The sequence below is a fragment of the Gorilla gorilla genome, chromosome 7, assembly GCF_029281585.2.
Source record: "Gorilla gorilla gorilla isolate KB3781 chromosome 7, NHGRI_mGorGor1-v2.1_pri, whole genome shotgun sequence".
Classification (NCBI taxonomy): Eukaryota; Metazoa; Chordata; class Mammalia; order Primates; family Hominidae; genus Gorilla; species Gorilla gorilla.
The window spans coordinates 24,978,005-25,050,093 of record NC_073231.2 but is presented as its reverse complement, the minus strand read 5'-3'; positions in this window follow the sequence as shown (position 1 = coordinate 25,050,093).

The window sequence follows — 72,089 nt, the reverse complement described above, 5'->3', positions numbered from 1 at the left end:
CACTCTGAAATACATTTTTATAGGCCAAGGATCAGCAAACTTCAACCAGCAATCCAAATCTACCTCCATGCCTGTCTTTATAAATAAAGTTTTATTAGAACACAGCTATACCCAGTTGTTTACATATTATCTATGGCTGCTTTCCACACTGTGTCAGAGTCGAGTGGCTACAATAGAGACTGTATGACCCACAAAACCTAAATTATTTGCTCTCTGGACCTTTACATAAAATATTTTGTGACCTCTAATCCAGACCACCAATAGTTTTGTTTCTTCCTGCCCTTCTTAAAATTCTGATCACAGGCCGGGCGCGGTGGCTCAAGCCTGTAATCCCAGCACTTTGGGAGGACGAGGCGGGCGGATCACAAGGTCAGGAGATCGAGACCATCCTGGCTAACATGGTGAAACCCCGTCTCTACTAAAAATACAAAAAATTAGCCGGGCTTGGTGGCGGGCGCCTGTAGTCCTAGCTACTCGGGAGGCTGAGGCAGGAGAATGGCGTGAACCCTGGAGACGAAGTTTGCAGTGAGCCGAGATTGCGCCACTGCACTCTAGCCTGGGCGACAAAGCGAGACTCTGTCTCAAAAAAAAAAAAAAAAAAAAAATCTGATCACAAAATATCAAATAGTAACTTTCCCTTTCTTCCTTCTTCCCCTTAGACTCTGTAGAGATAGATTGCACACTGTGAAACTTGACTGAACAACTAAGAAACAGCAGGACGGAAAAGGACAGGATCTATGTCCACCTAGTTCAAAAGGAAATGATTTTACTTTCTCTAAGTTTTGTTGGTCACAAGAATCCCTTCACGCTCTAAAACTATGAATGCGAAGAGTCTAAATTATAAGTTTTGTAAATAACTACTGTTGTGTGTTGAGAAAAAAATGACTTCTTTAAAAAAATTACTGAAGCAATGGAGTAATTGTCTCAAAACTGCCCTTTCAGATGAATCTTCCTACTCATACCAATATCACACCCAAGGCATTAAAAATTTCTCCTGTCTAGTGATCTAGAGCTAGAGATATCACATGGATAAGAAAAAAGCTATGAAAAAATAGTAATAGAAATAACTGTATTATAATAAAATGTACGTAAAATTTGAAATATGAACTACACATGTGTAGACATGCATAGAAAACTGCGTGAGAAAGATAAGCATGGAATTTCAGAAAGAGGAATGTCTGATTGGGGAAGGAAGGGGAATATGATCTGGAATGGGTACGTGGGAAACTTCAACTATAACTTATAACTTTTTAATGGGTAATAGAGAAAAGATGTTTATTTTTTTCACTCATTCATTCATTTTTTCATTTAAACTTATTGTGTCTATGAGTTTTTTTAAGTACAAAATGTAAACTCCTTAGTCATTGCTGGCCATCTATAAACTCTTCCAGTCTTATTTGCCGGCACACTCTCCCTCAGCCATGCTAACCTATAAGCTTAAACTATTCCTTATTTCCACTTTGAGTACTTCTTCTCTGGCAATTTTCCTAACACTGCTATCCAATCTGCAAACTTTTTCCCTTATCCTCTTCCTATCCCTAATGTTTTACATATTTCATGGCATTCCCAGCACACAAAAATTGTTCTTTTTTTTTTTGAGCAACTATGATGCCTGTTCTCTAAGGCAACATTAGGCTCCTAGCAAAGAAGCTATAGATGATAAACTGTTCAAAAGAATGGGCTCTATGTTGCACATGTCTGTAACTCCCATAATGACTCTTAGATTTTGGATCCTCAGCAGAGAACGATAGCTTAATAGATATTCTAAAAGTATTTAAAATCCCATTAGATTATGGCTTTGGTCCTTTCCCTTTGGTTCGATGGGTTTGGTAGAGCCAAGGCTCCGGGGGCTGCAGATGTCCACAGAACCCCAGTTGTTGCATACCATCCTCAGGAGATGATCTCTTGAGGGAATAGTCCCTGTGCAAAAGAAGCTTGGCCAGGCGCAGTGGCTCACACTTGTAATCCCAGCACTTGGGAGGTCAAGGCAGGTGGATCATGAGGTCAAAATTTTGAGACCAGCCTGGCCAACACAATGAAACCCTGTCTCTAATAAAAATACAAAAATTAGCTGGGCATGGTGGCAGGCACCTGTAATCCGAGCTACTTGGGAGGCTAAGGCAGGAGAATCACTTGAACCCAGGAGGCGGAGGTTGCAGTCAGTGGAGATGGTGCCACTCACTCCAGCCTGGGCAACAAAGCTAGACTCTGTCTCAAAAAAAAAAAAAAAAAAAAAAAATAGGAAGCTTCCTAGGGTTGCTTGGCTCCATTTTGTGTCCTTCTTCTGTGTTTTGTCCTTCTGAAAATATCTCTCTAGAGAATAATGATGTCAGAGAAGATGGCATAATAAGAAGCACCGAGAATCCATCATTCCAATAAACAAAAATTGTACTGACAAAAACTGTTTGAACTATTTTGCAAAGATGGAGTCTATTTGAATGCTTACAGCATCTGGGCGAAAGCTTTGCTGGTAAACTGCAATTAACAGAGAATCTTAAAGGAAGCAAGAGGAAAGCTACTCATTACATCTAAGTAATTTTTAATAAAATTATTCATTTATCATCCAAGAAACCTTGGAAGCCAGAAGATCGTGGGTTGATACACTCAAAGTTTTAAAAGGAAAAAAAAAAAACTATCAACCAAGAATGTTATATATGACAAAACTGTCATTCAAAAATAAAGAAGAAATCAAGACATTCTCAGATTTTAATAAAAAGGCTGAGAGAGTACATTACTACTAGGCCTGCCCTTCAAAAAATTATAAAAGGAGTCCATCAAGTTGAAATGAAGGGAAGCTAGACAGCAACTAGAAACTGTGTGATGAAATAAAGATCTCTGGTAAAAAAAAATAAGTACAAGCAATTACAAAAGCCAGTATTATTGTATTTTTGGTTTACAAATCCACTTTTTATATTCTACATTATTTAAAAGATAAATTCATAAAAACAATTGTTAATCTGTTACTGAGCACATAATATGTAAAGACACAATCTGTAACACCAATAACAGGAAGAGGTGAAGAGTAAAACTGTGTAGGAGCAGAGTTTTTGTATACTATTAAAGTTGTACAAACAAACCAGTGTTATAACTTTAGGATGGTAAGGGGAATCTCTATGGTAATTGCAAAGAAAATGTCTATATACACAAAAAAGAAATAAGACAAAAATGTTGCAACATTAAAAAATTAACTAAACACAAAATAAGGCAGTATAGAGGAAATAAGGGACAAAAATGCTTTAAGACATGAAAAAAAAAAACAAAATGGCAGAAGTCTCTCTTCATTAATAACGACTTTAAGTGTAATTGGATTAAACTGTCCAATCAAAAGCCAGAGATTTTCAGAATAGAGTAAAAAAGAAGAACTTGATCTCACTCTATGCTATCCATAAGAGGCTCACTTTACATCTGTAGACACAAATAGGTTGAAACTGATAAGATGCAAAAATCTAGTCTATGCAAATTATGACCAAAAGAGAATTGGGATAGTAATACTAATATTAAATAAAATATTGGCAGACTGAGGCAGGCAGATCATGAGGTCAAGAGATCAAGACCATCCTAGCCAACATGGTGAAACCCTGTCTCTACTAAAAATACAAAAATTAGCTGGGTGTGATGGTGCACGCCTATAGTTCCAGCTACTCAGGAGGCTGGGGCAGGAGAATTGCTTGAAACTGGGAGGTGGTTGCAGTGAGCTGAGATCGCGCCACTGCACTCCAGCCTCGCAACAGAGTGAGACTCTGTCTCAAAATAAATAAATAAATAAATAAATAAGATAGACTTTAAATCAAATGAGGTAACAACAGACACGAAAAATGATATATTAACAAAAGATTCAATATAGCAAGAAGATACCACAATTATAAACATTTATGCACTAATAACAAGATGTGAAGAAATTGGAACCTTCTTGCACTGCTGGTGGGAATGTAAAATGGTACAGCCACTGTGAAAAACAGTTTGGCAGTTTTACAAATGATTAAACACAGAACTACTATATGACTTAATGAGGCAGGAGAATAGGGTCTGAAGGCAGAGAACCTAAAGCCGATTTGCACTGACTTCCTAGAACTGAATGGAAAGGAAAACCCCATCCCTCCCCACCTAAGTAAGGAAAGAATAGGAGGCTGCTTCCTTTGCAACGCCCACCTTTCCGCTGCGTCACACATGAAAAATTGAAAGTAACTCTGATCGCTCCCCTTCCACAACCAATCAGACTTGGTCATGGGCCAAGTCTTTACTTACAAAGGGTATAACAAAGCAACCAATGGGAAACCTCTAGAGGATATTTAAACCCAAGAAAATTCGGTAACCAGCCCTCTTGACCCACTTGCTCATGCCTATTCTCACTCTGTGGAGTGTATTTTCGTTTCAGTAAATCTGTGCTTTCTTTGCTTCATTCTTTTGTTGCTTTGTTGTTTTGTTGTTTTGTTGTTTGTGCATTTTGTCCAATTCTTTGTTCAAAATGCCAAGAACCTGGACAATTCATAGTCAAGAACCTCCACCAGTAATACCAGCAATTCTACTCCTAGGTGTGTGTGTGTACATATATTTCTCCAATATATACCTCCAAGATATATATAACTCTATATAGATACATAGATATATCTCCAAAATAATTGAAAGTAGGGACTTAAACAGATATTTATATACTAATATTCATAACAGCATTATTCGTAATAGTTAATAGGTAGAAATGACCCAAATGTCCATTAATAAATGAATAAACAAAATGTGTTTATATATATATATATATATATATATATATATATATATATATACACGCACACACACACACACTGGAATATTATTCAGCTTTTAAAAAGGCATGAAATTCTGATATATGCTACAACATGAATATACCTTGAAAGCACTGTGCTTAGCAAAATAAGCCAGCACAAGACAAATATTGTACAATCCCACCTACATGAGGTACATAGACTAGGAAAAGGTAGAATAGTGGTTATCAGGGACTGGGGGGAGAGAGAAAGGGGAGTTTGAAAAAAATAAACAGTTTTTGTTGAGGATGATGAAAAATTTCTGAATATAAATAGTGGGGATGATTACACAACATTATGAATATACTTAAAGCTACCAAATTTTATGCTTATGAATGGTTACAATTATAAATAGTGTGTTATGTTATGTCATATAAAATAATAAATAGTATGTGGTATATATTTTACCACCATTTTTTTTTTAAAAAAAGGTGTCTCTGGAGACAACTCAGGAGCAGAAGAGACAGCTTCACAGCATAAGCAGATCACCCCGATATGGGGAATGAAAGGTCTGAGGCAGGTGGAGTTTGAGAAAATGCTGTAATTGCTTAGAAAACAAAAGTCCTCCTTACCATCCCTGTCCAGATCCTGGCAGAATGTGTACAAAAACACATCTTAATCTGAATCCATCCACAACATAGAATAATGATGATACTATGCTTCGAAGAGCTAACAGCAAATCTATACACAAGTTAACGGTAGATAACATGCTATAATAAATTGATTTTTGATACAAAAGTCAATTTTATTGTGGAATGGAAAGTCTTGTCCCCATTCCTGGACAAGTCACCAAAAGATAGACGAATGATGGCAGATCAACTGGAAAAGAGTGTGTTATCAAGCTGTTACAATTGGTTTTTGAATCCAGTAAACCTTCCCACCTTAGCCTATTTACAGCCATATCTCCAGCATCTGGCAGAATGTTGGCACCACTTAGAGACTCAAAAAATATCTCTTGAATGAAGAAATGGCTTCCACTTTAAACTCCTAAAATAGATAATAGTATATTTATGCCCATATAGATAGTATTTGATGAAGTCACTTATGTATAGCTGTGCTCTTGGTATATATGTCTTGAAAAATTTCCTAATGTAGGAAATGGGTGACACCAGTTGGAATCCTTCCCTGATAGAATATTAGGGGGCGAACCCCTCTAGATGCTGTTAAAATTAATTGGTTAGGTTCAGTAGTAACTGGACTTTGGTCTTTATCTCTGTGTAACATCAGTATCCACTTGTCAATTACAGCTTGCATTGATTCCATCATGAGATTCTTTTGTGTATTTAAAATTCAATAATTTTGTTTTCATTTTTATTAAAAACAATCTTTAAACAGTACTGAAGCAAAAGAATTAATTTGTGCTCATGCCTGTATATAGTAACAATGCAAGGATAACAATGATTAAAGATCCTGAAAGGAAGGAGAGAGGAATAGAAAAAGGCTTCTGTAATGAATAATCGTAATTCTCATTTACTCTTAGAATTGAAGTCCATTTCAACCATGAGAAGAAAATGCACGTTTTATCTATATAACATTCCATTATTGCTATCTCACCTGCAATCTATGTCATAAAACTTTAAGAGTGAAAAGTTTTAAGCTATATTCAGAAATCAGGAAGATCCTGCATAAACAGAAGGAACAGGTAGGTTCACACAAACAGGAACATATATCGGCAAGCTGACATGTACAAATATAGACACCATCCAAAGAGGGCTGTAAGGAGAAAACCATGTCAAAGCTGCTAAATTATTCATCACCTGTTCTGCAGAGTGAACACTATCAGGTAATGATCTGTAATTATTAATAAATAATTTAAACTTTAATAGCTCTGAAATGAAATGCTTAATTGCATCACAACATAATTAATGGAATTAGATGCAATGTTTAAAATGAGAAATTCTTTTGTCAGTCTTTCTTTTTCACATTTTCCTTCTTCCAGATTCTGGTAACCCAGAGGATAAACAGAATGATTAAACTTTAAGTGTGTGTTTGGTGATGTGTGTGTGTGTTTGTGTGTGTGTGTTTCAGCATGGGGATGAGTGTGTGGTTTTGTTCTGCAGTTCTGGATATTGAAGGCATTCTAGGAAGCAGAGAAGTGGACTTGGCTAACTCATCTCTGTCAGTAACCCTAGCAGTGATTTCCCTGAAGGTTGGTGCAGTATTTTATTCAGTAAACAGAGAGCACATACTATGCCCCAACCTTTGTGGTAGACATGGAGGAGGGAATGGTTTGAAAGGAAAGGAAAGAAAAGGGTGGTGGCTACAAACATATATAAGATGAACTCCTGGCCCTTTGGGGTTTATGATCTCCTGAAGAAACAGTAGTTATTAGAGGCAAAATACTGACTCTAGTTTACAATTTTTTGGTAAAACTGTAAAGGACTGAGACTAGGATCATGAAGACAAAGATCACTACATACAAGATTGAAGTTTGTAGGCCCCAATAGCTCATGGGGCTCCAGGTGCCACCCAGCCCCTGGCTCCATTAACTTTGTCACTGTTGGGCCCATAGTGGGTCATAGAACTCTGAATATACCCACTTTAGCACTGGACTTCCAGACTTCCTCTACGTTCCCTTCTTTCTGGGAGTCCAGGCTCTCTCCTCATCTTTACTATATCCTCCCAAATCATATAGGCCCTTATATCTTGGCAAGCCTTGAAGGAGACCCCAAGTCGAGAAACGATGAGGAAAGTCAGATTTGAGAAGGATAGAGCTCACTGGGAATGTGTTCCCCTGAAAGGGGAGAGTCAGGCAGGAATGAGTAAGCAGAGACAAAACAGCAAGGATTCTACTGGGTGGGGCAGAAGGAAAGGCAAGAGCAAAGGATAAGAGGGATAGCAAATGTGTTCCACGGGAAGGTCCAGAGGGTGGCTGAGAGTTTCGGATGCAACATCCATGTCTAGCAGATTCTGTGCCAGGTGATTTTCTAGGTACTTTACAGACATTTACTCCCTTAATGTCTCAATAATCCTATGAAAAAATCATTACCACTATCATGATGCCTATTTTACCAACGAGGAAACTGAAGCACAAAACAATTAAGTGATTTGCACAGGGACACACAGCTAGTTGGCAGTGGGACTAAGAATGGAACCCAGTAAGAATGCCTCCTGTGTCCACTTGGTTGCATTCTGTGCTTCTCTGAGTTTTAGCAGTCTAAATTTACAAAGGAGAAAATGGAAGTTTACATGAGAAACTTTAAGACTTATCCAAGGCCAAGTACTATGCAACTCTACCCAAGGGTGACTTGGTCTCAACTCTTCACCGCCAGTGGTTGTATTCTGTCCACAGCCTTCTTCCCATGTCATCAGAGTGGAAGTTTAACAGTGAAAAGGAGACCTAGCCTGACTAACTTCATTTTGCTTCTCACCATCACCCATTATATCGCTTAGGTGAACTGCTTCTGCTTATCTCCGCACGTAGGCCAAGCTAACTATAGGAGGCATTTAGTTTGTAGTTTAACTTTAAAGCAAGGATAATAGTAGTCCTTTCCCAAAACTAACTCCTGGAGAAATCAGGGTGTACACACACATCACAATTTTATGTTAAAATTTCACAGGAGCATTGTGATCAGACCAAGGATAAAGAAGTTTACCCTCATTGCTGCTCAGGTGTGTGTGGTCATCAGTCACCTTTTGACATTTATCCCCTCCCTCTTCCCCTTTCCCCTAACATAAAAGGAGCCCCAAATTAGCTATGGTTCTTTAGGATGCTAGTCCACCATCTTCTCAGTCTGCTGGCTCTCTGAAATAGTCACTTTCCTTGCCCCAGTACCCAGTCTCTCGATTTATTGGCTGTCATGCAGCACATAGTATGAGCTTTGCACTGGGCCACAGAAGGCATGTGCATGCTTCCCTATCATGCAGCTTTGGGCTTGGCCCTGGGGCTTGTGTTGGCCGAGGGGATGTTAGTGGACATGACTTGAGCAAAGGGCTAAATGTGTTTGTGTGTTTCGGCACACTCACTTGTGCTGCCTTTCTCCGTGAGTGGAATATAATCTAGGTAGCCACTTGTTCTAAGAAGTTATAAGACAAGTAGAGCAAACCTGGACCCAGTTCTCTACTTGAAATCAGAGTTGACCAAGCACAACACAGATGAGTTGACCCACGGTGACCTGCAGTGTCTCCAGGGACCCACAGATCCTTAACCTGAATGAGAGATACCCCAGCTGACCTGCGTACTGGTGTGCACGGAGATAAAAGCTTATGGTTATATGCCATTGGCATTTTGTGGTTGTTTGTTATGTAGCATTATTGTGACAACAGCTGACTAACACTGCTCTACCACTCCACCCTCAGTCATTCTCAGATATAGACACTTAATTCTTTTCCATATTAGTTACAGTGGCCGCTTCAAGACAAGTTCCCAAGCTCTTATTCCAACCAGATGGCTTCCCTCAAGCACTCTGTTGTAAAAATTCTGGAATAACCACAGCATAGCTAACAGTAAAGCTGCGATCCAAATCCATCTTTTTGACTCAGAACGCTGTATCTCAGCCACTGAATTAGAGACCCCATCAAATATGAATGAACCTCTGCCCAAGTCCCCAGCTGCAAGTGCCTGCCAAGGGCTTCAGGCTATAGCCCTCAGCCTCGCGATTTATCTATACTACCTCTAAGTTACTCACAGTTCCTTATTTCACCTCTTATTTATCTGAAAGCCTGTTTAGTTCTATGCCTGGACTCCTACTCTTTATCTAGCCCTGAAATACAGATAGCTCATTTTGAGATAACTTTCCATATTCAGTTTCAGCATCATCTCTGAGATGCAACTTCTAGTATTCCCTCTTTAGTCCAAACACACTTTGGTCTTAGGTGAGAAGGTTTCTTGCCTATAAAATTGCTCCCGGCCTGGCTCCTCTCTCATTCGTCTAGTTCAGGAGATGAGAGATCTTAAGCAGAGATAAAAGCTCAACTCAAACTCAGATTCTATGCAGAGTATTTAGCACATTGACAGCTAAATCAACAACCTTTATATATGGTCAAAAGGGTTTTGGGTCATGCAACAATGGGGTAGGCCTGTTTGGGAGAAGCCAGGATAGAGAATACAATTCAGCAGATACCACAAGAGCAGTATGATCTGTCATACTTATGTGCAGGCAAGAAGCAAAAGTCAGGAGGCTGGATCCAGATTCTGGAAGACTAGAAGGAGACTAGGCATGGCACCTATGAAACAGGACTGGGAGTTCCACCATATTACCCAGTGGGTTCGGCTGTTATGGCTACAGGGGAACTGGTTAGGCCAAGGCAGGGGCAAGGGTAAAGATTATGAGACACCACATTGTGGCAGGGACCTTGCCGTCCTGCCTTACTTTCCCACACTGGCCATTTCACCCTGGCAGATGACAGAGGTCAATGTGAGTGAGCCAGACCGTCTCTAGAGGCGCCTGCCTGTCCTATCTGATCACAACCAGTCCCCACACCCCATTGCTTTCAGCATGGCTGGGATTATTTTCTCACATTTCCATATGCTTTTATATTTATATTTATAGTACCACACTCAATCATTTTAATTCAAGCTTTTAGTGCCAAAAGGTAAAAGAGGTTATTGGATTTCTCTTTCGCTGTACCCATCAGAATCATATTTCCCTTTACCTTCTTCTCAGCCATCAATAAATTATTATTATTATTATTGTTATTACTATTATTATGAAAAGAAAACTGTATGTAGGTCCAAGATTATATCTAATTTAAGGTATGCTTCAAATATGCTGCACATATTATCCCACAAGATCTATTTTCTATCTGTTTGTATAAAATAAGCTACTGGAAGGTAGATGAGATTTTTACTAGGGTTATCCTAAGAATAGATAGTGTTTAGAATTCAGTCCTCAGCCACTCTCGAGCAGTATTAGTTCAATCAATTCAGTTACAGCTACCCTGTCCCTATTAGACTGCAATTATTCACTTAAACCAACATAACCCCTTTACTGGCATATCAGAATTGGTGAGAGGTTCTAGTCCAAACTCTTTAGTGGTATGGAAACTGAGGTTCAGAAAAAGAAAGTTGCTTGGTGGTCTGGAGGTTCCACAGGGCCTCTTTTGTTGTTGGGCAGTTGGGGGGCTGGTGGGAGAGGGTAGTGTAGTTTTTAGGAGCTTGGGCTTTGCAGGTAGAAAGCTTAAGTTTGAATTCTACCTCTGACACTCACTAGCCTTGGGCAACTTAACCTCTCTCAACTGCAGATTTCCCATTTGTAAAATGGGGCTAAAATGATATCTCTCTTACAGGACTACTGTGATCTTTAAATAAGATAACTCATTTGACATCTTTACCATAATACCTGGCCAACTATAAGATTTTAATAAATATTAGTTGCTTATGCAAAGCATGTAATGTGTACAGGGGAGGGTGACCAGGATGCTAAGTAGGTTGAAACCAAGCCTTAAAGACAACAGGGTTTTTGTTTGTTCGTTTTAAGAATGGAGATGCTTAGCTTCAAGATAAAAGGGGAAGAGATCACCTTTGTTTCTTTTTTTTTTTCTTTTTTTTTCTTTTTTTTTTTTCTGAGACATAGTCTCGCTCCGTAGCTCAGGCTGGAGTACAGCAGCGCAATCTCAGCTCACTGCAACCTCTGCCTCCCGGGTCAAGCAATTCTCTTGCTTCAGCCTCCTGAGTAGCTGGGATTACTGGCGTGCACCACCACACCCGACTAATTTTTGTATTTTTAGTAGAGGCAGGGTTTCACCATATTGGTCAAGCTGGTCTCAAACTTCTGACCTCGTACCTACCTCAGCCTCCCAAAGTGCTGGGATGACAGGCGTAAGCCACAGTGCCCAGCCTGAGACCACCTTAATTAAACATTTTAGGGACTATTCTGTTCAAAGGGCTTAAAGTTATTCTCTTGGCTCCAGAGGACAGAGTCTATGCCCACAGCTTTGATCAGGTTACTCAATGATTAAAACCTTCAAGAATTCTTGATTATCTGTGGGAATAAATCCAGTAAATCATCCATGGTCCTTGGTGATTTGGCCCTTGCAACAGTTTCCAACCTCTGTTCTTATTACTTCCCTTCATGGAGTTTGTGCCTCTGTCAAATGGAACTATTTACTCATCCAACCTATGGTTTCTCCTCTTCACATGTTTAACCATTTTGTTGTTGCTTTGCTCTGATTATTTCCACTTATCAAGTCTCATTTCCTCTCCAAACCTCTTCACCCATATCCAGAAATAACTTTGCACCCCTGTGGTCTCCCGTAGCATTCATTCATGCTTCTGTGGTGCCTGGGCCTTTATATGTTAGCTTATTTTGGTTAATGCATCCCTCACCAGTCTGTGAGCAATGTGAGGACAGGCTCCGGCCCTAATCTCTTCCTCTCTGGTTCCCCAGCAGTGTCTGACACAGTCTCTGGAAACCACAGAAGTTCTTGGAGTTGGTTACAGCTGCATTTCCCACTGGCTCTTCCAGTTACAAATTTTGACTTGAAGACATTTCCTAAACCTCTGTACCCCTAGCCCTCCTCTATGAACTGGGAGTCATAGAACCTACTTTTGGACTGGGCATGGCTTCTAGAAACTGAATTCCTGCCTTGGCCCCCAAAGCCACCCTGTTTAGTTCTTGAGTTCACTCTTTACTCCCAGCTGAGGCCTCTATCCAAATATTTCTCGACTCTGCCTTGGTAAACTGGGCAGAGGTATGCATAAATCTCATGTGTACCTGCACACCCATTCTTCACTCTGAAAGTCTATGTCAGAGTTAGATGTGAGCAGATTACTCAGGCCCTCTGTCTCTAGGTCCACCTTTAACACCCAGCCCCTCACAAACCACACAAAAGGTGAATGAAGCAGAAGGAAGAAGAAAATACTGAAGTGAATAATTTGTTCTTCTTTGGTAAAGAGCTACTCCCCTATGGCAAGGCCTAATTTTATGTTCTTTATCAGCTTCCTCTGTGTGTGTGTGTGTGTGTGTGTACTCTGCATCGTTAATATGGACAGTTTGATTTGGGTCAATATAATAAGATTACTATGATTATTAAATGAGATAATTAATGTAAAGTAGCCTTTACAACACAGTGGTAGCAAGCAGAAATTTAAGTCATGTTACTTTTCTTCCTTACTTTGTCTTCATAGGCACTTAAGATATGTCTCTTGCTTAGATGAACTGGTGACTACTGAGTGAAAATGAACTAGAGCCAGTGGTTAGGAGTCACGTGAAAGCAGATTCAGCTCAATACTGGGAGATCTTCCAAAACCAAAAATTGCCCCCAGAGGAAGGGGCTCTTCTGAACTAATGAATTCACCCATTGGAGGTCCTCAGGAAGAGGTCAACCAAGCACTTGTCAGCAATACTGTAGCAGACAACCATTTTTTAAAAAGGGGCATTGGTCTGGTGTTCTGCTTCCAGGATTCTTGGATTTGGACAGGAAAATAAGCCTGGATCATCCAGGGACCAAGGCTCATCTAACAAGAATCCCTGGAGCAATGTTTGGTTTGGTTACCTTTTTGCATGTACCTATCTCAAGTAAGTGCTCTTCCATAACCTTTAACTTCAACCAAATAAATCTGCCTAGTGTCTTCTAAAAGCTGATTGTCCTTTTTTTTTTTTTTTTTTTTTTTTTTGAGACAGTGAGACAGTCTCGCTCTGTCATCCAGGCTGGAGTGCAGTGGCACAATCTTGGCTCACTGCAGCCTCTGCCTCTCGGGTTTCAAGCGATTCTCCTGCCTCTGCCTCCCAAGTAGCTGGGACTACATGTGCACACCACCATGCCTGGCTAATTTTTGTATTTTTGGTAGAGACTGGGTTTCATCATGTTGGCCAGGCTGGTCTCAAACTCCTGGCCTCAAGTGATCCACCCACCTCAGCTTCCCAAAGTGCTAGGATTCCAGGTGTGGGCCACCATACCCAGCCACTGATTGCACTTTCACATGCTGTGCCTTTTCCACTATGTGACATGCCTTCTCTGTTTCTTTTCATCAATCTTCATTGTACTCTATTGAAGACCCACCTAAAAGTTCAGTCTCTTTGATGATGTCTTCTGAAATTACACACCCATTGCACTTTGAAGTCTGAATGTTGACATCCCCCCAAAATTTATGTGGTGGAACCTAATACCCATTGTGATAGTATTAAGAGGTGGAGCCTTTGGGGAGTGATTGAGTCATGAGAGTTTCACCCTCATTAATGGGATTAATGTCTTCATAAAAGAGGCTTGAGGCTGGGCGTGGTGGTTTACGCCTGTAATCTCAGCACTTTGGGAGGCTGAGGTGGGAGGATCATGAAGTCAAGAGTACGAGAGCAGCCTGGCCAATATGGTGAAACCTTGTCTCTACTGAAAATACAAAAAAAAAAAAAAAAAGCCATGCATGGTGGCACATGCCTGTAGTCCTAGCTGCTTGAGAGGCTGAGGCAAGAGAATCGCTTGAACCCAGGAGGCAGAGGTTGCAATGAGCTGAGATCACACCACTGCACTCCAACCTGGGTGACAGAGTGAAATGCCATCTCAAAAAAAAAAAAAAAAAAAAAAGAGGCTTGAGTGAGCTCCCTTCCCCTTTCCACCATATGAGGTACCAGCAAGAAAACACTATCTTTGAAGCAGACAGTGGGCCCTCACTAGACATCAAATCAACTGGTGCCTTGATATTGGACTTTCCAGCCTCCAGAGCTGTGAGCGATAAATTCCTGTTGCTTATAAATTACTTAGTCTAAGGCATTTTGTTATAGAAGCCTGAATGGATTCAGAAAAAATTCTATGACTTTCTGTCTTCAAAATAAACCCATCATCTGTCCTCTGCTCTTCTCCCCCATGGCTACATCGGGTCCCAACCACCATCATTATCTCTTTCCTAGATTACTGCAATGCTTCCTAACAAGTGCCTTGTTTTGCTTCTATCTCCTGGGGCCAGGCATTACAACCAGAATAATCCTTTTAGAACTCAGAAGGTCATGCCACTTTTTTTTTTCTCAAAATCCTGCAACTGTTTCACATTTTCCTGGGAGTCAAAGCCAAAATCGTTCTGGTTCCCTGCAGAACCCTACAGGACCTGGCCTCCAGTTACCATTTGGGCCTTTTCTCCTACTTGCTCACCTTCTGCTCTGTTTCAACATCCCCCTTGCAAAGCTTTCCTTAAAACCTCTGGTTGGACGCCCCTTCTAACTGAGATGCTCCCTCTAGATCAGTGCAGTCATCATCCCCACTTCTTTCAAGGCTTCACTCACCTACTTCCTTCTAATTGAGGCCTACGCTGATGGCCCCTGCTATGGGTTGAATGTTGTGTCTTCCCTAATACTTTAATACTTTGAATCCTAATCCTCAATGATGGTATGTGGAGGTGGGGCCCTTAGGAGGTGATTTGGTCATGAGGGTGCAATTCTCATGAATGGAATTAGTGTTCTTATAAGAAAAGAAAGAGACTAGAGCCCTCTCTGGGCCACATGAGTATACAATGCAAAGGTGACTGTCTGCAAACACCCAATCTGCTGGCACCCTGATCTTTGACCTCCGAGACTCCTAAACTATAAAACTAAATATTCGTCATTTAAGCCATCCAGTTAATGGTATTCTTGTTATAACAACCCAAGCTGATTAAGACATCTCCCCATGTTTAAAAGTTCAGTCCATCCCCTTACCATCTTATATTACATTATTAACACATTTATTATGTTTACTTTCATTATTTAATGGTTCCTATTTTTAAATGCTGTTTTTCTAAGTAATTGGTAAGCTTCTAAAAGATAGGAACTCTCTCCTATTAATCTTTTAGCATGTGTCGTATATTCTCAAACTTAAAAGCTCAATTAGATTTATTGCTAAGATGATCTCATGAAAATGAAGCTGCTGTTTTGGGGTGACTGGTTTAAGCAAGAAAACCTCATTCTTTGAGCCTTTGGTAGGAAAGCAGGGCCATCCTAGTGAGTCAGCATTTATTGAGCACCTAGCATTAGCCGACTTCTGCCCCAGGCTCTAAGAGAGAACTTGCTAAACCACCCTATCTTCCTGTGAAAAAAAGGTTGAACCAATGATAGGGATCATCCAGGGCTTTGTATTTTCCTGTGCCCAAATTTCCCAAACTAGTATGGTTGCATTACCTGGACAATTTAGAAACATATGTCTGTAGGAGATGACAAAGACTCTTTGCTTGGCAAGACATTGGTGAGACTTCTAGCCCTTCTCCTAGCTCAAGGCTACACTTCCTTCTAAAGATTGATTCCGTTTAACGAAATAACTCTCCCAAGTCAGTTTAGCCAGAACTGCCCATCTTGAATATTGAATCACCCTCAATATCTGATCAGGCTCCTCCTCCTTTACCATCTTCTAGGTGGCCTGTTGATATGGTTTGGATGTGCGTCCCCTCCAAATCTCATGTTGAAGCATGATTCCTAGTGTTGGAGGTGGGGCCTAGTGGGAGGTGTTAGGGTGGTTTGGGGCCCTCTCTGCAGTAATCGGTGAGTTCTTGTTTTCTTAGTTCACTGGAGAGCTGGTTGTTAAAAAGAGCCTGGTACCTCGTCCACTCTCAATTGCTCCCTCTCTGGACATGCGACACATCAGCTTGCCCTTTGCCTCTCGCCCTGAGTGAAAGCTTCCTGAGGCCTTACCAGGACCTAAGCAGATGCTGGGGTCATCCTTGTACAGCCTGCAGAACCATGAGCCAAATAAACCTCTTTGCTTTATAAATTATCCAGCCTCAGATATTCATTTATAGCCACACAAAATAGACTAATAAACCTGCCTTCAGCAAGAATTTTGTCAAACTTAACCAGAATCTTCCTCACTCTTGGTATTTCCTCCTAATTTTTCACCCACTGACCCCCACACTGCTTCTTGGCTATAAATTCCCACTTGCCTAATGCTATGTCTGGAGTTAAGCTCAATCTCTTTCCCCCACTACAAGACTCCATTACAGTGGTCATAACTATCACAATGGCTCTGAATAAAGTTTTCTTTAACATGCCTTAAGTATCACTGAATATTTTTTTCTATAGCAGAGGAGGATTATATATTTTCTGAATTGTTAACTCTGGATAATTGTTTGAAATGTCATTGCTATTGAAACCCTAAGTCAAATTCAGTTGCCTGGGGAATATGATCAGAGCCTCATTTAATGAGTGTTGGTTAAACAGAGGCTATCAGAAAGATGAAAGTAGGAAATTATTCTGCCTGTGGAAACATGCTTTCATTTCCTGGGAAGAATACACAGTTGTCCCACCCAACTGAGCCAATTCTAAAACTGAGAGAAAAAGAAGCAAAGGATCTCAGTGGACCATGTTCTATATGAACTTTGTCTGCCTTGCCAGAATGCTCTGACACTGCTTCTCATCCTGGCCTATTTTCTGCCTCCAGAGGGTCCTCTATATACCAGGATATAGGATTTCTTCCCCACAAAGCTCTGCATTCCAACTGACTTCTTGGTTGCCACAGAATAGATTGAAGTTTAGGTAAGACACAAAAGATTACTAATGGAGCAGCTACTTGTATGTGCAGGAATAAACATGGTATTATTAATTATTAGAGGAAACATTTATTAAGCACAAGGAAAATATTTGACACAGACCAGGTGCAATAGCTCATGCCAGTTATCTCAGCATTTTGGAAGGCCAAGGCAGATCACTTGAGCCCAGGAGTTCCAGACCAGCCTGAGCAACATGGTGAAAACCTCACCTCTACAAAAAATTCAAAAATTAGTGGGGTGTGGTGGCATGAACCTGTAGTCCCAGCTACTCAGAAGACTGACATGAGAGGATCACCTCAGCCCGGGAGGTTGAGGCTGCAGTGACCCGTAATCTTGTCACTGCATTTGAACAATTGTCTCAAAAAATTTTTTTTTGACACAGACACATCACAAACATAAGGGCAGTTTCAACCCCATACCCAGTGAATTTAAAACTTACGTTCTGCTTCTGCACAGCTGCCACTGCAGAACTGCCTGACCCCCAAGATACAGTTCCAAGACCTCTGACAGTTGTCATTTTGGTTCAGGCAATCTCTTGTTGAATGGCTCTAAGTTGCTTGACCTCTCTGGAGTTAGTGATTTGGTATTTATTTATTTATTTATTTATTTTATTTATTGAGACAGAGTCTCACTCTGTTGCCCGGGTTGAAGTACAGTGGCATCTTGGCTCACTGCAGCCTCCGTCTCCCGGGTTCAGGCAATTCTCCTGCCTCAGCCTCCTGAGTAGCTGGGACTACAGGCCTGCACCACCACACCCAGCTAATTTTTGTGTTTTTAGTAGAGATAGGGTTGCGTCATGTTGGCCAGGCTGGTCCCAAACTCCTGACCTCAAACGATCCACCCGCCTCGGCCTCCCAAAGTGCTGGGATTACAGGCATGAGCCAATGTGCCAGGCCGGTTTGTGATTTTTAAACACTTTGTTTAAATAGCTATCACGCATGTATATGAAAACAAAATGAACCACCCCACCAATATATGCAAAAACCTAGTACTTTGCTCAATGATCTGTGAATGTCCACCCTCAACCTCCACTGCCTGCATTCCCCAACCCTCTTGGTCAGACTCAAGGTCTGCCTCCAGCTTTCACACTGCTGTCTAGACCTGGCTTCTCAGCTGCCAAGGACCAGACAGGAGAGTCTTACATTCCTACACACCTTGTCTGGCAGTTATGATGTCTCCCAGGGCACATTCCATACCACTCTATTTCAAAGTGTATCACTTTATGTTATTCTTATTTCCTGATTTGTTTGCGTTACTCAGTAGACTGTGAGATTCTCAAGGACAGAGAACATGTTTTATTCGTCTTTGTTTTTCTTACAGTGCTTATTATGATGCCTGGCCAGAATAGGTCTCGATAAATGCAGGTTGAATGAATGTCCCTCTGAAAATTGCCAGCATGTACGCAGTCAGTCTTCCAGCGGACTCCTGATGGCTTCCTGGGTTTGTTTGTTTGTTTGTTTGTTTGTTTGTTTGTTTCCCTAAGCCCCTATGCTTTAGTTCTGGGTTGAAACAGAAGGGATAAGTTTGCACAAAAGCAGTAAAGTGCTTAAATCAATGATTCATATAGTGGCCACGGAGTAAATGCACGTTGACGAATGAATGCCTGACAAATGGAATTGCTGATGAATGAAGGAGATTTTATGGCCCCTTCTGTCTAGAGCAGCCACTTCTAACTTCCTTCCTAAGCTTAATGCTGCCTCCTGCCACTGCCCACTTAGTAATCCATGGGTAGACACCCGCAGGCTGATGTGCCTAGCTTTAAAAATACCTTTTCTGTGCCAAGGCCACCTGATTCATAAGGGTGAACAAGTGGCTTCTCTGTGTCCTAGGCCATCGGGCACCTTCAGCTATCCTAGTAATCCATGGGACATCTTATTAGTAGGACCAGAATGAAGTCCAGATTCAGAGAGTGGACACACAGGTATACACAAAAAATTAAAGGGCCGCAAGCCTCCCCCAGGTTGTGTGACTTCTCTAAGAAGTGCTTCCTATGCTTTTGTGTCTCTTAACCCTTGAATATCAGCCAGTCACTAACTCTCAAAGGCTTTCATCACAACCTCTTTCACCTACCTCCTCCCTCATCTTCTCCCAAGGAAAAAGAGTGAGTTCTAATACGGAGATAGCAACAGAGAAACCTGCAGGAAAAGTAATAGAAGACCTCGCGTATTCCATCAATTCCACAGTGTGACCTTGAAATAAGAAAAACAAAACCACAAAGTGCTCTTAATAATTATTAGGTTCTTATCATGAGCAAGGCACAGAGTTTTAAATGTAGCAACCCATTTCATACTTTTAATAATCACTTGGAGTAGTTGCCATTCTCCCCATTTTGCAGTTGAGAAAAGTAATTTTTAAAGACGAGATTTTTGCAGATGAGAACACTCACTATTTTGCTAACAGTTAAGCAGGTGATGAAAAGCAAAGATAAGCCTTGCTTAATAGACTCATAGTGGCCTCCTGTGCATAGCAATTGCCCTCGGCAAACATTGCCCTCAACTCTATCCTGAGTCACCATACTTGATCATTTCCTAGTTCCAGATATGAGTACTCGTCTTGGTTGAGTTAGTTTTCCGCTAAGTTGAGAAATGGAAAGCTATTGCTTTTGAAACCACACAGCTCTTCTGTCACTGCTCATGTTAGCCTTCATGCTCAGCATTCCTCAGAATTCTTGAAGTCTTCTCCCCAAAATTCTCTGCTCTGGAGTACAGCTCTCCAACTCCCAGCCCACTCTTTTCCTTGGGGCCCCATGCCCAAAGGCTGTTTCCTCCAAGGAAGTCTTGAGTGACCTGGGCCCTCAATTCTAACCCATTAGAAGACTGGCCAACGTACTGCAAAAATTTCCAGTAAGTAGCTGAAAATTTTCTAATACGTAGCTGAAGGCACTCCCTTCTGGCTTGTGATACCATATCTAAACCCATAAAATAAATTCTTTACTACTGGGCCTTTTATGCACTATTAACAATTCTTTCAATATTGACACACCTTTCCTTCAAGTTTAAAACTGTGATTTTCATACCATATGTACTCAAAAACGGCAAAGGAAAGAGAGAAGCAGGAAGATGGGAGGGAAGGAGAGAGGAGAAGGATGGGAAGGGAAATTCATGCAGGTAAGTTTTCCTTCTCTTCCTTGTAGGAAAACAGTAATTTGGATTTCTCATTATATGAGCCTTTTATTTTCTTGCACAAAGTAGTTCTATCCTATTCGTTCTGGGGTAGAAAAAAGATGCTGCACAGCCACACACCCTGCCAGTTTGGGATGCAGAAATGATAGGGGACTATCTCAGCAACACAGCAGGAGGAGTGCATGTCGGCGGAATGCAATCAGCCAATGTCAAGTCCAGCGAGGAAAACTCGAGTTAACAATGCCCCTCTGCTTGCGAAAATTGTAGTGGCTGGAAAGGAAAAATGCATTTGAGAATATAGTCAGTAATAAAGTGGCTTCACTGGGAGGCAAGTTATGAGAAGACAGACATTGTGAGTTAGATAATAGGGTTTAAGGTCCAAGGGTCTTCCTGACAGCGACAAGGAAATTCAAGGTGGGAGCTGTCACTGAGGGACAGTGTGGTGCAATGGAAAGAGCCCAGGCCTTGGATAGACCCTGGATAGAAGTCAACCCCATCGCATTTGGTGGACTAAGCAAATTCCTTAACTTGCATCAGACTCAAATTCTGGGTCTCTAAAATAATGACAATAATATTTACCTTGGAGGGTGGCTTGATGATTAAATGAGTTAATATCTGAACAGTTTCTGCTAAATATTAGTTGTTTAGTAGATGTGCCCTTATTTTCCCCTTGAAACCAGCCATAAATGTTGTTTTCCCACCTTAGCACCACGTGAGACAGAATTGCAAAGTAGAGAGATGAACAGTTGGAGCTAAAGAAAAACTGAAGGGCATCTAATTCAATCCTCTCATCGTATAAAGGCAAAAAGAAAAGTCCAGTTTAATAACATGGTAGAAAACTTCCCAAAACCCAAAGTGATGGTGTTTATGTGTAACAGTTCAGATAGTAGGAGACCCAAGGGGCTATTCTGGGGCAAGAGGTCCCTTCCTGTTTCTCAGGCTCCTTTAGGATCCCACACCCAGCACACAAATCCTATTGCTTCTCTAGACGCATTTGATGTGGCTACAACACACACCACTTTAAGTTTGGATGGTGATAGCCATCCTTAGGACGAAGGTGGTCTCAAGATATGGTGGGTTATTTCCACTTCATGGTGCTGAGACACCACATTAAGAGATCTGAAGCCACTGTTTGGGAACCAGCTTTGAAACTTACAAGCTATGAGACCTCAGATAATTTAACTGACTGCTCTAAATCTCATCTTCAAATTTGTAAATAATTATATTACCAACCTCACAAGGTTTATTTTAGAATCAAACGAGATCATACACGTATCACAGGTGACAGGTGATTTTTTTCAAATTGCAGAAGTCGTGTAAATGATAAAGTACTAGGCAAATGCCATCAGGATAAACATTTTAGCATGAAGCTTGATTCAGAGTGTCTAACTGCAAATCAAATGGCCCAGAATTTCAAACTTTAGATGGTCTTGGTGACTCTTGTTTTAAACAATAAATGAAATACTTGTCAAAGAAGAAGAGATAGAAAGAAGCAAAACAATTCAATGATTTCTTTCATGCCCACTAAGAAGCTTATTTTGTATCCTGAGGTGTATTTCAACACCATCAGGTTTCGTTCTCTGTGTTTGTAACACACCTGGCACATCCCCAGTCCTCAAGGCACTTTTGAGACAGATTGAACCTCCTGTTTTATTGCTGTGGCTGGCTCACCAGCCACTGCCCTTGTCTCTTTATTGCCCAAGGAAGCACAGGTGTTGCTGGGTCTCACATGGACTGGATCCTCCCGTGAGACCCACTGACCAAATAGTTGGCCCATACTGAATTCCCCAGGCCATGGCCCATTTGGGGTGGAAGGTCACCCTTCCCAGTAAGGAGATTGCAGTGGTAACAGGTGTTAATAAATGCAGCTCCATGGCCAGCGGCTGGCTTGGAGCATTTCATTAGGCAATCACATATTTTCATTAGTGATGGTGATGAAGCACTTAGGTTTTTATGGGGTGTTTTAATGTTTCATTTTGCCACCATACTTTATTATCACACCAGGCTATTGCCTGCTGGGGCAGGTCTTGCCCGGTCTTTTCTTCTGTGCAGAACACCTTCCAGACATTTCCTTTCCCCATGCTTCAGCCATAAGATTACCTCCCATCTGCTTAAGGAGACAGCAGGGCCATTAAAGGCCATGAAGTCAATGACAAACCTAGCTCATAATTTTTATGTTCTTGTTATAACCTGACACCCCCCAGAATGTTATCACGAAGTTAATGGTTTAAGTGAAGCAGGAAAAATCAAGACAGTCTCACAGTGGATGCCTGGCTCTTGGTTTGTGACACTGACTAGGCTGAAACTGCTTGGGGAATAGGAGGTGGCAACTTCTCTCTGCTACCTGTAGAAATGAACTGAGAAATGTAGTGTTAGAAAGGTCATTGGAGGTTATCTAATCACCACACCTCCTCTCATTTGACACAGGAGGGACCTGGAACCTAGGGTGGAAGGTGATCTGCCCAAGGTCACACAGGATGGAAATTCAGACTTCCAAGTCCCAGATCAAGGTTTGTCTCCTGGGCTATGCTGTCTTCACAGTCAGGCAAGGTTCAAGCTCTGAGCTTCAGGAGGCTCAAAAGAAACAGTCTCCATCAGAGGCTATCAGAGGAGACTTAAAGGATTCACCAGCTTATCCACCGCTGGATTTAGCAGATGAGGAAATGGAGTCTCTGCTGCCAGTCAAACCAGTTCCCAAGCCAGACAAAAAAACACTGTCTATTCATAGGGGAGCAAGGAGCCTGGCATGACTGGGGCCCCCATAAGGAATGTGATCTCTTTATGAAGTACTTGCAGTTCCTAGTACAACGTTATCTCAAAACATTTGCAAAATTCTATTTCTGTGCCATTGTGGGTTACATATAAGATCATAGATGAATTATTGCAATAACAACTCTGCATTTTCTGGACGGTGCCAAATCAAGAGAGCCAATGCTTTACAGTCAAAAAAGCAAGGGTTCAATTCCTGAATCTACCCTGTACCAATAGGATGATCTTGATTCTCAGTTTCCTGATCTGTAAAATGGAGATAAAATCCTCCACCTTAACGTATTGAGAGAATTCGGCCAGGAAATGTGTGTGAAAAGCTTTGCCGCCAGCACAAAACCACAAAATATATGGTAGTTACTGTAATTATTATAATCACAAATAGAAAGAAAAGAGTTAGGATTGTGGTATATGTGACTTTCAGATCCCCTTCATAATCAATGGTCTCTTTCATTCTTACATGCTTAAATGGAAATATAATGGACATGAAGAAGTTATAAGAGCCCCTTGACTTTGCAATCTGTGTAGCTATGGATACACAAATTCTCACAACACATAATGGTTAAAATAAGTTGGTGATGGTGACATTAGAGAAGGAAGCAGGGCAAACTGGAAGTTGATTTTCAGAAAGGGATCCAAGGCGAATGCATAAAAGAGGAAATCAAGGCAGCCATAAAAGGAACTCATTTGTTCTCCTAAGCACTTAGCAGTGTTCAGTATATGGTCAGTGGCCAATAAATGTTTGTGAAACACTGAATGAAGCAGGCTGGAAGACCAGGAAAGATGTCCCTGTCCTCTTTCCAGGAGGGGACTGCAGAGAAGAGGGTTTGGAGGATGCCAGGAAAGGGTCCTTGTATTCTTGTAGAGCAAGAGTCCCAGTTGCTAACAGGATTCAGAAGGAATGAGAGCTGCTATCATTGTTGTACCTATATCAGGGTAACTTTCTCAGAACACCCCAAGACAGTTCCATAAAATATTTCCTGGAATCTTTTCATGGCAACTTCTGAGATATAAGGACAACAAATCCTGAAACTCTCCAGACATGGCCGTATGTGCCTGCAGCCCCAACTAGTTGGGAGGCTGAGCTGGGAGCAATGCTTGAGCCCAGGAATTTGAGTTCAGCCTGGGCAACATAGTGAGATTCCATCTCCAAAAAATTTTTTCTTTAATTTTAAAAAGTAGATATATTGAAGCAAACTTACAAAGATTGGTTAACAGATGGCACTATTTTACACTTAAACCCAATTACATATAAAGAGAAGACCACCTAAAGACAGAGAGATATCGGAGGCTTAGTCTGTAGATCCTATCACCTTACTTATAACCCATGAACCCACGATACTCTAAGCTTTTCCCTAAGTGAACACAAAATACCTTAGAGAGCACATCTTTTGCACAGGAATCTATTCATTTTCAACCACGGAAATTTCTACCCTGTGTGCTCCTAATCGTTCTGCCTGAGTTACCCTCATTTCCTCCAAGGAAGCACCAGCTTCTGTAGCTGTGGTCCCACCTACCGGCAATTGAGTAATCATGCAAGAGACTGGCAGGTGTCCACTCCCACATTGCTGAAGGGAGAAACAACCAATCATCTGCTGATATACCCATTGCTTTTCTACTCAAGACCAGAGTTGCTGGTATTCTCTATTCAGCACTCAGGAACTCTTTGCTTTTAAGTTTTCCAACACTTCATCATTTGATCACATACGTGTTGGTACCTTTCCTGTTGTACCTCCTCAAGGATGCAGGATGTCCCCTGAAGCTCCATAGAGAAAATTTAAAGTTGCAAAGCAAAAAAAAAAAAGGGTCAGGTTCTAGGGAGCTTTACGCACCTATTCTGATTTTACCTGCCATCATTTTGCTGTTCCCAAAGGAATGCTTTCCATACTGAAGTCCACAAAGGAGCTCATCAGATGGGTCAGCCATGCTGGTGCCAATTTCAATCTGCTCATCTACTCTCTTCCTGCCTGTTCCAGGGAAGTGGTTGTCAAATGGAAGGACAGACATCTGGGTGGAGTATATTTTGCAACATGTCCTTCAGTTTTGGACTTAAGCAAAGGCTTCTCTCCTTAGAAAAGATGCCTACCCTTAAGCAAAGGGCTACTGGGGATTCTTATACACTCTTTTTTTTTTGAGACAGAATCCCACTCTGTTGCCCAGGCTGGAGTACAGTGGGAAAATCTTGGCTCACTGCAACCTCCACCTCCTGGGTTCAAGCAATTATCATGCCTCAGCCTCCCAAGTAGTTAGGACCACAGGCGCCTGCCACTGCCTGGCTAATTTTTATATTTTTAGTAGAGGATAGGTTTCACCATGTTGGCCAGGCTGGTCTTGAAGTCCTGGCCTCAAGTGATTCAACTGCCTCAACCTCCCAAAGTGCTGAGATTACAGGTATGAGAGACAATGCCTGGCCTCTTATTCACTCTTGATTAGGATGGATTATATCCTCATATAACCACCAAGGCATTCATATTTTAACATAGCAGTCTACAAGAAACAAAACCAGTAAATGTCATTTGTGCAAAAATAAATAAGCTATGTATTCTTGAGAGCTTCGTACTGGTGATAAAGGTGGGTCTGTGAACAGTCATTACCAAGTTCTCATTGGCACAGAGACTAACATCAGAGCCACTAGTGAAGCTGAGGGCTTGCAAGATCTCAGAAAAGGGAATCCTGAATGGAATAACCTGTTCTGATTTTTATTTTCCTCAACTGCACCACTAACTGATGTCTAAAAATCACCCAAACTATTAATAGCTAGTCTGGATTATATAAATGACATTTATTTATGTGTTCTGGCCCTTTTCACTTTAGATACCTTTTTCTGGTGAAGAAAGCTTCCTCTGCCCTAACTGGACCTGCAGCCTAAACTTCAGATTGTCTTTCACTCTCTTGACCTGCACACACAAGAGCTTTTCCTTCACCAACTGGTAACTTATGCTTGATTTGATATATGCTTTTCTTCCTGATAATTGTTTCTCAATGTTTGATTAGTCCTGCCTTGCATTCCTTTCTTCTCTCTTTATCTAGGGTTAAAGCTACTTCCTCTCAATCCCCAGACTAAACTTATTACCTTTTTCTCTAAAATGAAGATGCAAGTATTTGTTTTGCTCAATAGCTATTTTTTAGTTTACCATTAAAATCACAAATCCAAAGCCTGCAAGGGCTATGCAAATAACGTAAATGAATGAGGAAAGTCACATATAAGACAATACAGAATGGAAATCTGCAGAGCATATGTCCCTGGAAAATGCATGCCCCATCCAAAGACATTGGAAATAATTTTTTCATATCATGCACCCCAAACAAAACACACATGCTGTCTGCAGGCTCTAAGTCTGCAACACCTGGTATAAAGTATCTGATGCAACCTTTGCCAAGGGGCACAATAAATAGCATTCTCATTTATTATCAAGATCTGTGTCCCTTACGTGGCCAAACTGTTAAAATGACTATGTATCATAGGGCCAGGCATGGTGGCTCACGCCTGTAATCCCAGCGCTTTGGGAGGTCAAGGCAGGTGGATCACAAAGTCAGGAGTTCAAGACCAATCAGGCCAAGATGGTGAAACCCCATCTCTACTAAAAATATGAAAAAATTAACTGGGTGCTGTGGCAGGCACCTGTAATCCCAGCTACTCAGGAGGCTGAGGCAGGAGAATCGCTTGAACCCAGGTGGCAGAGGTTGCAGTGAGCCAAGATCACACCACTGCACTCCAGCCTGGGCAAGAGAGTGAGACTCTGTCTCAAAAAAAAAAAAAAAAAAAAAAAAAGACTATGTATCACAAAAGTTAAGATGGAAGTTGTACAAATATTCCTGAATGTATGTAAGCATAGAATAAGACACATGTTTGAGGAACTCAGAGAAAGGAAGGATTCATTTTGATTAAGAGATGAGAGAGTTCCCACACAAATATAACTCAAAGAAACAAAGATCTACAAGCTCTATCAACTTCTGAAGATACTTGGTGGTCCAAACATATCATTGTTATATGTTCATTTTCTCTCCATCTGATATAGTTTGGATGCTTGTCTCCTCCAAATCTCATGTTGAAATATGATCCCCAAGTTGGAGGTGTTTGGGTCACATATGCGGATCCCTCATGAATGGCTTGGTGCCTTTAAAAATGAGTGAGTTATTGCTCTATTAGTTCATGAGAGAGTTGGTTGTTTATAAAAGCCTGGCCTCTCTCTTGCTCACTCTCACCACGTTACACACCTGTTCCTCCTTCACTTTCTGCCATGACTAAAAGCTTCCTGAGGCCTCACCAGAAGCCAAGCAGATATGGGTGCCATGCTTGTATAGCCTGCAGAAGCTTGAGCCACATAAACCTCTTTTCTTTATAAATTACCCAACCTCTGGTATTCTTTTATAGCAACACAAAACAGACTAATACAACATCCATCTTCTAGGTAAATGTGAATCTAGATGGCATTTACTTCAGTCTTCTCTCATAACTTAGAGATAATATATATGCCGTTAGTTCGATTTTGCGTTTCTGTCTCTGATGCTCTGTCTCTCATACTCTTGAATTTCAGTAACTGTGTCCCAGTAACGTGTTGAATTTCATACACATTGCTTAAGTCTCAGCCATTAATATTTACTAATGTTAACATTTCTTTATCCACATGGCAGTTAGCATGGTCACAAAACCTATCACTGAGGCAACTAGTGACCCCATCACCTAAGTGTATAAAGATCAACACGTTCTTATTTACTTCTGCAACTGTCTGATAAACCTTCAAGGTGTGACTACTTTTTAATGGAAAATTTTGTAACAGAGTCCAAATTTCCAAATACTTCCACAGCAAGTTTCTCAGCATTTTATTAAAATGAGACTCTCTCTTCAAGTGCCCCTGTTCCTGGCCCAAATTCCTAGTTTATCCTACTGAAAAGGCAAGTAAACAGACAAATGAAGTCCAGTCACCAGGAATCTGAGGAATGCTTTCTAATCTGAGGCTACAACTGCCTGTGTATCTCAGAATTGTAAATAATCCAGTGACCCACATTATGGCATACATTCACTCCAGAATTTGTTTCTTTAAGTAACTCAATTTGTTCACATGGAGCGTTTCTCTCCCAGCTCCCCTTCCTGGAATATCTTACAGCTATTTACAGGGGTTTACCTACTTTTGGTTTGGCTCAAAGTGCCCTTGATTTACATCTGTGGTTTAAGCCAGATAACAAAGATAGGTCTTAGAGTGAGAGGATATGAAACCTTCACATGCCTTCATGTGTGTGTGCAAATATTACTGACTGTACGTAAGCATAAATGTCAGTGCATTCCTGAGAGCTTATTCTGCAAAATCAACCATTTGGAATAATAATAGCTATTATTTTTGCAATGCTTAATACTTGGTATGCTTTGTCCTGAGTACTTCAGATGCAAGATCTTACTTAATGCTCATAATAATCCTATAAAATAACAATCATTATTTCAATTTCAAAGATTGAAATTGAGGCTTAACAGAGTTAAGTAACTTGCCCAAGGTTACGGAGCTAGGAAGTGGAGAGGCTAAGATTAAATCAAAGTCGTTCCGGCCACAAAATCTGAGTCTTAAGTACTGTATTTTCCATTTCTTGGTTCCTAATCCTAGGAAAACTGACTATAAGTTCACTTAGCCTCGAGGGATCTAGACCCCAGGGCTGACCCTGAGACCCTGCAGGTTCTAGAAGGTATCTACACACTGTGGGGTCTTTAACTAATGGGTTCAGAGAGACAATCCATAAGATTTCCAAAGTCTGTGGAGGGACATGATTATTGTGATAAGTTTGTTTAAAATACCAATTTACTCACTGTGATATAAAAAATTAAGAAATTATTCTCAAGTGACATTAATCAAAGGCTTATGATACATCTCTTAGATATAGGACATCATGATACAGATATATATGTGTGATCATATTTTCCAAATAAAAATTGAGAATGTATGGCTGGAATGACAATATCTTTATGGGAACAAGAAGTGTCCAAAGAAATTCAAAACTGCTCCATGAGGTAAGATGCAAAGATGTACTAAGACATGGTCTTCACCCTCAATGAGCTGAATCAAGATGAGAAAGTAAAGTGCAAACCCATAATAATCATGGACAATCTTCATTAGAAGATTAGAATCCACAAGCTGAATATATATATATTGGGAAATAGTGTGTCTGTGGTAAAGATCAGTTAAACAAGATCATTAAGACCTTTTAAAATATTGTTTTGTAATAATCCACTTTAGTGAATTATAGATGTACAGTAAAATAAACCATAAGTATAGATTGAGAAATTTTGACAGAAAAATAAGGCCCATAAAACTACCAGTCTTATCAAGAAATAGACTATTTCCAGCAGCCCAGAAGCCCCTTCAGATCCCTTCCCTGTCACTAATACCTTTCTCCAAAAGCAATCACTGTCCTGATGTTTACCACAATAGAGATTATGGTTTTTTAAACTATATATGCATAAAAATCTAGAATATGTATAATTTTGTCTCTGGCTTGAGGCTCAACATTATGTTTGTAAATTCATCCACATTGCTGACTATAGCAATACCTTGTTCATTTTCATTCTCATATTGTGTTCCATTGTATGACTGTTACTAAAATTAATCCATCTGACTATCAATATTTGGGTTATTTACAGTACTAGGTTGTCATGTATATTGATAGTTCATTCTTTTTTATTACAGAGTACTATTCTATTTTATGGATATACCACAATTTGTTTATCCATTTACCTGTTGATGGACATTTGGGTTGCTCCCAGTTTTTGGCTATTACAAGGAAAGCTGCTATAAATATTCATGTGCAAATGTTTATATGGACATATGTTTTCATTTCTCTTGGCTAAATACCTAGGAGTGGAATAAGTAGGATGCATGATAGGTGTTTAATGTCTTAAGAATCTGCCAAATCATTCTCCACCCAGACTGTTTGTATCATATTATATTCCTACTAGGAGCAGAGGACTGTTGCTTCACATTCTCACATGTGCTTCGATTTTAATTTTAAAGTTCAGCCATTTTAGTATGTGCATTATTATCTTATAATTTTAATTTTCACATCCATGATGATAAAGATTTTGAGTAACTTTTTACCTGCTTGTCATTCTTATATCTTCTTTAGTAAAATGCCTAGTTTACCAGTGAATTTTTTATTATTAAGTTGTAAGAGTTCTTTATATAGACTAGATACAAGTCCTTGGTTGAATATTTGATGGGCTATTTTTATTTTTTGTTTTATATTTTTCAAAAATTTCACTGTTGTGGCCACATGAAAAGACAATTGATTTTTACATAACAAGTTTATCTATCAATCTGCATAAGTGCTGGCTTCATTCATTAATTCAAAGTGTTTTCATAAATTATTTTTGATTTTTAAAATTTATTTCATATCATCTGTGAAGAACAACAATCATGCTTTTCCTCTAGTCTTTATATTTTTAAATTTTTTTCTTTTCTTATTGCATTTTTTAAAAATTCTTAGAATCATATTGAGTAGAAATAGTAATATTTGGCATAATTTACTTATATTTTCATGTATTTTTAATTTTTACCATAAGTATATTTTATACATTTGTTGTAGGCTATTCTGTATGGTATTAAGAAACATCACTTCTATTCCTTGCTTAATAAGAGATTATGATGAATGTATGTTAAACTTTGTCAAATGCTTTTTCTATGTATGCTAAGATGATCAAATGACTACAAAGGGGCATGGCACAAGTATGGGATGATGAACTATCCCATATCCTGCTTGCTGTTTAAATGACTGTATTTTTTTGTAAAACTCCCATCATTACACACTATAAAAGGTGAGTTTTACTGTACATAGTTGAGTGCAAGAAATTTCTTAAGGTCAACCATGGATATTTTTCCACTTCTTTGAAAAAGGGAACCTAAGTTTTCTCAAACTTCACATGATGGTGTCATGTCAGTAACATCACACATTTCACTGGCTCTTACCCTGTGCTGCTTGCCTTATAACTCAGCTCCCAGCAAAGTCCCCAGGGTCCTCTTGAAAACACTGCTTCTATGAGGCTTTTTGTGCACCCTCTCCTCCCCCGACAGTGAAGACTTCACAGTAAAGTTGCCAAATTTAGCAAATAAAAATATAGGATTCCAAGTTAAATTTGAATTTTAGATAACACACAAAGAATTGTTTTAGGGACATGCTTATGCTGTCTGTTACAGGGCAGCCCGTCTTCATGGTGCAATAGCTATGGAAGCTAGTGCTGAGGATGGGAGTCAGCCTTCTTCTGTGCTACCCTTGGGTCTAGGGGCACATAATCTCATGTCTCAGTGGCACACAGGTTTTCAGTAAAGCAGCAGTTTCTATGCGTCTCATCATTCCGTCTCCCTGACACGAGGCACGGTGAGTCTGCGTGCCCCACTGGAGACACAATCACACATTCTTCATAATTGTCTTCCCTGAAGATGAATGCTTTGCTACCAGGTCAAAATGGCCCTCTTGTGAATTTTCCTGGACCAGAGGGCTATTTTGTAGACGAGATACACCCATACCTGCCTGAATTTAGGTAAGGCCTCCATTAGAAATCCCACATATCCAACACACACAGTGACATGGTTTAAAACACACAGTTTACCCCTTAATTGCATTAATTTTTATGACTGGCCCGTCTGTGAGTCTGCAAAGCAGACCATTACAGATGCAAATGCCGGAAGAGGGTTAACACTGGAAAGGGCATCCCAGCTAAAGCCATTCAATGTTGACTCCGTCTCTGTGTAAGATAATTTCCGGTGGCTCAGCCAGCCTACCACGGCGAAAGCTGAGAACACGAAAAGGGGCTTTCAGTGACAGCTTATCAAACTGAGACCAAATACAAGCTGAGCTTTAAAGATAGGACAGACTTCAGGCCTCTCCAGCGGCAAGAGATGAGGGTCTCTTTGTATTTATCATCTTTACCTCTCTATTTTGCTGTTGTTTTCTACTGGGTCAACTTGACACTTGGAACAGTCCTCTCTTCAGGGCTTTGAACTCAATAAACATCTCAGAGAACTTATGCTGATCTAAAAATCATATGCATTTCACTCAGCGACACCTTTCCTTACTTGGACCACTGATTGCAGCTAGCAATGCCTTAGATAAATGTGGCCAAAGTTATTCTCCATGCCCAGATTTCAGAAAGCTTCTGAGACCAAGTAATTTCCGGGAACACTGTCATCAGTGCCCCAGTTGCACAACTATTATTCTTCCTAATATCCCCAACAAGGAATTTCACTATAAGGTAAGCAGGGGTTCGGTCGTGTATCCTTCCGTCTCAGACTTAAGAGACCCAAAGGTTTTCGTAGCACTCAGAGCGTGCAGCATGCTTTCCCACTATCATCTCATTTTATCCTCACCATCCTGCAAGGAGAGAAGTGTTATCTGCATTTTTAAAATTAGGGGTTCAAGATTCAAAGACCTTAACGTCAAGGTGAAGGTCAGTGCTCAAGGTCAGTGATTGTCAGAACTTGATGAATGGGCTTTGGGCTCCAGATGCATCCTGTTTTACACCCAAAAAGAGGCCGAAAAGCAGGAATCAGCGCCTACATTTTGCTTGGCAACCACAGTGTTTCAAATACATTTGAGTCAACATTTTGAGATTTGAAGAAGTCATGGAGAGCCCTGGATTTCTTCTTACTTTTCAAAAAAGAAGATTTGGTGATGTCAGGCTTATATTCCTGCTTATTAACGTTTGGCTGGAGCTAAACAGCAGCTTTCGCCTTTAGTCCAGAATATAGGCTCCAGTCTGGTACTGCGCCCACCACTCCTTATGGTCTCCCTGACACTGAGAACAAGTGTTAGCTGCTATTTATTATGATGTTCTGTCAGTTTATAGGAAAAGAAATATTATAAGAAAGAATTTTTTTTTTGCATTCATGATTCTATTGAAATCAGGAAAATGACCAGTGAGATAGAGGACTTCACGCTTCTAGGAAAATTAACAGAGCTATTTCTTTATGACAGGGAAGGCTAGTGGCACATGTTTAACCTGAAAACAAAGTGTGTCTGTGGAAACAATGTATCCAATTACCTTTTCATTTGTCAGGAAGCTGCCTGGCTCCTGTGAGCATTTGAGCTTGCAGTTTTCGCACCACCCCAGGTTGGCTGGTTCTGGTTTGTGAGCATTTGCGAGAGGTTCATAAGAAGCCATTAGGTCTCCTGACTCCACATCAGCCAGTTACACATTGACTTTGATTCATAGGACACCCTTGCTCACAATTATCAAAGGCTCCCCATTGCTTTCAGGATCAAGTCCAAATTCCTGGTGTTAACAATTACAGAGGCCGGGCATGGTGGCTTATGCCTGTAATCCCAGCACTTTGGGAGGCCCAGGCGGGCGGATCACAAGGTCAGGAGCTCAAGACCATCCTGGCTAACACGGTGAAACCCCATCTCTACTAAAAATACAAAAAAATTAGCCGGGCGTGGTGGTGGGCGCCTGTAGTCCCAGCTGCTCTGGTGGCTGAGGCAGGAGAATGGCGTGAACCCGAGAGGCAGAGCTGGCAATGAGCTGAGATCGTGCCACTGCACTCTAGCCTGGGCGACAGAGCGAGGTGCGACTCCGTCTCAAAAAAAAAAACACAAACAACAACAACAAACAACAACAACAAAAAAAATCAATTATGGGCCCATACTTTCCCTCCTTAGACTCCTGCTGGCCATAAGCATCTCAAAATCAAGCTGCAATGCAATTTCATTCCATTCAATGCAATGCATATTTACCGCATGCTTGCTAAATATAAGGCAATATGCTTGGCCCAATGGGAGGGAGAATGCAATATTCCTCACAGTGCTACAATCCGGTAAGTAAAGGTAAGTCTCAAACTCGAAGAATTTAAGTGAAGGAGAAGGTCATGAGCATTAAACAGGAATGTATTTCAGGTTTAGAGGAGAAAATATTGCTTTTAACTGGCCTGGGAATCTCTCCCTTCCATCTTCTGCTGTTCCTTGATGTGAGCCTGAGCCAGTTGGCTGATCATTCAATAGCCATCCAAGGCCTTGTGTAATTTCACCACCATGCAGTTGCTATGCTGTATAAATGGTCCTTTCAAGCAGCTTATTGCCTTTTTGCCATGACTTTGGTCTGCCTATCCCATTAGCCTTCCCTGATTTCCTCAGCCCACAGTGTCCCTGCTAGCTCCTCCCAGCACAGCGAGCAATACATTTTGGTCTGGATTTCAAGTTGCCTCTTAATGGCATGTGCTGGGCCTCCCTTAACCCAAATGGAAGCCGCTGGAGGGCACAGAAAACGTTGTGTGTGGTTTTGCCTCTTTAAAATAGAAAAAAGACAATGAACCCAATAAAAACATGTTGGCTTATTAATCATTCTCACAACAAATCCCTATAGACACAAACAGCTTCAATGCTGATTGAGACAGCATTTTTTCCAGGGTTCTGTCTCAGGCCAAACTGACGTAACAACCCACCAAGCTGTTCTTCTAAAAATAAACCTCCGAACCTCGGTAACCACATATGGCGTGCGTCCTCCTTGGGCCTCATAGGCTCTGGAGCTTTCATTTGCTAGGATAACCAGAATGTTGTGGGTGCTGAATTACAGCTATTTCTGTGACTTACTCTGTCTTCGTGCTACATTTTATCCTGCTGTGGGCAAAACACTAGATGGGCAGTTTCCTTCCCCCTTTGTTTCCCTCCCTTGGACAAGGCTGCAGTTGAGCTCTAAAATCCTAAGCCAATTTGAAAGGGGGATGTCACACGGTTTGTGTATTATGGGTCTGGAAAGGCAGCATACATACAAAGTGACATGAAGCAGGAGATCAAGACAAGCCATACTCCTAAAAATATCCTTTGTGTGTAGCTCTCACCATGGGACTTTCTTCCATGATGCTCAATGATATGCTTAAAGGCACAGGACGCAATGCAAGACTGATTTCAAGAAAGATGGGCACATAACATCCTAAAGGAAAGAATGCAGGGAGATGAGTATGTAAAAGAGTAAAGAACCATCCTTCCCTGAAGCCATTAGGGGATACAAAAAGAGATAACCCCATGGAGGCAGAAGCCACAGATGCAATGAGCTGTCCTTGGTGGTCTAGGGGATAGATTCAGGGACTCAGGAGAAGCCATTTGGTTGTGTCTATAAAGGCTCAGAAATACCCTGATATTTGTCTACTTTTAGAGTTAATTTAAACCATGGATCTCAGATCGAAGGCAGTCTCTGTTTCCCCATTTATAGAATGATTAAAGTTGGACATTGTATTCTTTGAATCCAGGGATGGAAAGAGACTTGATTAAGGTGAATGTGGCTATTACAATCTTAATGTTTGTGGTCCCCCAAAATTCGTAAGTAAAAATCGTACCCTCTTCCCAAGGTAATTGTATCAATAGATGGGGACTTTGGAGGTGATTGGATAATGAGGGAAAAGCCCACATGAATAGGATTTGTGCCCTGATAGAAGAAGCCCCAGGGAACTTGTTTGCCTCTTCCACCTTGTGAGGACACAATTAGAAGGTGCCATCTGTAAACCAGGAAATGGGCTCTCACCAGACCAAATCCACTGGTCCCTTGATCTGGGACTTCCCAGCCTCCAGAACTGTGAGAAATAAATATCTGGTGTTCACAACTACCCAGTCTCTGATATTTTATTAAAGCGGCCCGAACAGACTAAGACAGTGGTAGAGATGGTATCACTCATGAAATGTTTTGCTGGCTACCTTGCATTTCGTAACCTTCTGCAGTTGGTGGGGCCTCATAACTATCTCTCACCAGTGAAATGTAACTCTTCATTGCTTCCAGATTGAGGCAGCAAAAATCCCTCATGCCATTCTCTAGTCTTTCTCTGCCCTTGCCAGTGCAACCAAGAGGGCTCCCAGATGATGCAGCTACAATATGGCAGAGCCCCTGCCTCCTGGGTCTCTGAGTTACTGCGTGGAATGGAGCCCTCCCAGCTTACTCACAATGGACATGCGGAAGGACGAGAAAAAGATTTCTCTTGTGTTAAGCCACTGAAAACCAGGGAACACTTGTTACTGCAGCAAAATCTAGTCTCTCTTGACAGCTACAGTGAACTAATGACTGGCAGCCTGGAGGACAGAATTCAGGTTTTCAAGAAACACAACTCCAGGGGTGTCACATGGGAGAGAAACCAAAGGCATGTAATCTCCTCCACTCAGAGAGGAGAAGTCCTTCACTAATTCCTTCATTCAGTCATTCACTTGCTCCTTAATCAAATGAAACCCACGTTCGCTGAGAATCTGCCGTGTATCTACACCAGGGCAGAGGATACAAAGGTGAATATGGAAGACTGTGCAACTGTGCTCACAAGTTTATGATATGGCTGGGCAGGGAAGGCAGCTATGTAGACAATGGAACAGCAGGCAAGAGAATCAGCCTTGTAAAGGCCTCTGAGGGTGGTGCTGTGAGAGTGTTGTAGAGGTCCCAAACTGCTTCAGAGCAGCAGACAACGCTTCCCAGTTAATTTGTCCCAAGGGGTAAGTAAGATTTAGTAAGGAAGGTAGAAAAGGAAAAGATGCTGTAGTCGGTAGGAACACCACTTAAACGCTCAGAGGCCCGAAAGAGGAGGCTCGTGTGGTTTCTCCGGAGAGGGAAGCAAAACTCAGATCCTAAAGAACTAATGAGTTTGGATTTTATCCTTTGGGCCATGGGGAACCATTGGAGGATTTTAAGGGAAGTTACACTGGAGCATCTGTCAGGAGCTCCTTGCAAGACCAGACATCTGATGAGAAGAATCTAATCTAAACAAAAATGGTAACGGAGGGCACAGAGAGGCAAGGATATTTCTTTTCACTCTAGAGTACTTATTAGGGAGACCTTAGGCTACTAGGTTGTATCAGGTGAATTTCTCTCTTGGAGAACAGCCAAGCCAGCCACTCTCCAGCAGGCTTTAATGTGGCCGTGGCCCAGGTATCATAAATGTAATGGCTCAGAGATCCTGGGTGTCCTTCTGGCTCCCTTCACCCAGGTCACGGTGGCTCTGTAGGGACAGCCTGGAAATAATGAACCTTACGAAAGTCTCCAAAAGCAATCAAACGTGTTGTCTCCCGGTGCCGTGTCCTGCTCATTAACTTATTGTGGAGATTCATTAATCCAGTGTAAAACTGTAATTAAAAATAATCTCCTTTTCTTGGAGAAGTCGGGAGGGAAGGGGTTCAGAATGAAGCAGCAAATAACTAGGCCAATTACCACAGTCAGAACATGATGAGAGCAATTCACCTTTCTCTACCTTTCTGTAAATTTCTCTTTATTGGGGAAGCTGCAGCCTCTCATATTGAACAATTTTCCTTTAAATAAGTGTGTTTATGGCTTTATGGTGTTTTGACTCCCATTCCCCACTCAGTCTCATTTGCTTCTCTGACCCTATCTGAGAGGTTGGTGAGGAGGCTGTGGTGACCCCCATTTGGCAGACAAGAAACTATAGCCCAGGAACAAGTGAGCATATGCAGGGTTTACACAGGGGATTATGGGGGAGGCCACACCACTGCATCCCTGAATCTCAGTCCAGAGCCCCATGCTGCTTCACCAAACTAGTACCAAAAACTCAACGGTGGTCTCACTGGTGCTGCAGGGTGAGTATATGGGCCTGCAGCCCTGCTTCAAGTTGGGCACATGTAGAGACAGAATCACAAGCAAATGCATGTGGAGAAACACGGGCTTTGGGGTCAGGGAGATGTCGTTTGGATCCTGCCTCCCCCATTTGCCAGCTATGTGACCTATGACCATCAATAAATATTTCTGTGCCTCAGTTTTCTCATCAGGAAAATGTAGCTATGAGTCATTCATTCAACACATGTTTATTGAGCAGAGAGAGGCTGTCCTAGATGCTGGGAATCCAGTAATGAATAAAACAAATGTTCTCCACTCAAGGAGTTTATATTATCATATATTGGTTAGAGAAGATAGGTGGTATCTGTCTTATAGGGTTATTTTAGGGATTAAATCAGATAACTTCACACAGAGTAGATGCTAAGGAAGCGTTAACCCTTTGATCTGCAATGTCTCCTCCCATAGGACTGTTCTAAAACGAGCTATGAACAGGGAAGTTCTCTTTACTTTCCACGTCACTCATTCCCTTTCTCCCGGACTCCCCCCTCCTCCCCAGAGCCTTGCCCAGGACTTGCAAGTACACAAATCCTTTTCAAGAGGACCCAGACATGGGCATAAGGTCAGCCCACTTACATGTTAACCGGGCCACTAGCAAAGTAAACCTAGAAAACTTAAAGAGTATATCTGGAACCTTGGACTTTCAGGTTATGTGACAGGCCCTGGGGATCTAATTTGATGCCCCGACCTCATCTGCAAATCACACCATGAAGGTGAGCATCTGGAGCCCAAGGGCAGGTGTCCGATTATGATCTGTCATGATCATAGACGGAAGAGCTGGGTGGAGCATTGGGAGAGTCAGTGGTTTTCAAGGTTAGCTTCTGGGAGTGCTGGTGGCTTTCTAAGGATCTTTCATGGACAGGGAGGGGAAAGACCAAAGAACTTGGAGCTGGCTCCACTCTCTACCTCAATCTACTTCAACCAGTTTTGCAGATCAGAGTTCCACAATGATTCTGTGGGGGCCCTGATGTTCTAACTTCCCAGCCAGGTTATTCCAGCCTGGACCTTGACATTCTCCCTAAAACTCAGTCGCTGGTGGATAGACAGTCACAGAGCACAGATGGCAGACTGGAACCACAGCTCCCATGAATGCAGGCAGGTCATTATATAGAACCCTCTCTTCACACCTGGGATTAACTGTGAATGCCCAAAGTCTTGCCAAGTGTCAGGAAGTTTCCTGCCTGGCCATGGGCACAGGATTCTACTATCAAGGAGTGATATAAGGTGAGCTCCATAAGGTGAGCTCAGACTTAGCCACAGAGGCCCCTGGCAGAGGGCACCAAGGACCAATGACCTTGTCTTTTCTCTGAGGCCATGAAGGGATGAGGACAACATGAGATGTGTTCCTGACTGAGGAAAGATGCTCTGGAAAAAGCAAGGAGAGAAGACACTGGATGCCCCAAAGACAGGCCATTTTCTTAGCACTGGGATCCTGACAAAAGGCTTCCCCTATTAACTATGGAAGAAAACTGACCTCCTCGAAGATGCCCTACATGGCATATTTTAATTCAGTAAAGGTGCATTTAGTCTCTAGATGTCCCTAGAGTTCAGCAAACCCTGGGAGATACAAAGATACAGCAGACACAGACCCTTCTCTTGAAGAGCTCAGTTGTCCATCACAGGACAACATAAATTTGGGGAAGAGCTAGAGATTAGCTGGGGCACTCTTGCTCTACAACATGCTCTCTGGTACCTAGGGAAATTGATTCAACTTCTATGAGGCTTAGAGATAGTTCTAGTAAAGAGAGAATAACCTGAGCTAGCAGTTATGGAGCACCAACATGCCTCATCCTTACTATGCAAGACTATGCTGGATGGTCACAAAAATGTGGTGTGGAAGATATTACTATTATTGCTATTATTATTATTATTATTATCGCTATTTTATAGAAGAGCAGAAGGATGCTTTAAGGGATTAGAGAGCAGCCTAAGGTTGCCTACTTATGGATAAAGGGGTAAGCATCACACCTAGATGGACTGTCTCACAGAGACTCAAAAATATTTCCAATGAGCAAACCATTGTACATTCTGAAAGATAAAAATCAAGACAGCTTTGCTAAATCCCAGGGATAAATACAGTGGATTTGATTCCCATTTAACAAAGGAAGGAGATTGAGACAAGGAACTAAAACGGCTTGACCTCCAACTATGTGCCTGGCACTACACAATGCCATTTCTATGTATTATCTCATTGAACCCTCACCCCAGCAATATGTGAAATAGGCATTGTGTTTTACAGGCAGGAATCAGAATCTGAGTGAAGACTTCACCCATGATCCCACAGGAAGAAAGAGACAGCGCAGAGATTCGAACCTAGATCTGATGGTTGATACGAGTGTCAGAGGCGTTTGAACCAGAGCGACTCCATCTTGAGTAGGGGCTCGGTAAAATGAGGCTGAGACCTACTAGGCTGTATTCCCAGAAAGTTAAGGCATTCTAAGTCACAGGATGAGATAGGAGTTCAGCACAAGATACAGGTCGTAAAGACCTTGCTGATACAACAGGTTGTGGTAAAGAAGCCAGCCAAAGACGAGACGGCAAGGAGAGTGACCTCTGGTCGGCCTCATTGTTCGTTATACGCTAATTATAATGCATTAGCATGTTAAAAGACACCTCTACCAGCACCCTGACGGTTTACAGATGCAATGACAACAACAGGAAGTTACCCTATATGGTCTAAAAGGGGGAAGAACCCTCAGTTCTGGGAATTGCCCACCCCTTTCCTGGAAAACTCATTAATAATCCACCCCTTTTTTAGCATATCATCAAAAAAACCCATAAAAATGGCCAACCAGCAGCTCAAGTTTCTGCTCTGCCTATGGAATAGCCTTTCTATATTCCTTTACTTTCTTCATAAACTTACTTTCACTTTACTCTATGGACTTGTCTTGAATTCTTTCTTGCACGAGATTGAAGAACCATCTCTTGGGGTCTGGACTGGGACCCCTTTCCATAACATGAGGACTTGTTAAGATCACCCTTGGTGCCTTCTGCAGGGAAACAAGAAGGAATTCTATGTATTGTCTAAAGATCCAGACAGGCAGTGAAGGCTTCCTGGAGGAGGTAAGCCTGAGCTTAGCTTTGATGCTTAGCTGGTGCGGAGGTGGGCAGTGCAGGAAGGGAGAGCAGGCCATCCAGTCTCTATGCTCGAGCCCCTCCCTCAGCAAGAAGGTTGGCCATGAACCACAGATGACTCCGTGGCTACAGGCAAAGCATTTTTGAAGGCACTACTAGCAAACAGCTTAATTGCACCAGGCAATCCCTGCCATCCCTTCGATAGACAAATAGCTTCCAAAGAAGGCATCAATTGGAGTGGTTTAAATAGCTGTTGTTTATTTACTATCACAGAGCCGGCAACTGTTTTGAGCACCCAGTAGAAAGGACTGCCTGAATTTCCGCCCCTACCCTCTTTTCCTCACCTCCCCATCCAGCCCAACAAGCCCCTCCAATCTGACTACCTCCTCCTTCCCTCCTTTTGGGAGCACTGCCGGATCAGCGTTTTTATTTTATGTTGCCTGATTTATCTGTTCTGGGAAGCTTTCATTTCAACTTGGAGAATGTTCAAAGTAAAGCTTACCCTGTTACAGACTTAATTGGACCATATTTCAGTCCCAGTGCATCTGTTCAGTGTGGCTTCCTTATCCTGGGTCCATAAACTTTTATTAAGTTATATATCAGGGAATATACATATATATTCCACTAACATGTTTGGGATCTTTTTTCTCCTTTTCCTTTTTTTCCCCTTCTCCTTTTCTTTATGTTGTTTTTATTTTCACCACTGGGGAGGGATGCCTATGGGCTCAGAGGGAGATGGAATAGAATTTACTAGATTTCCCTATCTTTGTTTAAACCAGAAAGGACAGGATCACATTAACCTTAATTTAGAACAGCGACTAGATGTCTGAGTCGGGATTCTGCTAATTTCCATTCGGTTTACTGGGTATGTTTGATATGCTAATTCTCAACACCCATCTCCCCAAGCTCTCCAAGAAATTTGCTTTTCAATAGCCCGGCTTAAGCGGGGGAGGAGAGAGAGATAAGGGAAAGGGATAATTTTGAAAAAGAAAACAGACTTAAAGCGGAACAGCAACAACTGTTTGCTCAATCCTGTTTACTAATTTGAAATAACATTTTAAAATAGATGTGAAATACCATGCCACCCGGAGGGAAAACGTATCTCTGCCCTTGGGCCCGGGGGTTTCCGGATTTGACAGTCTGGGTTGAGCGCTCTGATTGGTTGACCTGGGATGACGTCACAATTGTTCAACTCTGCTGGAAGGAAAATTCCTCCCCTTGAACGTTGTCCTAGATCAGCTCTAGTGCTTGGGTTGAGACCTTTCTGAACAAGGTGACAGAGGGTAATGGAGAAAGGTTTTCCCAAGAGAAACTCTGGGAAGCCATTGACGAGCAGAAAGCGCGCGGAGTGGCAGGGGTCATTACCGTCGTTACTGGCAGTAATGACGCGGCTGGTTCCACGTGATGAGAGCTTCCTGCTTTCCAGTGTGTGCAGCAAAACTCAGATTAAGATTTTGGTGCTGGTGTCCACTGAATTTTAAAAGCTCATCAAAATTCCCAAGGCAGGGTGCAACCTTTTCAAGTGTGGCTCTAACCTGCATCTATCTAAGCACCAGTCAAGCCCGTTGCATCCACAGCTCAACTTCAGGCCTTGGGGGGCATTTTTCTAATAGATTTTGAGGTCCCACTGTGCCTTCACCAAGACATACTGTTCCACTCCTGCATGCCACCCCTACGTATTTACTGATCTTCTTAAGTCATTCTCTAGTTTTTTACTCCCTCCGTCAGCACCAGCACCGTGGTGATCTTCACCTACTGTTTGTTCCTGGAACCCGGGGCAGGAATCTGCCATTCACATTCATAAGAGCTCTCCGGGTCTTCCTCAACAATATCTTCTTGGATGCCCTTTATTTAAAGTTTGTAAAGAAAGGAGAACTTACAGGATAATCAGGCAGCTCTGGGACTGAATCCCAGCTTCACCATTAGTTCTGAGGCTTCAGACAAGCTATTTAACCTCCCTGAGTCTGGGTGAAATGGATGTAATTTAATTACCCTACAGGGTATCTTGAGATTTAGTGATAGTGTATCTAAAAGCATTTAGTGCAGAGCCAGGCTCGTGGATACATTAATAATAATATTTATTAAGAGTATCATTATAATATTACTATTATCGTGACCATATTGTTTTGTTATTACTATGATTATGTTATATTCTTATTTTACTATTATGACAGTCATGTGCCGCATAACAACATTTAGTCAATGATGGATCACAAACATGACAGTGGTCCTATAAGAGCTCACTTCCTTGCTCCTGCTTTCACTATATTATGTGTCTGCTCCCTCTTTGCCTTCTGCAAATTTAGAGTAGCCTCACTGTGCCATATTTATAAAGTCTACAGTGTTGTACAGTAGTGTCCTAGGCCTTCACATTCACTCACCATGCACTCCCTGACTCACCCAGAGCAACTTCCAGTCCTCCAAGCTCCATCCATGGTAAGGACCCCATACAGGTGTATCTTTTTATCTCATACCGTATTTTTACTGAATCTTTTCTATGCTTAGTTACACAGATACTGAGAGACAGGACTAGCTGGATTTCCTAGGCTGACTAAAAATCCCTAAACTTAGCTGGGAAGTTGACCGTGTCCACCTTTAAACACGGGGCTTGCAAGTTAGCTCACACCTGACCAATCAGAGAGCTCACTAAAATGCTAATTAGGCAAAAACAGGAGGTAAAGAAATAGCCAATCATCTACTGTCTGAGAGCACAGCAGGAGGGACAATGATCAGGATATAAACCCAGTCATTCAAGCTGGCAACGGCAACCCCCTTTGGGTCGCCTCCCTTTGTATGGGAGCTCTATTTTCACTCTGTTAAATCTTGCAACTGGTCCGTGTTTGTTACAGCTGGAACTGAGCTTTTGCTTGCCATCCACCACTGCTGCTGGTCAACGTGGCAGACCCGCCACTGACATCCATCCCTCCGGATCCATCAGGGTGTCCGCTGTGCTCCTGATCCAGTGAGGCGCCCATTGCTGCTCCCCATCCAGCTAAAGGTTTGCCATTGTTCCTGCATAACTAAGTGCCCAGGTTCGTCCTAATGGAGCTGAACACTAGTCATTGGGTTCCACAGTTCTCTTCTGTGACCCACGGCTTCTGATAGAGCTATAACACGCATGGCATGGCCCAAGATTCCATTCCTTGTAATCCGTGAGGCCAAGAACCCCACGTGAGAGAACAAGAGGCTTGCCACCATCTTGGAAGCAGCCCGCCACCATTTTGGAAGCAGCCCACCACCATCTTGGGAGCTCTGGGAGCAAGGACTCCCGTAACAATACTTACCACTGTGTTACAACTGCCTATTCAGTCCAGTATACTGCTGTACAGGTATGTGGCCGAGGAGCAATAGAGGATATCATACAGCCTAGGTGTGCAGTAGGCTATACTCTCTAGGTTTGTGTAAGTACACTCTGTGGTGTTCAAAGGATGTTGAAATTGTCTAACGTTGAATTTCTTAGAACGTATCCCCATCATTAAGCAACACATAACTGTATTATTATTATTATTATTTTACACATGAAGAAATTGATTTGAGAGTTTCATTCCTCCAATGTCAATTTTAGAATTCTGTTTACTGAAAATCCTAAATTGTGGATATGCCCAAAGCCCTGTGTGAGGTATTGGAGATAGAAGACAAACACAGAGTTCCTTCTGACTAGGAATTCTAGGTGTAGTGGCTGAAGGGGACCAGGCAGAGGGAGTGTGAGGGAGGGGAATTAAGGGGGTGGGGAAGGCGCATGAAAGGAGCACGCTTCATCCGTAAACCACCACAGCACCACAAAGTGCTCTAAGTGAAATGCATTGAAGCATTTGGGAGTGTAGAGGAGTGGCTGCCTGGTAGACTGGAAGTGCCATCTGAACAGCCGTGTTACTACAGATGGATTTTGATAAAAGAACATGTGTTACCAGGCTGGAAATTAATAAATGGCATCAAAAGCGGAAATAAATGATATATACAAAAGTCTGAAGATGAAGGATGTATTAGGGACTTGCTAGAAGTTCAGGGTGATAGGAGTATTGGGTGTGCAGGTATAACAGAAGTGGCTACAAGGTGAGGTTGAAAACTCAGTGTATTAGTTATCTATTACTGCTTAATAAACTGCCCTAAAACCTAGCTTAAAGCAACAAATGTTTAACATCTCACAGCCTCTGTAGAACAAGAATTCAGGCCCACTTCAGCTGGTGCCTCTGGTTTCAGCTCTTATCTCTAAGGAGGCTGCAATTGAGGTGTCAGCCAGGGCTGCAGTCATCTCAAGCATCCATGGATGTGAGGGAGATGATCTGCTCCAAGCTCACTCAAGTGGCTGTTGGCAGGATTCGGTTCTGCACTAGCTGCTTGGCCTGAGACCTCCCTCAGCTCCTGGCCCTGTAGGCCTCTCTATGGGGCAGCATCCAACAGGACAGCTGCTGCCAGCAGGGTGAGTAAACAAGAGATCAAGATAATTATCTGGTGCCAGCAAGATGGAAGTCAAGGTCCTTTCTAACCTTAGACATGACATCCCACTCTGTTTGCCATATTCTATTTGCTAGAGGAGTGTCCCTAGATTCAACTCACATTCCAGGGCAAGAGATGACACGGGGGTTAAATACCAGAAGAAGGGGACCATTGGGCCACCTTGGAAAACTGTCCACCATGTGTACGTAGGGGGAAGCTCATAAAGGAATTTATATGCTTGACGAAGGAATGTGTGCTTTATTTTAAGAGGCACGAGAAGCTACTAAAAGAACTTCAGGGATGGGGAGTGGACATTGACATTTTAGGTAGGATCACTCTTACAGAAGTGGGGAGAGAGGATTCCAGTGGGAGACTCTGGAGGGACAAGGCTAGTTGGAAGCCTGTGGGATTAGAGGCAGGAGATGATGGGAGCTTGACCCAAGGCAAGGAGAGAAGACGCAGAGAGAAGGGTTCAGGTTGCAGAGAATTTCATAAGCGGAAACAATGAATCTGTCTTGGTGACTGGCTGGGGAAGAGAAGCAAATCAACCTACCTCCAGGTGGATGAACTGTGATCATACCACTGTACTCCAGCCGGGGTGACAGAGTGAGATCTTGTCGCAAAAAATAAAACAAAACAAAACAAAACAAAACAAAAATCTTACTATATACCTACAGATGAGCGGGATACTTTAACTACAGTTAAGTTCATCCTCTAGCCCTGCCTTGTCTGACAGCTGCTGCATATTAAAAGCACTTTTAGTTAGATCTCTGTTTGTGTTGTGCTTTGAGTGTTTCTGCCTCTTTAGAGGTTGGTGTCTGCCACTCCTGTCTTCAGTGGGGGAGAATTTTTAAATGTCCCGTCTTACACTTCCTTGCCATCCACAGAGCCCAGAGAATATTGCAAATGGCAAGAAATGCCTTCTTTAAAAACAATCTCTTTGTTGCTTCATTTATTCAACAAATGTGTACTGGAGATGGACTATGTGCCCAAGGCACCCTGCAGGCACTGGGATGCAACAGGGAACAAGACAGATGGCTCCTGAATCATGGGCCTCACTTTTGAGTGGGAGAAGTAAATCAGATGCAAAAAAAAAAAAAAAAAAAAAGTGCAAAGAAGGAAATAAACAGAGTGCTGGGATTCAGAATAGCTGTGGATGGCCAGAGGAGGCCTCTTTCAAGAGGTGACATAGGAGCTGAAGACAAGAAAATCTAGCCACATAAAGAGCAAGAGGAGGGCGTTCCAGGCAGAGGGAAGCCCAAGTGCAAAGACTGAGGTTGGAGATGGCTTAGCATGTTCTAACAATTGATAGAAGTCCATGAAATAACTCTATTCAGTTGAAACAAATGTGAGCCATGTATGTGATTCTAAAATTTATTTTCACAAAAAAGAGAAAAAATTAATATATTTGACTTCACCTAATATATCCAAAATATTATCATTCAACATGCAATCTATTTTCAATTAGTCACTTTTAAAAATACTTTTATTCATGCTAGGTTTTCAAATTTCAGGGTGTGTTTTACACTTTGAGCAAATCTCAGTTACAACTGGCCAAGTTTCAGGGAGAATGTGACCAGAAAAAATATGCTCACATTCTCCCTGAAACTTAGTCAAATGCAGACATCATGTGATGCTCCCTCACTTACTCTAGGACAGGAATATGGAGGATGGCAGTCACTGGCCGTGTGGCTCCAGGTCATCTCAAGGGCTTGATGGCAACATGTGGCCAGCAGCTGCCATCTTGCATATCCCTAGAGTAACTGATGGGGCATCACGGGAGCTGAGGCTGAGGAGATAGATGGACATAGCTGGTCGTGCAGAGCCCTCTAGAATGTGGTAGGGAGGTGGGGGGGTCAGTCTCAATGTAGTGGAAACTACTCAAGCTTTCAATGCAGACAACGATTTCTGAAGGAGCAAGGAAGGAATCAGAGACTTTAGGCACAGGCTGTTGTAACAGTGTTAAGTGAGAGAGGAGATGATAAGGGCTTGAACAAAAGCATTGGCAATGATTGTAATACTAGCTAATACTTAGTGTTAGTTTCCGAAAACTTTTACACGGGTTAATTGTTTTAACCTTCACAATGACCCTATGAGGAAGGTACAATTGTATCACGTTTTCCAGATGAGAAACTGAGGCAAACATAGGGACAGAGTAGGGATTGGAACTTAGGTAGTCTGGAGCCCTGCTGTCAGTGTTCTACTGCCTTTGTGGCAGGCAAGAGCACCCCTGTGAATGTGTCTATCTATTCACATAGATAGACACATAGATAGGAAGAAGGATGGAGAGCTGCTGGTGGTTGTTGGTGAAGACTGAGGAATCTGGGGCAGGCCTCTGTAAGGTTGTCCACCTTTTTTGAATGAGCAATCTGGTAGATGAAGATGTATATTATTGGTGATACAGAGAAAGGAGAAACTGGAAAACAAACAGTGTGAGGTGTGGGAATAGAGTTGATGGTGAAGATGCCCAGGCAACTGGGGACATCAAATGGCAGTTGAATCTGAGGTTCCATTGTGGAGAGGTCTGGCCAGAAGATAGACATTTGGGAGTGTGCAGCATTTATACGGTAATGGGAAAAGGATGAGGGCACTTAGGGAGAGAGAACAAACAAAAGAATCGAGGCCCCAGCACTGAACTCTCAAGATCTCCCACGTATACAGGTGGGGAGAAGCGTCCAGGCAATAACGAAGCCTGAGAAACACGGCCATTTCTCACATTGCTGCTTCCCTATTTCCACGTGCTGTTCTTTCCGCCGGATACCCTTCCTTTCCTCTGCCTGCTCACCTCCTGCTCATTTAGATTCACTCCAAAAATCGTCTATCTCCTCTCTAGTTTTCTTCATACTCTCTGAGGCTAGGTTGACCATCCTCTCCTATATTTGTTTCTTAGGGATGCTATAATAAATTATAACGAACATGGTGGTTTCAACTACAGTTTAAGAAATTTAAACAGAAATGTATTCCCTCACACTTCTGAAGACTAGAAGTCTGAAATCAAGGTGCTGGCAGGGCCACGCTCCTGCTAAACACTCGAGAGGAGAAGCCCTCCTTTCCTTTCCCAGTTTCTAGAGGCATTGGGTGTTCCTTGGATTATGACAGCATCACTGCAATTTCTGTGTGTCTTCACACTGCCTTCTCCTCTGTGTCTGTGTCTCTTCTGTGCATGTCTTTTATAAAGACACTCATCACTGGATTCAGAGCCTGCTTGGATAATCCAGAATGAGATCCTTAATTTAAAGACACTTGCAAATGCAATTGGTAAAAATTTGGTATTTGATAAATATACCAAATAGGGTAACATTCCCAGGTGTATCTTTTTGGGCCATTGTTCCACCTACTACAGGTCCTCTGAGCTCATTTATGTCTTTATAGCTACCTCCAATATAGGAAGGAATAGAAACACATTATTGTTTCCATTCCAACTAGAACATGCATTCTCAACAGGGGCAATGTCTTTTCTAAGGGGGAGAGTATTGGTTGATGAGAGGGAAAAGATTATATACACAGTATATAAGCAAATACACAGTATGCCTGTGATATTAAAATGTCATGGGGAGCGCAGTTAGGAAAATATGTCTAAGTAGGCTCTGGAGATGGGGGATGTTAAGTTGATAATGGAAAAAAAAAAAAGTTTGAGAAACACTGCACTGGAATAGTGTCCCTCAAAGGTAGGTACTGTGTTATATTCACCCTTGTACAAGTGACTTGCACACTCTCACCCCCTCCACACATACACACACACATACACACACCGCTCCAACAGCACAGACCAGGGCTGAGCACAGTAAAGATGGCACAGAGGCATTAATGACACATGGATCTGCCTTCCTCCTGCTCTTAAATGTTTCTTTTAAAGTAAACCCGGAGTGGCCAGAGCATCACAGGGCAGAGTCAGGACTGCACCTGGCCTCACCCTCCAGTCCATCCACCCTCCATCTGTCTCTGCCCCTCCAGTGTATGGTGGAAGCATCCTAAATTATGGACTTTAATAGGCGTCTATTTTATAGCCTAAAGTCACAAACTCTAATGATTTAAAATATCACTACAACAGCCGTCGCTCCTTTCAGAACTCTACATATTTAAACAGAATTTCAGTTACCAGAAAAAACTCATCTTTTGAGAGGAAAAGGGAGGAATGGGGATGAGAAATCCATTGATTTAAGGTTTCATCAAGAAGACGACAGTGTGGAGAGAGCCTTGCTCAACATCAAACGGGCTCCAGTGTTGTGAATTTAACTAGGCAGAGAGCAGTACAAATTGGAAGATTTAAAAGCCTGAAGTTTAAACATCACTTTTGTTTTTCTAGGCCCTAGATAATAATAATACCATTGTACAAATTATAAGTCTTGCCTATTTATGAGATGGGGGAAATCAAACGTTTGCATCAACCAGCTGATTGCAATTCTGAAGGCAGAGATTTCCAAGTCCTCTTTCCTCGAGGCCAGTTCTCCTGGTCCTAAGAATGGCATTACCTCTTTATACTGGACCCCTCCTCAGCTGCCCTGCATAGTGTTTGAACATCTGTCCTCCAGCATCTATTTGTCTTGCTTCTTCCCACAAGAAGGAAACTGCCAATGCCCTGGTGCATGTCCTCATCACCATTCTCCTGAAATGCAATTATTAACTGGCCTCTTTGGTTTTAGCTGCTTCTTCTTCTTTTTATTTTTCTTGAGACACAGTCTCGCTCTGTTGCCCAGGTTGGAGTGCAGTGGTGCAATCTCAGCTCACTGCAAACCTCAGCCTCCCCAGTAGCTGGGACTACAGGTGTCGCCACCATGCCTGGCTAATTTTTGTGGGTTTTTTTTGTTTTGTTTCATAGATACAGGGTTTCACCATGTTACCCAGGCTGGTTTTGAACTCCTAGCCTCAGGTGATTCACCTGCCTCGGCCTCCCAAAGTGTTGGGATTACAAGTGTGAGCCACCACACCTGGCCTTAGCTTCTTTATTCTTTAATCCATCCTGAATATTTCTTCCCCATTTGTCTACTAAACTATCTCTTTCATCATGACACTTCTCTTTTCAAGAATCTCTACTGGCCCTCTGCTGCTTATAAAATAAAGCCCTAATTCCTCAGCTGGGTTTTCAGGGCCCTCCATAGGTCCTGGGATGTGTCCCATGTTCCCTGCTTCTGGGTACATTCCCAATTCCCTAACCAAGCCAGAAGCTTCCCTACCCCTCCTCTCACACCACCCTCATTCACATCTCCAGGTCTCTGCTCCTGCTGAGTCATCCACCTCCAATGCCTTCTCCTTTCTTCCCATTTATTCTTCTCTTTCCTCTCCTTCCAGGGCCTGCTCAGATCCCACCTTATTCATAAGCTTTGGAGTCTCCAGCCCACCCTGAGAAGGGAGATTAACACTAAACCATGCCCCACTCCAGTACTTCAGGCACACCACTCATCAGGGAGATTTCCTAACTGGCAAAGAAATGAGCTGAGTTTATATGACTCTTGTGTCCTTCACAGTTCTATACAAAATGGTAGGAAATATTGTGTTTGCTTTGTTAATTTATTATTACCATTAGAATTGCATTAGCCACCAGTTATTAAGTACTTACTATAGGTTAGTTTACATATGAATGTATATCCTTTAATCCCTCCAAGCAGCCCTGCATGTTAGTGATATCTAATCTGGAAATATAGAAAAGAGGGAGATAATGGGGAGGAAGGATGCACATATTTATCTCATTCCACCTTGGTCCTTGGCTCAGTATGGAAAGCTTCATAGTTATCTCATTTGATCTCTTTCCATTCTATCATTAATAACCATGTATTTTGATCCTATTTTTCAGATAAAGAAACTAAGGCCCACAGGGGTTAACAATTTGCTCAAATGCATGACCAGTGACTAGCGAGTGCAGAACTGAACAATGAATTCACGTCTCTCTGACTCAAAATTTGCACTTTCCACTCTCCATGCTCCTGCAGATGGGCAGCCATTGCTTCATGCAATACTTCTCCTTTTCATCTGTAGAATGGGAAGAATCACTCTGTATTTTCTGCTTTTCTCTAAAATGGAGATTGTGCTTGAAAATCTCTCAAACATTGTATATTAGCTTTGTTATAAATACCACTTGGTTGGTGCCTTGAAATCCAGACCCATTCATTCAAGCTGCACAAAACACCACAAAGCCAAAAAGAAGCCTCACCTACTGAGACCTGTAAATATCTCTTTCAAATGGTAAACAGCTTGCTGGAACACTGCTTACTTCTGACTTGATGGCATGCAAACTGAGACAACTGTGCACTCCGTTGTACAGTACTTTAAATGTATCTTGAAGTCTTAACACATAACAGTGTATTTAGGATGCATCTCATGTACAACTGTGCGCGTGTATGTGTTAAATAAGCAACTAGACACATTTTTCTCTTAGTTAGAGTCACTGGTAAAATATGGAGTCATAAGACTTAGTGCACCAGCAACAGGAGAAATCAAATTCTAGCCATCAACACACAGAGAACAAACCATCAGGATGTTCAGGAATTCTAGCGGCAGTAGACTCTGCCTTTTTAGCTCCTTCTCCCTTCACATGTTGTATTAGTCCACTTTCACACTGCTGTAAAGACACTACCCAAGACTGGGTAATTTATAAAGAAAAGTTTAATTGACTCACAGTTCTGCAAGGCTGGGAAAGCCCCAGGAAACTTACAATCATGGCAGAAGGGGAAGCAGGCACATCTTTCATGGCAGCAAGTGAGAAAGAGTCAATGAGAGTGCAGGAAAAACCACCACTTAAAACCATCAGATCTCATGAGAATTCACTCACTATCAGGAGAACAGCATGTGGGAAACTTTCCCCATAATTCAATCACCTCTTTCCCTTGATACCTGGGGATTACAGGTCCCTCTCCACACCAGGGGATTACACTTCAAGATGAGATTTGGGTGGGAACACAGAGGCAAACTACATCAAATGTGGAGCTGAAGCTGTTAATGCACTGGTTTTACCATCATGCCTTAGTCTGTTCTGCATTACTATACAGAAATACCTAAGACCCGGTAATTTATAAAGAAAAGAGGTTTATTCAGCTCTCAGTTTTGTAGGCTGTACAAGCATGGCACCAGCATCTTTTTCTGGTGGGGGCTTCAGGAAACTTCCAATCATGGAAGAGACAGCCATTGTGACACACTGCAAGAGAGGTGGAGCAAAAGAGGGGGAGCAAGAAAGATGCCAGTCTCTTTAAACAACCAGCTTTCACATGAACTAAGAGCGAGAACTCACTTATCACCAAGGGCATGGCACTAAGATATTCATGAAGGATCCACTCCTATGATGGAACATCTCCCTCTAGGCCCCACCTTCAATGTTGAGATTCAACATGAGATTTAGAGGAGACAAACATCCAAACTATATCACATCACCACTTGCTTCTTCTCATCTTTCCACAGGCAAAACCATTCACATATACAGGAAAGGAAAGTGTGTCCTATGACAGTGAGTTTCTTAACTCTTTTTAGCAAAAAAAAATCCTTCCTTTTCAAGTAATATCTAATGTGGGACTTTAGCACATAAAACAGAGAAAATAATATTTTGTTCTATATATGTATGAACTTACATTTTTATCAGTCACTTACTATAAATTCAACCCAATGATTAGGTTTTGATGAACACAAAAACTTGAAGTCAGGATTATGGATGACAAGAGTGTAGTCATATACATCTCAAGAGCTAATTCTTGTATTTTCTTTTGGATGCACAATATTGAGAAAACCCTAATCTAAAATGGATAAGGAGTATGTGTAGTTCTGAATTAAAATAAAATAAAATAAAATAAAAAGCATAAAAATGATGTTGAGCTACAGTTATACTCATCACTGATTTAGCCATAGGAATTTCAGATGCTTTCCAGAATACAGGGTGACAAGCTTTATACTGAAATCTTCCCCAAAACATGTTAGCCTAGCAATCCAACTTTACATGCAACTAGGTTCTCACGTATTATCATTTGGTACATAAAACATTTGAATTGTGTGTGGTGTGTGTGTGTGTACATGGGCATACATGTGTTTATTTCAGGTTGAAACAGAATAAAGTAAAAATTTCAAGAAGTGGGAATCCAATTGATGTGGAGTTTTCGAGTTAATGGTCTCCACTGACCTTAAAATTCTGGACAATACAATATGAAAACACTGTTTCTAAGGTATAGAGAGGCAGCCAAAATGGGTCTGAGCTTAGTGTTAACCAAATGTGGGCTACTATACCAGTTTCAATCTCAGTGGTCCACACTCGGAGCACCATGACACCACAGACCGTCAAGTGATCAAGAGATGTGAAGCAAATGCAATTTGTCTCTCAAGCAAGACAGGATAAATTGTACAAAGATGCATCCACCATGGGTCCTGATCATGCCACTTCTTTAAAACCATCAGTGTGGCCCCCCAATGCATGCATCAGCTTGTCTCAACTCTGAATCTTGCTACACAAGCATCTTCACAATCTGGCCCTGGCAATAGCTCATGCTGTGACCCCACTTATGTTTGCATCTCTTGTCCTCTGAATTTATCTTCTAATTTATCTTCATATACTTTATTGTTTAAGCAACTTCAATGTCCTTTTCTCTAAATAAATTTTCCTAACCCATCCTTACCATAAAATCTAGGCAGAAACATTGTTGGAGTAGTTTTCTTCATTTATTATTACAGTTAATAAATTTGTTTTAGCCACATTTATTAAGTACCTACTACAGTCCAGCTTACATATGAATTTATGTACTTTTATTCTCCCAGGCAACCCTGCATGGTAGCAATATTTAATTTTCTTACATTCAGAGTGATTATATAACCTATCCAGATGTCAGGCATGGACAAGGCAAAATTCAAACCCTTGTCTGCTGACTGCAAGTTCTGCCATATTTTCACCTACTATGCTGTTTTCTTTTTCTGAACTTATGTCTGCTAAATCTTAGTACATAGTTCTGGGACAGCTTTATCAAGTTGTATGGCAAGTAAGTATTCTCATGTTGTCTCCTTCATAAAATTCTGTGAACTTTTTGATGGTATAAATGGTGTTGAAACCAAACCTCTAGGTATGACCCATAGTTATAGCTCAAAAAGTTGCTGAATTTAGTCTAAATGAATAGAACCATAAAACTGGTAGCTCAAAGGGATACTCTCATTTACTTACCTACCTCCAGGCAAGAATTACAAAGAATCTATCCTAGATAAAAAATGTCCCTGCTTTTAATGATTATGACTGTGTTTTAGTCCTAAGACTGTTTTGGGGTCAAGATGAGCATTTCTCAAAGTGAGGTATTACTCAGGGGATGAAATAGGGTTTCATGTCCACAAATATTTAGAAAATTCTGCATATCAAATTAATCCTATTGGAAATATTATCCTTAGCCTATTAAAGACTCTAAGAAGTAAAGAAAACCAATTAGCCCTGTTCAGCCTAGTATTTCTCAAATTTGTATGCATATCATAGAATTTTTTCAGATAAAACCCATTAGTAGTCCTTGTATCCAATGTTCTGCAGAACCCCTTTTGCAAAGATTAGGTCGGCCCTAATTTTTTATTGATTGACATTCTATCATGTTCTGAAAAGGCTTTACAGTGCTGAGTTGCACTTCAGTTTTCATCCATTTCATCTCCATGATCAGTAGGGAACTGAGAACCATTTATTTCCTTCCCTTATAAATAAGAGGACTAGTTTTCCCAAACCTTGGTTCATCAGCAGAAAGCTCTCAGGGTCATTTCACTTTCCACACACATTTAGAATTTGTGGTATCAGACTGATCTCAAGGGAAATTAAAGCCATAAAAGCCCCCTCCATGTTAAACAAACAAGGTACATTTAGGAATGGAGGAGTAAACTCTGGCTTCTATGCCTCACTTGAGCACTGCCTCTGGGATGGGATTTTCCCACCAATTTTTGCCAAGTAAGATATAACGTAGCATGTCATTCTTCTCCAGAATTCCCATAAGCTCATAGACTCTCACAAATTATTTAAGTGATTTTCCTAGAGGTCAAGGGAAATTTATACAAAATCATAAGTCATGGGACTTTCTACAAAGTCTTCTGTTATATGTGTGTAATACATTGTGATATGGTTTGGCTATGTCCCCACCCAAATCTCAACTTGAATTGTATCTCCCAGAATTCCCATGTGTTGTTGGAAGGACCCAGCGGGAGGTAGTTGATTCATGAGGGCCGGTCTTTCCCATGCTGTTCTTATGATAGTGAATAAGTCTCCAGCAGCTGCACCATCTAGGAAGTGAGGAGCACCTCTGTCTGGTCGCCACACCATCTGGGAAGTTAGGAACACCTCTGCCCAGCTGCCACACCATCTGGGGAGTGATGAGCGCCTCTGCCCGGTCACCGTGCAGCCCTCCAGGTGGGAAGTGTCAGCCTTGTGTGTGATCTTTCTGCACTCTCTAAGTTTGCATTTTCCATTTTAAAGTTTACTTCTAAATTAAAAGTTTTAAATTTGGGAAGATAATAATAGTAATAATAATAATAATAATAATAATGTCTCACAAGATCTGATGGGTTTATCGGGGTTTCCACTTTTGCTTCTTCCTTATTTTTCTCTTGCTACCACCATGTAAGAAGTGCCTTTCACCTCCTGCAATGATTCCTCCCCAACCATGTGGAACTGTAAGTCCAATTAAACCTCTTTTTGTTCCCAGTTTTGGGTGTGTCTTTATCAGCAGCGTGAAAACGAACTAATACACATTGATATATATGTCAATGCAGTGACTTCATCAAAGGACATAGCGGATACCTTGAATTCCAAAACCTTGACTTCCTCTTTCTCTCCCACACCTCATGGTCAATCCTACAGCAAGTCCTGAGAGCTCAGTCTTTAAAATGTATTCATAAGTAGACTGCTCTCACCAATCCATCATTGCCGCCTTTGTCAAGCCTCTATCATCTCTTGATAACCACTGCAACAGCTTCCTAACTGGTCCTCCTGCTTCCACACTTGTTCTTCTGCATTCTATTGTCAATTCCCATGAGCAGATGATTCTTTCAAAACATAAGATAGACCACGTAACTCCGTTGCACCCAAGCACCAAACCTACCATGACTTCTGCCTCATAGTAAAAGCCAATGTCATCACAATGGTCTACAAGGCTCTCTCTGGACTTATCTCTGACAACCCACCAGATTCCCCTGCCCAGCCAGCTTGGCCTTCTTGCTGGTCTCTGAGTGTGCTAAGCATGTTTCAGCCACAAGAACCTTGCATTCACTACAGCTTCAGCCCGACCTGCTCATTAGCCACTAAGTGTGTGTATATTGCTTTTTTGCCTCTGTGAACCCCCAAAATTTGAGACAGATCTCAGTTAATTTAGAAAGTTTATTTTGCCAAAGTTGAGGATGCGAACCTGTGAAACAGCCTCAGGAGGTCCTGATCACATGTGCCCAGTGTGGTCAGAGCACAGCTTGGTTTTATACATTTTAGGGAGACAGGAGACATCGATCGATATATGTAAAAATGAACATTGGTTGTCTGGATAGGTGGGAAAACTCAAAGCAGGGAGGGGGTTTCCAGGTCACAGGTAGGTGAAAGACAAATGGTTGCATTCTTTTGAGTTTCTGATTAGCCTTTCCAAAGGAGGGAATCAGATATGCATTTATTTCAGTGAGCAGAGGGGTGACTTTAAATAGAATAGGAGGCAGGCTTGCCCTAAGCAGTTCCCAGCTCAAATTTTCCCTTCAGCTTAGTGATTTTGGGGGCCCAAGATATTTTCCTTTCACACCTCCTTCAATCAAGTCTTTGCTCAAATGTTACCCTCCTGACTATCAACTGCAACCTTACCCTCAGGAGCCCTCACCCTCCTCTGCTTTCTGTCTTTCTGAAACACTTATCACCTTCTACGATACCCTGTGATTTAGCTAATATTTTATTATATTTGTTTTCTGTTCCCTTTCCTTCCACATATACTAGAATATGAGCATGATGAAGGCAGGAACATATGTTCATTTGATGCTTACCTAAATCTCCAGAACAACTTGATCATAGATGATGAGAGCTAGACAAGAGCTTTGAGTGAGTGGACAGAAACTTAGAGTGAGTGGGCACTTTGGAGATTCCCAACCTGTTTATACAACTCTGGGGTTGGGCACAGGTAGTGATAAGGACTGGTGAGTTATTGTTAATATTTGACAATGTCAAATGCACTCCCCCATCTATCCATTATGAGGCTACAGGACACCCTGAAGTGTCTTACTTCTTTGCTTCTACTTGAAATTATCAGAGCTCAGTGTGTTAACCTTGATTATATAAGACTGATCAGAATCTCTGTCTACCAGTTACAAATGCCTTTGATTTTTAGACTTGGCAAAATGAATTAATTATCATGTAATATATGCAGATTGGTAGACGTTTTTGAAAACATGGATTCCATGGTTGGGGGAGGGGCAATAAATGAGGGCAAGCCATTGATCTCTTTCAATCCTTTGTGCAAGATGAGGACTTTGAGACTCTGGGAGATTAAGTGACTTTCTCAAGGTCACACAGCTAGTCACTGGCAGAACAAGGACTAGAACCTAGTCTTTGATTCCCAGCCCTTCGTTAGTACAATCAAAGACACAGTTTGCGGCAGAGGAGACATATATATGCTGTATATAACATTTGCATAACATATTACACTAAAGACGGCATCCCAGCTGAGATTCTCAGCAGGAAAATAACAATTATTGAATCAGGGTTCTATTTAAACTTTTATTGTGAAGGTTAGGTTAAGATTCATCGGCTTGATTAAGGGTGCTGCCTACACATGAAAGTGTTTACTGAGCTCAGCTCCCTGGAGTGAAATTCAAACAAACTTGTGACATCCAAAGCACATTTTCATGTCTTGAAAGCCATGAATATCTTTATTGCGAGCCAAATCTTCTTCTTAAAACAAACAAACGGGTATCCTTAAGGATAAACTATAAACAGAGTCTGCCAAGACACAGAGTCCTCTCTCTATGCCGACAGTGGCATTTCATAGCTAGTTTTAGTCTTTAAACCTGATGAATATGAATATACCTAGACACACAAAATGAAAAGCTGCTGTGTATTCAAGAGCATTATCATGTGCATTACACTATTTGATCCTTAGAATAATCCTGCAGGATTTGAAAAGCAGATATTATTATCTCTGTTTTAAACATAAGGGAGCTGAAAGCACTCAGGGAGTTCAAAGATCTGCCCAAGGTCTCCCAGCTTATTAGCAAAGGAAAACACTAGAATGGGAGGGGGCATTTATCCTCATGCACCACACTGCCACTTACAGTACAGCTCTTAATTATTGACAAAGGAGTAGGGGAGGAACACTGCATAGTATTTCACTGTCCCTCTCCTACTGATAGCACCAATGACCTGAGACTTGAGCTCAAAATAGGAAATGGTTTCCATTTTACAGAGCAGGAAGGAACAGAGAAGATACCCTTCAGGATCATCCAGTACTGTGGAGGTGAGTTGGAAGTGTAAGGTGAGGCTGAGCTCTGTTCTGGCACTGCTGCCTTCTGTGCTTGCCTGGGGCATTGGGCTTGGTCGCTGATCTCTGCAGGCTTGGCTGGGAGCTGAGCTCCTACTGGGCATGTGGTCTTAGGCCAGTCACTCCTCACTCTGAACCTCTGCTTCCTCATGGGTAAAACAGGGCTTGCAATACTTACTTACCTGCTGGCATTTTTATGATGATCAAAGGAGATAAACCACCCTGGAAGCCTAGCTCTGGGTCTGGCAAGAAGTGGAAGCCCATAAGTAAGGGCTCATTGACCTTTGTGGGTTCATCATCCATTTATCTGATGTGTATACAGGATTTCCTGCATCCCCATCCCTGGGTTAGGCGATATAGGAAGAAAGCAGAAACACAATCTCCTCACTGAAGTCTGGATACACACATTGATGATTCAAGACTTAAAAATACCCGGCAAGGCTACCACTGTACTTTAAAGAATTGTAAAGAAAAGGTCATCATGTGATCAAAATATAAGTAAGTAATGTTGCCATTCTCAGCAGCACAAGAAGAAAGTAGAGAAGTTATTTGGGGTCACTAGACCCTGACACCCCAACCTCTATCCCCAAATCACTGAGTCTGGCCCTGTAGATAAGTGAGAACAGTTTCCTATCTGCACCTCTTCCACCTGCCCTTTTGTTCCCAGTTCTTAGCAATGTCAAGGAAGTACTCTTTCAGCCATGCCTCATTGACCCAGCCCTGATCTAGTCTTCAAGCCTAGGTCCCCGCAACTCCTCTGCAAAGCTCCTCTGCCATTCAGTGTTCAGGCCTCCTCTGCTCCCAGCCCCAGCTCCAACACATGCTTCTGTCTCACTGGCTTTCACTTGTCCTCTCTCTTCTCTGGGAACTGGAGTTTCTTTAAACAGACAAGCAATTACTGGCATGTTATCCACACTCGACTGTGTGTTGGTACAACACCCGCTGATGTACAGTAGCAGGCAGCTTGATAATGGGACGTATTTAAGCTGATTGCCACTGGAGATAAGTGATCCCTCTGAAAGAATGCACTTTTGTTAAACTTCTGAAGGCAGAGAGGATAAGTAAAGTTTTATTATATTTTCTGTTAAAAAAAAAAAATAGCAGCCTTTTTGAGAATGGCTACACCTCCCCCGAGATTCTCATTTCAGATTAGGCTATCAGGTATATAGTGCAATTGGAAGCTTCAGCTTCCACTGGAGCCTCTGTTTGATAGTCAGGCCTTCCATAAGATCCTCCCTGAATGGCTGACACTCCCCCCTTGCTAGCTGGCTGGCTCTGTGTCCTTGAGGACAGCTCTATTAAACTCAGGCCTCTCTCTCCTCTTAACTCCTCCCCTTTCCCTTCTCTCTTTCTCTTCCTATTTTCTTCTTCACATCCTCTCTCTTTTCTCTCTCACATTTTTCTCCAGCCTGTGTCCCCCTTCTCCCCTCGTCTCTTCTCATCTCTCCCCTTCTCCTGCTGTCTTTCCATTTCGCACAGTCTTTCTGACTCTCTATGCCTGTCTTACCTCTGTCTCTCTCCTCCCCCATCCTAGTGCAATTTAATCCCCTGGGAAAGCTAGCCTTAGGGAAGCCATTAGGGTGCTGGGACTGTAAGCATTGTTTTTGCAGAGCAAGAAAACATGGCAAAATCACATAGGTTGCATGATTTGCTCACCAAGAGCTAAATCTGAGGAGGAAGGAAGGCGGTGCAGGGCAGAGAAGAGCTCAGTAGGTTGCTGGAAGTTGGACTAGGGGGATAAAAGGGGGATTTAGGGAGAAGACAGCTGAGTCAGGGAGAAGCAAAAGGGAGCTAGAAAACAAAATGGAGATGTTGGCAACAATTGCCTGATATAGGAGCAATAAGGAGAAAAAATTTCATTAGTCACACATGGAGCTGCTCTCCAGCCAGTCACCACTGCACTGTTTGGATACAAAGGTACCAAGGAGAAAGCAAAGCGCCAATCAATCTCTTAAAGAGGCCACCTGCTGGCATCTAATATCTGGATAAGTGGCAGTGGGAGACAGGTGATGACCGCTTTACTGTGGATTCTTTAGTCGGTGAGTGGAGAGGAGCATCTTTATAAACACATTACACCTCATGGGGAGTAGGGAGAAATTCAATTAGGTTTGAATGAGAAAGGTAACTTGAATATCAATTAATTGTCTAATTGAAGATAATGGAGACCTGGGGGCACCCTGCCAGATTGATTCCCATACGCAAATCCAGAGATTTTCTCAGGGATTAAAGACGCAATTTAATTACACATTTCTATTAGATTAGATGCTGATTGCATTCGGCACTCTGAGTTAATTACATAGTTAATTACACAGCCAATAACTCCCCTTTCCTAATAACCCTGCTGGATGTGGGCTGGTGCTGCACAAGGGGGATCCTGCACCTGTAATGGGAGCCCTGGGAGCCCAAGGTGGAGGGAGCCGCCTTCAGCGAGGGGACATGTGAATACTAATAGGGAATTATTCTAATTGTCCCTTGTTCTTGATGAATAGTAAATTATTCTAATAACATTTACCATTGTATTCATTCATTATCCAAGGTAATTAGGAATGAAGGGCTTGTGGGGCCTCTCCTGTGGCACAAACAAGGCTGCACTAACTGGGATTGTCTTCATTTCCCACCTCAGGCGCCTCCAGGCAGCCTCCCCTTCTCCTTGCTTTCCTCCACCCACCTGGGACAGAACTTTGCACTTGCCAAAGTATTTTCCCATGGCGTATCTTCTTTGATTGTAAACTGAGCTATGAAGTAGGTTTCAGTTTTCCTATTTTATTATCTAGAAGGCAGAAGGGGCCTTTGACTGGGAGGAAGGGCGTCCAGTAATTTGTCCAAGGACACAGGGCAGGCAGAGGTGGTGTTGCTCACTGGGGTCTGGGTTTCGCCCCAAAACTCCTTCTTGTCCTGTGCACTTCAGGGCCTCTCAACTCAAAATTCTTCTTTCTAGTATGTCTTTATCAATTTGGGCTGCTGTAGCAGAGTATGTAGACTGGGTGGATTATAAACAACAGAATTTTTTTCTCACAGTTATAGAGCCTACTAGAATTCCAAGGTCAAGATGCTTGGCAGATTTGGTGTCTGATTAGGGACCACTTTCTGCTTCACAGAAGGCTACTTTTCATTAGTTCTGCGTACGGTGGAAGGGACATGGGGTCTCTCTTGATTTATAAGATTGCTAATCCCATTTGTGAGGACTGTACCCTCATGACCTAATTACCTCCCATAGGCCTCATTTCCTAATATTGATGATTAGATATGAATTTTGAGAGGACACAGATGTTCAATGTATAGCAGATTTTAATTCAAGGTTGAGTGCATTTGAGTTTTAGGTACAGATAAAACAGAATTCAACACATCCAGCTGGCTGCCTGATGGCACAACTACCAAGACTGAAATATTCATTATTCTCAAGATTTCTAGAAACCATCTTTCAGCTGGTTCACACAGGGACATGGAAGAGCATGCATGGAAAGGGCAGTCTCCTTTCCACCTGCCTACCTGCACTCACTCACTTAGGCCACAAATAGCAGCAACCCTAGTGAAACTGACAATGTAGGGTGTTTCATCTGCCATGACCACTTTGTGTTAGAGAGGGAATTATATGAGAAAGTCTGTCATCAGGCCAAAGAGAAAGGAGAGGAAAAGCCTGCCCCACAGCCTTCCAAAGGTTTCCTGTAGGTAGTAAACATCAGCAGATGCCTAGTGAGGCAGGCCAAACCAACCCAGATGAAATGGTAAACAAAAGCATATTGATGATAAACCAATCAACCAACCAACAAACAAAAAAGCAGCTATGGTTTCCAAACACTTCATTCCCCTCCACTCAACAGATTTTTTTTAATACGTTATACTTTTGCTCATGCCATTTCCTCTACCTCTGCCTCACTATTAAAGTAGTTCTTATGAAATCATGTCTTTTGCTGCAACATGGATGGAATTAGAGGAGATTATGTTAAGTGAAATAACTTAGAAACAAAGTTAAATACTGCATGTTCTCACAAGTGGAAGGTAAATAATGTGCATACATGGACATAGAGTGTGGAATAATAGACATTGGAGGCTCAGAAGGGTGAGCAGGTGGGAAGAGGTTGAGGGATGAGAAATTGCTTAATTGGTACAATGTACACTATTTGAGTGATTGTCACAGTAAAAGCCCAGACTTCACCACTAAGCAATATATCCATGAAAAAACCTGCACTTGCACCCCTTAAGTTTATATCAATAAAATCAATCAATAAATTAAATAAGTATTAAAAAGATATCTCTCATTCAAAGCTCTTCTCTGAAAACTGTTCTGATGCTGCTGTTCTTCTTTCTTCTACCTCTCTCCCTTACATAGGGTCCTGTCTCATGTAGCACACTGTAGTGTGATGTCTGCTGACATGCCCACTGCCCCATACAGAGGGAAATATTTGAGCCTGTCAGCTATTTCTTCTCCATCTGTGTCCAGCATGGCCTCAGCATATGGAAGATACTCAGGATGGAACTTTCTGCTTTGCTGTAGGTGTTTGGAAAATTGGATATTCAATCATACAGCAGGCTTGACCAGCCTGGATTTTCCTCACTGAAGTTTTGATGACGCTGTTACGGCCAGCACAGCCACTCCTGGATGTGACTCTAGAAAGGATTTTGATGGCCAACAACCTTTCATAGCTCTGCAGTCTTTGGGCATCAATCACCAGGGGAGTCTTGGCAAGGAGATGGTTGAAATGGGGAAAAGGGGCTGTCCTGTGTGAGGTGTTCTATCTCCACTCCCATCTCCCCATGTAGGCTCTCCACCTCCCTCCTGAACACTCCCAAGGCTTTCCAGCTTCCTGATGCTGTATACTCCCTGTGTACCCAAGCCTTTCATCTGTGTCCTCTCACCCTTTCTCCCAGTGAACCCCATTCACGGAGTAGGTCCTGATGCTGAGGATTCTGTCCTCAAGCTTTTCTACCAAAACTAACCTCCTCAATTCCCTATATGGCAAAGGATCCTGTTTTCTGTTACAGAGAGTCTAGCTGTCTCAATGAAGATTTAACATTAATAGTTAACAAAACCTCAGAATGCTCAATGCATTCTTTACACTTGAACAAAAGCTCCTTCAAACTCCTTAACTCCCTGGCTTTCACCTGAGGGTGGTACCACCCCTATGCTTCATATAGAAATGGTTCAGGATTTCTGGATTGTCACAATGACGGGGTGAGTCACTATCATTTAATGGGCTAAGAGCAAGGACGTTCAATGTTTTGCATTGCAGAGGGTAGTCCTGCACAATGAATTGTCCCGCCCAAACTGCCAATAGCACTTGTTTAGAGATACTGCAGTGAAAGTTGGGGTGAAAAATACCAACTGCAGCAGAGTCCTGAGATAAAGAGGGGAGGTGCTTATTTTGGGGAACAAAGAGCCTCCTGAGAAGTGGCTGCTTATCCTTCATGTACCCAAACCTGCCTCACAGCCTTCTGTAGTCTCCCCTGACCCTGACCTCCTCTATTCCGGGGCACTGGTCCTGAGTAATGCCAGGTGTAGGTCTGAAGATTGGTAGGACCAATCTCCACTGGTGTGTGGTCTCTACAGCTAAGGACAGAATTGGGAAAAGAGACTCAATAAGCACATATTCCTTCTCACCTAACTCTGTTCATGGCCTGAGCAAGGCTCCCACAGGGAGGGCAGTCTCATGTCAGGGTAACAGGGTGGGCGATTGCAGTTGCTAGATGTAGCCCAAGGGTCCCCTTCAGACCAGTCATGGATGTTTTAATGGCTCACTTGACCAAAGGGGGCACACAGCAGCTGTACGTGGACTCCTCCCCAGGGAGCCCTCAGTCATTTTGAAAAAAATTACATCTGGAGAGGTTTTACTTTCAAAGGGAAGGCAGAGAGAGCAACTCCTTAACTGACATTTCAAGTATGCATGCTAAAGCTATCAGTCTGGAGGGAGGTAGCTGGCCCCACGCCTCTTCTGCCCCAGGGGCCTTTCCAGATGGGTGGTGTGTGGGCTCAAACCCACTCCTCTACAGGTGGTGGATGAGACAGCAGAACAGAAGACATAGTACTCAGGGTCCTTGGTTTCGAGCAACTGAAACTCACACTAGCCAAGAAAGGAATTTATCTACAAAGTATTGGGTGCTTAAGCAATTTGTCAAAATGCAATGAAGACCAGGTTCAGAAAATAGTATAGAACAAAGAAAAACTGGGAAGCCATAGCCCAAATCAGACCACACCATAGCCAAAATCAGATCTCCACTGCCACGGCCACCCAGCGAGGCAGCAGGCCACTCTGCCACACTGGACACTGGGTATACCACAGTCTCCAGCATCATCCCAGTCCCTAGAGAGACCTCACGTTGTTGCTATCACCACTTCCAAGGCAGCTTCCCTCTGGTCCTTGCTTGTTTGTGCAGCAGCTCGCAGGTTGGATGGATGCATGTGATTGGCCAAGCATGGGTCAAATCCCTGCACTGTATTTCAAGGGAGGCTGGAAATGTGCCTGGTCTTTTTAGCTTCTGTAATAGAAACAGATTCTGCCTTCTACGGCAGTACCTATGATATGAGGTACCCCAAACATTAGAAAGATATTCAGATGCTAGACTGCCAAAAATGGGCAAATATTTACTGCCCCCCAAAACCCATAATGGAAGTGGCTACAGAGATGGTTATTACAAGAAATGCATCCAGACCAGACCAGTCAAGAAGTAAAGTCACTGGTATCGATGATGAAGACAGGGAAATATGGACACAAGATAAAATACTAAATTCTGGGCCCTCAGGCTGAGACAATTGAGCAAAGTAAGATTTTCTTATCCTCCCCTTACAGATTCCAACAGGACTTAAATTAACTAAAATCACTCACCTACAGTGACATTGCCAATTAGGAACAAGCAGAGACTAGAATCTACCACCCACCACCATGCCCCCAGCACAGTTCACCAGGTGCCCTGACAGCTTTGTCAGTAAACACTGCCCAGTCCTGCGAGACACAAGCCCTGAGCATCCACAATGAGAGTGTACAGACTTCTCCCTGAGTGTGCTGCTTTCATCCAAGGTTCAGTCTACAAGAGGATTGAGCAGTTTCATCCATGCTGCTTTTTTTTTTTTTTTTTTTTATCACTCTGTCACCAAGGTTGTAGTGCGGCAGTGTGATCTCAGCTTAATGCAGCCTCAACCTCCCTGGCTCAGTGTAATCCTCTCACCTCAGCCTCCTGAGTAGCTGGGATGACAGGGACATGCCACCATGCCCAGCTTAGGCTGGTTTTGGCAAGAGAATAATGAGCCAGTATAATGCATATGGATGTGCTGAATTCAATTACTGTTCCCAGTTCTTCACCTTTCTGTGTATCCATACCTTTCCCACGGCCTCATCTTGAGTCTTGCATATTTCTACTTATATCTCTTGTGCCCCAGCTGTCACCATGAGAACACGCCCCACCTAGCAAACTAGCTCAAGCAGACTAACAGACAGGTGGAGCACAGCTTTTCCAGCAGAACCCAGCCAGATCAGCCAACCACTGGCCAAACTGCAGTTGGGCAACCAAAAATAAGCCATTACTCTTTTAAGCCACTGAGTTTTATGACTGGTTTATAATGGATTAATTACTGACCAGTACAATAAACCTTAGATTCTTTTTTTGTTTGTTTTCGTTTTTGTTTGAGATGGAGTCTCGCTGTCTCGCCCAGACTGGAGTGCAATGGTGCAATCTCGGCTCACTGCAACCTCCACCTCCTGGATTCAAGCGATTCTCCTGCCTTAGCCTCCCAAGTAGCTGGGATTACAGGTGCATGCTGCCACGCCCGGCTATTTTTTGTATTTTTAATAGAGACGGGGTGCCACCATGTTCCCCAGGCTGGTCTCGAACTCCAGAGCTCAGGCAATCCACCTGCGTCAGCCTCCCAAAGTGCTAGGATTACAAGCGTGAGCCACTGCGCCTGGCTGATAAACCTTAGATTCTTTTTTAAACACCTGACTTATTGTTTAGAATCCAGCAGCCTGGAAATCAACCCTATCCCAACACAAGCACACATACACACACGTACATGCACACACTTTTGTTCACACCCATGTGTACACATATGCACGCAAAACGCAGCCAGGAGAAACCTTGAGTTTGCAGTTCCTATTCTACCTAGAGCTGGAGGAGCTCCTATGACATACCAAAACCACTCTGTAGTTGGCTTCCTACCTTTCTCTCTCTACTTCCAACCCTCTTATCATCTCTCTTGCACATTTCATTGACTGTAGGTCCAGGGCCGGGAAGCACTCTACTCTCAGCCATAGAAAGAAGGTGAGGAGAACGGCAGGTGTCTAAAATCATAATGTGACCGAAGATCTCCTGTCACCTATATGTAAACAGCCAAAGATTTGGTCACTGAGGTTGGGTGGCTGCTAGAAAATGCCAAGTGCTTCTCAGTATTCCTAGAGATTTCTAGATAAGTGGGTCCTGAGGGGTCGAGGCAGACATCAACATGGACATGCCACAGAGATTGACACCGCATCATGGGGAGGAGGCCCACAGTGTGGGAGAGGGGAGCGAGCCAACCAGAAGACAGGCCCATGTTGGTGAAGATAGTGAGGAGACAAATGAACAAAGCAGTGTGGCATCTCAGCGGCGCATGCACTCCTGGTCTTGAGCTGAGTGAGGCGTCTGGCGGATGCATTTTAATGTCACTTAGAACCTTCAGCTCACATGTCTGTTAGATATGGGCTTGAAAGGAACTCCATAAACACTGCAATATCCCACCACCACCATGTCTATAGCCATGCTTCCTAGTGAAACCTTTCTTTTGTTTCATCTTTCCCTGCGAACAGCCTGAGTCACAGGTGGGTAGGAACCTCATGCCAGGCTCTGTGGATCCTGGAGAGCCAGGAGGCTGAGAGAGGATGAAGAATCTCATAGCGATCAGAGCACCTAAGAGCTGAACTCACCCCAAATCTCTGGGAGCTCTGAACCATGAAGGGAACATGAGGAACATATTCCAAGGAAACACTTTATCACTGAGACAACATATTGATCACAGATTCCAGGCAGCTGATTTCTCAATTTGGGATGCAGTGGACGTTTTAATAAATTCCTTTCCTGCTGGGAAGACAGGGATCCCAGGTTTCTGAAAGCTGGCTGCAGAGGGAAGGCAGCCGACAGATTTCCGCCAGAGGATGGGAAAGGAGTAGCTGGGCTCAGGCTGACCCTGGGACTCTGATCTGGTGTTTGAAAGAACTTTTGCCAGAGGAAACTTCCCTACTTGACTCTAAGCTTCTGCTAATTAGCAGGCATTTTGTACCTTACCATTGCCTTTCCATACATTATTTATTCCAACTAAATGCTCTAAACATTGTGAGGTCCTTCCTCACTTGCTAAACATTTCAGACCATGGGGTTAATATGGGATGTGACACTGAAAAGCAGAAATGAAAATGAGGGATCACTAAAGGATGGGGCTGAGAGGTGGTGACTCCCAGCTGCTCCTACTTTTTCTCTCTAGGAGGAAACGCTTTCTATGGGTCCTGGGCAGGAGAAATTTAAGAAGTACACATGCCATTTATGAAATCATGGCTGCAGCCTGGAGGAGAGACACTGATGGCAGAGGCTCAGGAGATGGGAGGCCAGCACTCCGTCAACACAACCACCTCCCTCTACACCATGGGATGGGGTGGACCTGGGCCTGAGACATCCAAGTCCTGAGTCTGAGACTTGCTCCTGCCAGAACTGTCTGTGTGATCTTGGACAAGTTCCTTGATAGTTTAAAGCCTCGGTTTCCTCATGCATGAATTGGATCTGAGGACTGACTGACATTGGCCTTTAAAAGGCTCATCCAAGGACTCTAAAGCCCAGAGAGGTAAAGTGATTTGCCCAATGGTGAACAGCCAATGGGATTATATCTCAGGCCTGCCTTTAAAAAAAACCAGTTTCATTTTACTTTCACCAGACCACTTCTTCTGATTTGGGTGATTAGAGCTGTTAGGTCCAAACGCTCCTTCTGAAAAAAAGCATTTGTTTAGGAGTCAAACAGGCCTTGGCTCAAATCCTAGCTCTGACATTTATCAGCTGTGTCACCTTGGACAATAGACTTAACCTCTCCATGCCTCTCCTTTCTCATTAGCAAAGTGGGGCTATCAAACCTGATCTCAAAAAGTCATATAATAGGAGATAATGCATGAACTCAGCACAGTAACTAAGATCTAAGATAATTACCAAGCAACACTCTCAGTACTTTACATCAATTATGGCATTTGATCCTAACAATCTCTTATGGTAGGAACTGTCACTATCCTCATTTTTACAGACAAGAAACCTGAAGAAGCATGGAGTAGTTAGGTAGCTAGGTAGGTAGGTAGCTCACCTAAGGTCACACAGCTGGTAGTTGGAAATGGCAAAATTTCAACTCAGGCTGTCTGAGGAAACACCTCGCATTGGTATGCTCTCTTGTACTGACTATATCCAGGCAGTCATGATTATCCTAGGAAGAGGCGAACCTGGGAGTAAGGATCCTAAATAATTCTCCCTGCTGCTTTTTGCTTCTTCTCTTTTCATCTTATCTTTGGGTTGAATCCTTATCATCGTCAATGAGAAGAGTTAGAATTAGAACAAAGACAATCCCTAAGGCCAAACAGTATAATTAAGTTATCAAAGACCTTGGGTTTAGTCATAACTCAACAGGCTTCAGCTGGAGCTGTCCTTTGGGAGTAATTTACACCATTGAGGAAGGAAAAAAAGCTGTGAATGAGTGATCTGGCAGTTAGAGAAATTAACCTAATATGTGGGTCTGAGCTACCCTGTGGCATCTGGGGCAGCTGAATCATTCAATGCCGGGTGTCCAAAGGTCATCAAACCAAGCATGCAATTTGGCAATGCAACTTTAGAAGCCCAGCAGGTGATGGCATCCTTGGTCTAGGCCTGGGATGCCAATAACAGTAACTCCTGTTGTCATTCTAACTCCCTGTCTTACAGGAGACCTTGCTAGATGATCACAGCACCATTTTCTACTGGGTCTAGATATTGTTCCCACCTACCTGGATCTGGCCCTTGAGGAGAATCACATCTGTTACCTTTGTCCTGAATGTTTGCGAGTAGCAGAAGCAGAGCCTGATTGCAAGAGTATAGCTTGACAATGAGCTCAAGCAAGGCTGGAAACTCTAGGGCAGAGCTCCCATTCTCCTAGGGAACTAGAAAGAAGACCAGGATAGGTTTGAGGACAAGATGCTAGGGAGAAATAATATGAAGGAGGCAACTTAGACAAACAGGGCTGAGACTCACCTAATCCATACTGATGTGCTTAGATATAAAGACCTACCTTCAAATGCCTTCCAGAGGGCTGGGCTAACATCCCTGATGTACACTTGCACCTGTCCTGGAGAAGCCTCATCTGGCAGCTGGAGGTATCAGCCAACCTCACAATGAGTATCTAGGGTAGACAAGGTGGAGAAGATGCACCATGAGCTGATGTTGGTACCATGGAGACGTAACCATGCCCAGAGGTCTAAGCCTATTCCCAGGTCAGCCACAGAACCAACTCTCTGGCAATAGGAGACTGGAGGGCTCAGCCTAGTTGTTGGCATGGCTCGCTGAGGGGATAGCGGACAGTTACAGCAGAACTAACTGAGGTTGCTCTGAAATTTGGGGCAGGCTTTGCCATACAGAAGTGAGAAGTGAAGTTCTTTATAAGCCAGTGGAAGCCAGTCAGTGATTCAGAACATGGATTCAGTTTGATCCTGGTACCTGGTAACTTGAGTAAGTTACTTACCCTCTCTAAGCCTCACTTTTGTCATTTATAAAAATAAACGATTCTAAAAAACTTAGGGTGGTTGTGAACCTTGCATGAGACAATTACACTAAAGGCTTAACAGTACACATAGTGTTTAAGCATTTCCATCAGTGAAGACTGTACAGAGAAGAAGGTAGTGGAGATGACAGACGTGCGTGTGTATGGAGCATTTACTATATACCCACAGATCCTAGAGAGACAGGGTCACCACAGTCCACAAGGGGGCCACATGGAAACAGCGCCAACGGAGTGTACTTAATAGAGCCTGTGGGGATTCAGGAAGGAGGCAGGACCTGCAGGCAAGTGCCTTTATTGAGGGTCACGTTGGAGAACACAGCAAAAAGTGCAAGGGAATTTCATTGGTGCATATGAATGTCACTAGATCAGAGTCAGGGGTGTGAAGGAAGGACTTGTGGCAGTGGTCGGCACCCTGGTGCAGCTGGCCACCCGGGCACGGTGCTCACAGCCAGCTTATGGACATATTAAGGCAGCAGGAAAATATGAAGTTCTGAAATTTGCAAAACAACATTATTCAAATATCTTACATGTGTTACACATTTAATCCTTACAATAACAATGAGAGGTTGATTGCACTGATGACCATTGTTGATGGACTCCCTCCACCATTATATTTTGTAACATGGTTTTCTGTCCTAAAAAAGATGGAGTCTATTTCTCTATCCTTTGAACCTGACCTAAACTTATGACTTGTTTTCACTAGAATAAAGAGGTAGAGCTGATGTGTGAATTCCAAACCATCCATGTATTCTGTCTTTTGGAATCCTGCCATTGCTGTGTAAACAAGCTGAGACCATATGGAACAAGCCTTGAGCCCAGTTGTTCTAGCTGACACCACTAGACAAGCCTATAGCCAGTTAACCTGCAAGCATGTGAGAGGGGCTCAGACAAGATCAGCAGAGCCACCTCCCTGACCACAGATGCGTAAATGAGACCAGAAGATTGACCCAGCTGACCTGGAAAGTTATAAGAAATAATAAAGATGTATGTTTCAAGCTATGAAGCATTGAGACAGTTTGTTATACAGCAATCACAAGTGATACAATAAGTTTATGAAGTTGAGCAAAAGAAGGTTAAGCAACTTACACAAATCACCCAGTTAGTAACTGTTGGAACTAGGGCACAAACTCAGGCTACTTAGCTCCAGAACCTGCCCTCTGAATCAGTGTGCTACAGCAATCCCTTAGAGATGACAGTTTCCTCCCCTGCTGTAGAAATACATGAACGATCCCCTCATTTCTAAAACATTGTTTAAGCAAAGATGCAACCACTTCTCAGAAGATTTCCCATTCTGAGGCAGTCAGATGGGAGTTTGGGGTAACTTATCAGTCCTTGCTGTGATCACGCAGTCCAGTCAAGAGACGGTCAAGGTCTCAGCCTGGCTGGATATTAAGCACTTTATATTTACTAGTGAATTTTACTACTTTATATTTGCTGCTTTAATTTACCACTTTATATTTTCTATATTTAGAAATAGAGTTGTACTGTCTTACACTTGATGGTTGAAGCGTTGCATTAATCGAGATAATCCAGGCCTGCCCATGGCAATAAACACTTAAATCTCAGCGTCTTGATCCAACAAAGGTTTATGTCCGCTTGATATCACATGTTGATGCAAACCAGGTGGCCAAGCCTGATAATCCCTGAGAAAGAGCAAGAAGACGTGTGTAGGAGACAGGGCTCGGAGTGCCTTACATCCATTTGTCCACATCCCATTGGCCAGAAAGTAGACCCAATCTAACTTCAAGGAAGGCTGGAAAATGTAGTCTTCTCATGTGCCCAGGAAGG